The sequence below is a fragment of the Phacochoerus africanus genome, chromosome 14, assembly GCF_016906955.1.
Source record: "Phacochoerus africanus isolate WHEZ1 chromosome 14, ROS_Pafr_v1, whole genome shotgun sequence".
Lineage (NCBI taxonomy): Eukaryota > Metazoa > Chordata > Mammalia > Artiodactyla > Suidae > Phacochoerus > Phacochoerus africanus.
In genome coordinates this window covers 6,209,183-6,269,318 of record NC_062557.1, presented here as the reverse complement: position 1 = coordinate 6,269,318, position 60,136 = coordinate 6,209,183, and the positions used below count along the sequence as shown (strand labels likewise).

Sequence of the window (60,136 nt, the reverse complement as noted above, 5' to 3'; positions counted from 1 at the left end):
CACTCTGCTGATGCCAGGCCCGGAGGGTTTAAACGACAGGATCTGAGGCAGACACACAGAAGCGCTTCCTGACCACAAGGACTTGTGACCTCTAAAATAATTCTCTTTCAGAACAGACAGTTGTCTGGGACGCATGTGTATGGTGTCCGGGGGACGGGGTGGGGGGTGGACACCAGCTGATCTCGCTCATTCAAATGCGCTGAGTGCCTTACCCCGCCAGGCGCTGACCTCAGACTGGTGGAGGGGACAGATGGGGCGAGACCGTCAGTGCAATGGAAGCCCCCAGCGCTGCAAGGACGGGGCTGGGGACAGGGAGAGAAGCGCAGTCTGCAGGAGGTGGGAGTATCCAACCGAGGAAGGCGATCTGGTGGGGCCTGATCCCTTTTCCTCAACCCGAGATGCGCAGCGTGTAGGATCGGTGGATACAGAGGCGCAGGCTGGGCACCCTGCCCCTCCCCCAGAGTGGCTTAAGTGGCTGCGGAGGCCGAGACCCTCCAACGTCAGCGCTGCCTGCGAGGGCACCGTCATTTCCGGTGGGCTGGGCTGGGCTGGGAGTGGAGGGGGCCGCGCTCGCCCTCGAGGGGAGGGTTCTTCCCTGGTCCAGTCCCGGCTCCTAGCTCCTCCTCCTCCCGCTGGGATTCCGGGATCCTGCTTCTGCGCTCTGGTCCCAAATCCAGGATCTGGGCTTGCATCTCCCGGCTTGAGAATCGAGAGTCGGAGCCCGAGAATCGCTCCAGGTGGCCCGAGTGTCAAAGTGACCCCAGGGGAATTCATAATGCTCAAGGCTTGGGGACATCGAGGCCACCTCGGGCTCTGGCCATAGGCGCCAAGTCTTGATGCCCCTGCCGAGAAACACCACGAAATAGGTTTGCCCGATGCACAGATGAAGTACCAGGTGCTGGGGGTACCAACATCATGTTATACTGCCCATTCCTGAGCTTGGCTCTCTACCCTGCTTAGAGGAAAAGTCCTGATTCCACAGCTTGTTGGCCGGTAGCTCAGGGAGGCTGAGGAATTTCCTTCTTCAAAGGCAGATCCGATTTTCCTCTTCGTGGGATAGTTTAGAAGATACTAAGTCTGCCCCCAAGGCATGGGGAGTGATCACATCGGACAAGGAGCCTGGGGTTCCTGTGAGCCAACTCAGGCAAAGGGCCCCACAGGCACCCCATCCCTAAGCCACCCCAGCCTCTACCCTCTGCCCCCTGCAACCGGGGAGAGTTGGTGGCCCAGTGTCAGCTGACCCCCACCAGTCTCATGAGATGCGGGTGGGGGGAGGGCTTATCCAGCCTGTATCGCTCTGCCCAGTGCTCAGGCAGCAATAAGAATCCAGCCTTTGTGTTGTTCTTCTCCCCGCCAGGCGATGCTTCTGTGGCTGGGGCAGGGAGAGGGTGGCTCCAGGAAAGGAGGGTATTTGGGTCATGAGGAGGGTGTGGCCAGTGTGGTAAAGGCCAAAAGCTGAGAGGTGCCTCTGGAGCTGGATGTTTTCAGACATGGGTGTCATCTAAATCATTGTTGAAAGCATCCTTAGCTGCAGGGGTTGGAGCTGGATATTTTCAGACATGGGTGTCATCTAAGTCATTGTTGAAAGCATCCTTAGCTGCAGGGGTTGGAGGTGAATTTTCAGGTTGAGAGGTTGCCTTTCATTGCTAGCATCCTCACTGCTCAAGCCCAGCCCCACACCCTCTGCCCTTGTTCTCTGGGGACTCCCTAAACTCCCTGGGTGGGAGGAGCCCTGGCTCCATTTCCACAGGGCTGCAGAAGGAAGACATGAACACATGGGAGGAGGTTGGCAGTTTGGGAATGCCGACCAGATCCCTCTGGAACTCAGCCTCCCAACCTGCTTGTCCCTTAGACTCATTTTGCCCCCATCTCAATGGCATCGCCACCATCCAGTGACTGAAGCCAGACGTCCAAGTCATCGCTCTGACTCTGCAGTCAATTCATCTGCACATCTCAGTTTTACACTTTGAGCACTTTTCACCTCCACTGCCACCAGCCTTGCCCATCCCACTTTTCTTCTCTTGTAGATGACCACAAAGCCTCTGAACTGGTTTTCTTGCTTCCACTCTTGCTCCCCTCCAATCTGTGCTCCAAAATTGCCAGTGATATTTCACAACTGAAATATTGGTTCTCTTTGTCTATTTGGGTACCCCCCCAAAAAAAATCCCCTTCCCATGGCCCTAACTCCAATTCATCTCTCTTCTATTCACTCCACTCCAGCCCCACTGGGCTTCCATCAGTTCCTTATATGTGTTAAGCTCTTTCTGTCTTAGAACCTTTGACCTTGCTGTCACCTATGCCTAGAACACACTCTGCCCCCAGAGCTTGGCAGGACTGGCACCTTTTTGTTTTGTTTTGTTTTTGTCTTTTTTTTTTTTTGCTATTTCTTGGGCCGCTCCCGCGGCACATGGAGGTTCCCAGGCCAGGGGTCTAATCAGAGCTGTAGCCACAGGCCTACGCCAGAGCCACAGCAACGCAGGGTCCGAGCCGCGTCTGCAACCTACACCACAGCTCACAGCAACGCCGGATCCTTAACCCACTGAGCAAGGGCAGGGACCGAACCCGCAACCTCATGGTTCCTAGTCGGATTCGTTAACCACTGCGCCACGATGGGAACTCCCGAGGACTGGCACCTTTTTGTATCAGCTTAGTTGTCACTCTCAAAGGGAGGGCTTTCCTGAGCCTTCTCCCAAACTTTCTTGCAGAACCCTGTTAATTTCCTTCATAGCACAAGTTGCAGGTTGTAATAGTTTATTTATCTCCATCAGAAAGAAAGCTACATGAGGGCAGAAACTGCCTGCATGTCAGCTATGGGGTGTTTTCCTTTTCTTCTTAAGTAAACTATTTTATTAAAGTATAACATATTGGAGTTCCCATTGTGGCTCAACGGGTCGAGGACCCAACATAGTGTCTCGAGGATGCTGGTTGGACCATATCCCAACCCAACCTCTCCCTCAGCCAACCTTGCCTCCTCACTTTCCCTACAGGTGTTGACCCTTCTGAATAAGTTCAACACCCTGTCACATGTTTATTGGATCATTTTGGCCATGGGAGAAGTGCTTGGTCAAGTCTTTTACCCACTTTTCTACTGTGCTATCTTTCTTTTTCTTGTGGATTTGCAAGTGTTCTTTGTATATTCTGAATACAAGTCCTTTGTCAGATGTATTGGCCACATATATTCAGACTTAGTTATACTCAGGGTGCTTCAACAGTGCCAGCACAGGGTGGGTCCTAATGAGTTACATGTATGCCTGAGCCTGTAAACTCCTTTAAGGAAAGTATGCTCGGATAGGTGAAACTGTATATGGTTTAATGGCTGTAACTGGATTCAGGATATGGGTCCCAAAGAGAGGGAAACAGGACCTTAAAGGGAAAGGCCCAGAATGCAGGTAGCACTCAAAGTTCACTACTCCTGGCCTGATGTTTCAGGCCGCAGACATTCAAACAATTTCTTAAAGGTAATTGTAAACTAATTTTCATTCATTCTAAGAGTGTCCATAGAAGGTAACAAATAGATGCTGAAGAGCCAGTTGTGAACAAAAGAGAAGACCATCGCTTTCAGGAGATTGACGAAGAGAGAGAGACAATAGGTAAACAAAATAAAATGATTTCAGACATCGAGATGTAAACTGGAGTCCGACTTGAAGGGAAGGTGGGGTTGGTTCAGCAACCGCCAGACCAGGACGCCAGGGAGATCCCACCCTCGGGCCCGCCTCTAGCTTTGCATATGTTTCCTGATTGGTCAGCGGCAGCTGGCTCCACCCCGCGGAGCGGGGTACTTGGGAAGCGCGGGGCCAACCCCGCCAAGATGCAGCGGAGGCTCTGGGTGTCGCCGGGTGGTCCCGGGGCAGCGCAGGCCGGAGCGGGGCAGGGGGCGCCCGCCTCGGCGCCCGCGAGATCCTAGCTCCCCAGACCTGTCGGCGTGCCTGGGCCTTCCTTGCCGCCGTCCGCCCTCCGTCCCCGCCCCTCTACCCTTTGTGCGGCCGCCGCCCGGTGCCCCCAGCTCCGCAGGACCCCGACCGGGCCGGATCGCGGCGGCGCGCCAACGGTCTGCGGCCGATGGCGAGGGGGCGCGGCGCGGGCGGGGGCGCTGCAGCCCGAGTCCGCGACGCGGGAGGCTCGGCCCGCCTCCGCTGCATTGTCCCGGGCCCTGCGCCCCGGCCCTGAGTAGCACCGCCGCAGCGCCCGCCTGCCGCCTGCGGGGCCATGCGGAGGGCTGCCAGGATGGAAGACTTCACTGCAGAGGAAGAGGAGCCCTGGTACGACCAGCAGGACCTGGAGCAGGGTGAGCGCAGGGGGCGGCAAAGCGGGGAGCGCCCCGCGACCCCTGTCCGCTTCTCCATTGTTGGGAAGTAACACCCCGGGGAGGGCTGATCTGCACCCGGCGCGGCAGACTCGGAGGGGTGATGCGTCTGGAGAATGGGAACGTGGAGAGAGGGAGCGCTGCCCGGGAGGACTCGAACCGGACCGGTGGAGACCTGCGAAAGTGGAGGGAGCGGTCTTCCTCTTTCCCGGAACCACAGGGGCATATTTCACCTAGATTGCTTCCTCTGTCTTAGAGGCAAAAACTGCCCAGGCGCCCCGGGCATATTGGGGAGGGCCTGAGAGTCCTGGCTGGAAGTCTTTGGAGGCCAGGAGGTGGCTCCTTGGTTCTATTTTGCCGAGAGGGGTTTTGTGTGGGAGGTGTGCGTGGGTGCGCGCGCGGGTGTGTGTGCAGGGGGAAGTTATCCCATTCCAAATCCAGCGGCTCCCTTCCCTGCCCAGGACTCCTGAGCTCTAAGACTCCTAGAAAGTTTCCCCAACTCCCTTCCTCTCTACCCAGTGAGACGATGGGGGTGCGGTACTTTGCTTGTGGAGAAGCAGAGACGGTCAGGAATCCGATCTGCCTTGGAAGGGAGGAGTCCCCCGGCCCTTCCTCTCCCAAATGGCGCAAGGTTGGGGGGGGGGGGCAGGTTTGGGAATTCTGAGCAATACCCCAGATCACAGCCTGAGTAAAGAGGGAGCCACCTTCCCTTCTTTCCCATCTGAGGGCAAAGAGGGTGACTGGAAGGGGGTTAGAAGCTGGTGATGAGGTGGCCGAGGTGACATCACTCTGAGTAGGGGGCGGGGCTGTCAGGACAGGAAGGAGGAGGAGGCCTAAGAGGGTCAGGGCCAAGGACTGCTGGAGCACTGCCGCACCCACCTTCTCCTCCCCAGAACGCCTCATATTGGATGATCAGAGGTGGAGGGGCTGGGAACATGTTCTAGGAGTGACCACAGTCACTCAGCAAGCCGGCGGGTATGGACACAGTCTGGTTCAGCGTGTGCCAACACCCTCTGCTCTGCGTCTCCAGCCATGGGGCCCAGACGCCTGCCTTGACCCTCATGTGAGCCATCTACCATCTACCCAGATCCCGGAGCCTTTGTTTTCTGGCCCTGACCCACATCCCCATGTGGCCCGATTTGCTGGCAGATGAGCCTGTGTCCTTGTCCTCAGCACTGTGGGTTAATCAGAGCCTCTGGGGCACCAGTGTGGGATGTGGGGTCCTGGGCTGAACAGTACCATACTCTATGCCCTGGAGGCTACCCTCAGCCTCCCTGCCTGGAGTGAGATGCCCAATAACGGCTGCAAGAAGCCCCTCCCCCATCCTGGGCACCAGCCCCCAAAACCTCACAGTGCGCAAACACCTATCAGGCTCCACTTAAGTGTCAGACACTATCCTGGGAGTTGGGAATAGACACCCATCCCTGGCCTCCTAGGTGCACCTGGGCAGGTGGAGTTGGGCTTGTAACTGAATGCGGGTGATAAGATGCAGTGAGAGGACTTCATGGAAGAGGCAGGCCTGGAAGGAAAGATTGGAAGCTGAGTGCCTGGGAAGATGGCCTCCCGGGAGGCAGATGCTGATATTGTTGCTGTCTCGTCTCATTCCCGCTCCCCTAAGAAGCCTTTGGCATCGTGCCCAGCCCAGATGTGGGAGGAAGGAGCTGGGGACTAGGGGTGGAGATGTGCTGCATCCGGAGAGGGAGCGATGCAAGATTCCAGCTGGGCTGGGCGGCCGTGCTCTGGGGCCAGAGGTGGAGAACAGGCCCCACAGGCCCCTGCTTTTCTGGCTTCGCTCGTCTGCAGCAGTCGGCCTGGCCTCTAGCCTGAGTAGTGGCCAGAGCCCAGGAACCAGAAATGAGGCAATCTCCAAAGAAACGAGCTTTCGACCCAAACCCAAATGTCTGCTTGCCATGAGCTGCTTGTCGTGCTGAGCCTGGGGACATGATCTCTGCCCTTGGGAGTCTCCACATTCCAGCAGAGGAGGCAGAAATGGGATCAAACCAGCCACTGGGACAGAGCAACAGGGGGGACAGTGAGAACATTCTGAAGGCCTCCTGCTGTGAGACCCAAAAACCACTTACAGTCCCTTCTGAGCTGGAGGGTGACTAGGGGCCCCCAGGCAGGAGGAAGGCAGGAGGGAGGCAGACCCTCTAGGTGGAGGGGTGCTTATTCCAAGGCTCAGAGCCATGTGAAAAGATCACGCATGACTGGAAAGCAGGAATGATCTGGAGGGGGCAGGGGGCGAAGGAAGTCTCAGACTCCGTCACTGAGGGCTGGGTGGTGGGGGGAGCTCTGTCCAAAGGCCACAGTCACATTGGGGATCAGGTGCCTGTGGCTTCCCCCGACCCTGAACCCAGTCCCCAAATTCTCTCCTGCCCAGCTGCTCCCTAGATGCCTCTGAGTGTCCTAGGATGTGTTTTTTCTCAGCTAGCCCCATGTCCCCTGAGGACATATCCCCAACATTACTTTCAGGAGCTTGGCCCTCCAGCTCCTCCTGTTTGACTTTGAAGCTGTCTGTCCCAGTGGAGGGAGGCAGTTGGGACAAACGAGGTCCTCCATTCTGTGTTCCCTCTGCCACTGCCACAAGCACCTGCAAAAATAGAAAAAGCCATTAATTATTAAGCGCTGGCACTCTCGCTGCCAGCCTCCCTCCCCCACCTTGGCCCAGGTGTGGCCTGGCCCTATGGGTACCGCTCTCCGGGCTGAGAGGTGGCTGCTGAGTCACAGATTTGAAGTCCCAGGCTCCTGACCTTGAGTCTCAGCCTCAGGGGAGGGCTCTGACATGGCAGGGGGAGGGAGGTGACCGGACCCCAATTCTGCGGACCCAGAGTTCATGACCTTTGTGCCCTGGAGGTTGCGGACAGGACCCCTTGCAGGCCTGCCAGGTGGTTGATGGCCTCCCTCCCCCTTTATTTTTGTCCCTTGTCCCTATGCCCATCCCTGTCCTTTCCTACCTCTCTTCTCCAGAGTCTATGGAGCCCCGCCTTGACCCCAACCAGGAGAGGCAGTGGGATTTCAAAGGTTATTTTCAAAGATACCCCCTTGGCTCCCAGTCTTTCACCCTTAGGCGCTGGAACATCACTGCTGGGCAACACTTCAGGAGGCATTCAGAGGGCAAAACTGCTGACGTCCACTGTAGGAGACCCCAGAAAACTCTGGGGGTCCAGGCCGGGGACATGCCAGTTCAGACTCAGCACCTTCCCGGCCCATGAATCTGGCTGTGACAGGCTGTATGTTACTCCAGATTCGACTTCCGGCTTAGCTGGCTCCTCCATTCTCCCACTCCCAGGCCTCCCTCTCCTGGTCCAGGGGGAGCTGTACCCTCCCCAGAACTGTCCCCAGCCCCCATCTAGCTGGTGTCCTTTCCCCAGCACTTGGCTCCACTCAGTGCCCTGTTCTGCAGCTTCTAGACTCCTCTCGTGATCCCTCCTGGAAGCTCTGGCCAGCTTAGCTTGCATTGTGATCCAGTTTCCCGGAGACAGTCTCTGAGATTCTCCCCGACCCCAAACCGCTTCTGTTGGTTTCCCTTCCTCCCTGCCTGTGAATCACTAGGTGGCCCAGGTCACGTTCATTGCCTTCAGCACCCTTGGTTCATAGACTTGCAGTTGCCCCAGCCCACCCTGCTGGCCGCACACACACAGCTCAGATGCTCACCTGGAAGGAAGAGCATACGATGCAGTTGTTCTTGGCCTTTCCTCACTCTGCCTTTGACCTTGAACTCTAGGTTAAGTTACAGGGGCTCCACACAAGCCTCCCAACAGAGCCTGTCCCCCGATGCCCACGCAGGAGGCAGCATCAGTAGCAACGGCCTCTTCGCAGATCCCCTGACAGATTTCAAGGAAAAAATGTTGATGTGTGTGAGACTTTTTTTTTAATAATATACCTGAATTACTTGCTAGTGTTTATGGATGAGCCACATACTCACCATCCCACTAGAGAGAGCAGGAAGATGGTGTTCCCCCTTCATCAGAACTGGGGGTGATCTTATCGAATTTCCACCAAACAGACAACATACCAAATTGAGTTCTCCTCTTGGAGACCATAACATGCTCCTAGGTGTCCCTTATATTTATATTTATTTAAATATTATATTTAAATATAGATGACTTATCTGTAAACATTTACAAATTATAAATATTTATATATTTAATTTTTATCATATAAATATATAAAATAGTCTAGGGAATTCCCTGGTGGTCTAATGGTTAGAACTCAGTGCTTACACCGCTGTGGCCCCGGGTTCAAACCCTGGTCTGGGAACTGAGATCCTGCCTCAAACTGCTGCATGTGGCAGCTAAATAATAATGATAATAATAATAAGAATCTATTTATAAAATGTGTTTTGAATACATATTCATAAATATATTACCCTTTGTTTCTAAAAGGAGTTCTGCATATATATGGGGAATTAGCCATCCCAAATGTCCAAATGTCGAGGTGCGCTCACGCAACTCCAGATGCACTTAAGAGAATTTTTAGGGATTCTGGCACCTGCCGATTCCTTCCGACTCCTCCCCCCTCCCCACATACAGCTCCCTAAACACAGGCCAGATTCCCTCCCAGCCTCTCTATTTGTTTTCTTTTTTGGCCGTTCCTGGGCCAGGGATCAGATCCAAGCCACAGTTGCCACCTGCCACAGCTGCGGCAATGCCGGATCCTTAACCCACTGTGCCGGGCCAGGGGGATCAAACCTGCGACCCAGGGCTCCCAAGAGGCTGCAGATCCCGTTGGGCCACAGCAGGAACTCCCTGGCCTCTCTGATAGGCGTTCATTTACCTTTGGCTGGCATTAGGGAGAGGAGATTCCAGTCCTCCAGGGTGCAAGAATCAGGGCGACTAGGGGAAGGGGTTGGTTTTGCTGCCCAGGGAAAGGAGAAGGTTGCAGAGGGAGGCATGTATCACTGGGACCAAATGGTACCCAGCTGGGGAAAGGGAATCTGAGTTCTGCTTCCAATGTGGCTATAAGCCATGTAATGATCTGGGCAGGTCCTCTTTCTTCCCTGTCCAGCCTGTCATCCATAGAATAAGGAGACTGGTCAAAAGAGCCCTGAAGCCTTGTCTGGTTCTAATACCCAGCAAGCCCTTCTGCCCCCACCCCCTCAGTGACCTCCACTTGGTCTTCCAAGCCCAACTCCAAGACTGCCCTTTGCCTGAGCCTCCCACCGCCCCCAGCCCCCATGGTGAACACTCCCCTACCTACTGTCCGCAGGCACTTGGCCCCGGGTCTGCTGATGCTCTTATCACAGTCCACTCACTCGTTCTTTCAAAAAAAGATTTATTATTCACCTGCTTTGTGCCAGGAATTGTTCTAGATCCTGGGGATATCCCTGAACTGTGAGCAATGCTTAGTCAAGGGGAGATGAACAAGATAAATAAGCAAACTGTTTGGTAAAGTTAGCTGGTGGTATGGGCTAAGGAGAAAAACAAAGCGGGGGTGTGTGTGTGATTTTTTTTTTGTCTTTTTAGGGCTGCACCTGATGCATATGGAGGTTCCCAGGCTGGGGGCGAATTGGAGCTGTAGCTGCTGGTTTACGCCACAGCCACAGCCACATGGGATCCAAGCCACTTCTGTGACCTACACCACAGCTCACAGCAACATGGGATCCTTAACCCAGGGATTAAACCTTCATCCTCATGGATGCTAGTCAGATTCGTTTCTGCTGAGCCATGATGGGAACTCCATTTTTTTTTTTTTTTTCCACTTTGAAACAATGTTTGAGGAAGGCCTCCTGGAGAAGGTGACATTAAAACACAGGCTTGGAGGCAGGGATGAGCCCTGGGAGTGTCTGGGGAGAGAACATTCCAGGCAGAAGCAACGGCTTTTACGTCCCCTTCCAGGCCGGGGGTCTCCCCAAGGGTGGCCCCTGTGTCCTGGTTTTCTTGGGGCCCCTGAAGCCCAGCTCAGAATGAATGCTCAGAACATGAGTGGGGGGGGGCCTCTGACTTCCTTCTCAGCTGCTCATGTTCCTCCCACTCTCTGCCCTGTCCCCCCCAGACTTGCACTTGGCCGCAGAGCTGGGAAAAACGCTGCTGGAGAGGAACAAGGAGCTGGAGGAGTCTCTGCAGCAGATGTATTCCACCAACGAGGAGCAAGTTCAGGAGATCGAGGTGAGGGAACATATGGGTCCTGCTCGTGCTCCCCCACACATTAAGGGCCCCTTGGCCTTTGTGTACCTTTGTGCAGCTTAGGAAGAGGTACCCTCTTAGCAGGCCCAGCCTTGACCCAACAGCCTTGTGCAGTTTACAACCTGTGCAACTATCCCAGGCAGCCATATTGCATCACCGTCTTGACCTCTCCCTCCACTGCACAGGAATACACTGAAGCAAACCTGTTCCTAGAGGTGGGAGGAGAGCCCAGGCAGAGACATCTTCCCCAACCCTGTTCTGAAAGGTTATTCACCCACCTCTCACCCCCACCCCCAGTACCTGACCAAGCAGCTGGATACGCTGAGGCACGTGAATGAGCAGCACGCCAAAGTGTACGAGCAGCTGGACCTGGCGGCCCGAGACCTGGAGCTGACCAACCAGAAGCTGGTGCTGGAGAGTAAGGCTGCCCAGCAGAAGATCCATGGGTGAGGACTGGGCAGAGGGCAGAGGGCCGGGGGCTGCGGGAGAGGTTGGGATGGCCAGGAGAGGTCCAGAGCTGGGTGTACTTGTGTGCCCATGGACCAGTGGGTGTGACTTAGGCTCCTTCTCCCAGAAGCCACATTTGCCCTTGTCCATGTGGGCTGGTTGAATATTTAGGTCACAACCCTTCTTTAAGCAGCAACTCCGCACCAGGCTGTTCTAGGCACTGGGAATACAGTGATGGGGATGCAGAGACATTGTCCCGCCCTCCGGGAGGGACTTCAGACCTGTAAATATTTTATTGCAGCCTAGGACAATAAGCGATAGAAGGGTGTATACAGAACGGAGGGGACATGCTCAGCTTGGCCTCTGAGAGGGGGAGAAGCCTGGGTCCTTGGGCATACAAGGAGTTCCCAGTCTGACCTCAGCACCAGGCTCAAGGTTGCCTGCCTGTCCCCAACTCCCAAGTCCCTCTAGGACTGCAGTGAGGAGGGCTGGCCCCGTCTCCTGAAAGTCCCTCCTGTGCGTGTGTCCCCCACCCCATCCCCAGGCTGTCAGAGACCATTGAGCGCCTGCAGACTCAGGTTGAGGAGCTGCAGGCCCAGGTGGAGCAGCTTCGGGGCCTGGAACAGCTGCGAGTGCGGCGGGAGAAGCGGGAACGCAGGCGCACCATCCATACCTTCCCCTGCCTCAAGGAGCTGTGCACCAGCCCCCGGTAGGTGAGGGCGCCACTAGTAGGCGAGCAGCCTGGACCTTGGACCGTGTCTCCAAGTGCCTGGGACTGTGAGCCACAGGAGGGAAGAAGGGATGGACGCCAGGCAGCAGGTGGGAACAAAAGTTGCTGCATTGTCCAGGCTATTGGAGAGGCTGATCCTGTTGCTAATGATAGTCAGCAGCTGGTGTTTATGAGCCCTGGCCGTGGGCCTACCACTCTGCTAAGTGAGTTAATTCTCATTGCAATACCTCGAGGTGTGGTTTATCATCCCTGCTACTCAGAGGAGGAATTGAAACTCCAAGGTTGTATGTCTTATCCAAGGTCACCTGTCTAGTAAGCCAGAATTCTCACCCCGGAGGAGTTAACCACTCCACCTTTCAGTTCCTGTTAAGTTTTTTAATGGGATGACTTCCTAATATAAGAATACACAACGTGAGGGTTCCCACTGTGGTTCAGAGGTAACAAACCCAACCAGTATCCATGAGGATGCAGGTTTGAGCCCTGGCCCCACTGAGTGGGTTAAGGATCCTATCTTGTTACAGTGTAGGCTGGCAGCTCCAATTTAACCCCTAACCCGGAAATCATCCATATGCCGCAGGTGCAGCCCTTAAAAAGAATTACATGCCACAGCTTGAGGTAACACAGATCCATAACCCACTGGGGAGACCAGGGATCAAACCCACATCTTCATGAATACTAGTTAGGTTCTTAACCCACTGAGCCACAACGGGAACTCCCATGAGGTGCATTTAGTGAGTATTTCTTTTTTTTTTCTTCTTTTTTGTCTTTTTAGGGCCGCACCCACAGCATATGGAGATTCCCAGGCTAGGGGTCTAATCGGAGGTGCAGCTACCAGCCTACACCACAGCCACAGCAACGCAGGATCTGAGCCACATCTGCCACCCACCCCACAGCTCACTGCGACGCCAGATCCTTAACTGGCTTATCCCAGAGCGGGGCCAGGGATCGAACCCGCAACTTCATGGTTTCTAGTCGGGTTCCTTAACGACTGAGCCATGACGGGAACTTCTTTACTGAGTATTTCAATAGAGGTCCTGGCAGGAGACAGCGCCTTGCCCAAAGTAACTGATTAATAAAGAGGAGGAAGGGAGGTGTAGGGAACCCATGGGCACACTGCAGCACCCTAGGGCTGCATCAGTGAGGAGCTGTTGACCCATCCTGAGCCCTAAAGGGACCAGGAGACGGGAGGTGACTGATACCTAGAAAGCGTGGAGAGGGCTGCCTGTCCGGCAGTAACCCGGAAGGGACAGGGAGGAGACACTCCCCATGACCTCCCTCTGCTCCCGCCCCCGGCCCCCCTGTGGGGCTTCCCATTGGCTGAGCCCGAGAGCCGGAAGCCTGGCTGAAGGGGTTCGCTATGGTCAACCTCCCAGGGCAGAGAGTGGCTCCGGAGGGGCAGACAGACCCTCCAGCCCAGTGGAGGAGACAGATGGGACCAGGCTGGGGGCTCGCCCATGCCCACCCGCCCTCTCCCCACGTGCTCCTGCTCCCCGCCTCCCCAGATGCGAGGATGCCTTCCGGCTGCACAGTTCCTCGCTGGAGCTGGGCCCACGGCCCCTGGAGCAGGAGAACGAGCGACTGCAGACCTTGGTGGGAGTGCTGCGTTCCCAGGTGAGCCAGGAGCGGCAACGCAAGGAGCGGGCGGAGCGCGAGTACGCGGCGGTGCTCCAGGAGTACTCGGAGCTGGAGCGGCAGCTGTGCGAGATGGAGGGCTGCCGCCTCCGCGTGCAGGAGCTGGAGGCCGAGCTGCTGGAGCTGCAGCAGATGAAGCAGGCGAAGACCTACCTGCTGGGCCGGGAGGACCACCTGGCCGAGGCCCTGCTGGCTCCCCTCACCCAGGCGCCTGAAGCCGACGACCCCCAGCCCGGCAGCGGGGACGACTCAGGCACCCAGGACGGGGTCTCCTCTCCGGCCGCCTCCCCGGGCCACGTCGTGCGCAAAAGCTGCAGCGACACGGCGCTCAACGCCATCGTGGCCAAAGACCCAGCCAGCCGGCTCGCAGGCAACCTCACGCTGCACGCCAACAGCGTGCGCAAGCGGGGCATGTCCATCCTGCGCGAGGTGGACGAGCAGTACCACGCGCTGCTGGAGAAGTACGAGGAGCTGCTGAGCAAGTGCCGACAGCACGGGGCGGGCGTGCGGCACGCGGGCGTGCAGACCTCGCGGCCCATCTCCCGGGACAGCTCGTGGAGGGACCTCCGGGGGGGTGACGAGGGCCAGGGGGAGGCCAAGGCAGGTGAGAAGAGCCTGAGCCAGCACGTGGAGGCTGTGGACAAGCGGCTGGAGCAGAGCCAGCCTGAGTACAAGGCGCTCTTCAAGGAGATCTTCTCCAGGATCCAGAAGACCAAGGCCGACATCAACGCCACCAAAGTCAAGACGCACAGCAGCAAGTGACAGTTTCCTGGCCTGCATGGGATCCCTTGTACCTGGGCCGTGCAGCCTCTGGTGAGTGAAGGAGCCCTACGCTGCCATAGACCCCAGTGGGAGGCTGCGCTCTGACCCAGGGACCCCCGTTCCTTGCAGATGTGGGAGCCGGTCAATACGTCCTGCCTCCCAGGACCCTTCACCATCCTTCCTCTGCCCAAAAGCGCAGCCAAGAGTTTGAAAGCCAAACGACCCCACTCCCCTGGGGAGTCCCAGATCCCCAGCCCCCACTTCCCACCCTGGGCTTCGATCTCAGATTTGTGGCCAGGCTTATGAAAGCCATTCTGGACCAGTTGGCTTCCCCCCCTCCCCAAAGTTTGGGGGTTTTTGAGGGATGTTTTGCAATGCAAGGTCTCCCTGACCCCTTGCCACAACTGGAAACACTTGAAGGGGGACCCCAGAGCCAGCTGTTGCAGCTTCCAGGGGTCTCCTGGACCGCTCACTGCTTCCCCCCAGCTGTGATGTGCTGTCATTTGCCTAGCACCAGCTGTCGCACCCCCAGGGTCCTGACCAGGTCAGAGATGGCCTCTGCCACGCAGAGCAGCAAGCCTCAGCCAGGCTGGAGTGGCCCCAACTCCAGCCCCAGTGAGGGCCGGCTTCTCCCTGGAGACCCTCAGCCCATCGCAGATCTGTAGCCAATCAACTCAGAGCCAGCTTCCCCGGGTCCCAGCCCAGGAAATGCCTTCTGGGCATCAAGCCTTCCAGGGGTCCGGGCAACGAGGAGCCCTCTATCTCTGCACGCCTCCTCTGACTCACCAAGCTTGGCTTCTGCCTGTCCCCATCTCAGGGACCGTGACATGTCTCATTCACTCCCACGCTCCCCTCTAGGCCAAGGTTGTGCCTGCCACCCCCAGAATGCCCTGGGCATGTGCCACCTGCCTGCAGTCCCAGCATCCTCCCCTCCTTCCCTTAACTGGAGACCACCCAAAACTCCCACCCCACACTGGGCAGTATTGAAATGGGACCGGATGGAGCACATGTCTCCTCCTTCCCATAACATGCATGCTCTTAACCTCCCACTTTTGTGGGGGGCTTTTGAGGACCCACCAGGGTCAGGAGTTTAATCTCTTGTTGAGACTTCAGAAGGTCCACTTCAGCTAAGAGATGCCCAGGTCCCCAGCTTGCCCTGAGCAATTCCTCAGGGTTCCCAGTTCTGTCTACCACCCATCCTGAGACCTTAGACATCGGAGGAGCCACACAGCCCAGTGGAAGGCGGTGGCCCTGGCCTCTGTGCTGGGAGCCCAGTGGGGAACCTTCATGCCTTATTTGTTTCTAAGGGGTAAAGGGGTTTTCTTAACAAGCAGGCCCGACCTCCCTGGAGGCGCCACCCTGCTCTCCAGGCGGCACCGTGATGAGCTCTGTCCACTGGTCCTTCCATTCACACATCTCGGAACCCTTTGTCCTTTGGTGCTGGGCAGCGCCCAGCCCTCTGTGTGTCATTGTCATCTGGGTGGAGGGGATGGGGTGGGATGGGTCGGGGAAGGGCTCCTGCCTGTTTGCTCCCCAGTTCTGTAGCTGCCCACCAGCGTCACCTTTGAAGTGTACATGAGAGAAATATATTTACAAATGCTTTATTCTCTTCTTTAATAAAAAACGCAGCAGTATTCTAAAAGCAGAAATGGCCCCAGAGCCATGGTCCTGTCTCTGTGCATCTCACACACCAACCTCCCATCACTCAGCTCTGGGGAGGGGGGAAGGAGGGCACATCCTGAGCTTCAGTCCCCCATGACTGGCAGCCAAGAGTTCCCATCAAGGCTTAACGGTAACAAACCCGACTAGTATCCATGAGGACTTGGGTTTGATCCCTGGCCTCACTCAGTGGGTTAAGGATCCAGCATTGCTGTGAGCTGTAGTGTAGGTTGCAGACATGGCTTGGATCTGGCATTGCTGTGGCTGTGGTGTAGGCCAGCAGCTACAGCTCTGATCTGACCCCTAGCCTGGGAACTTCCAAAGGCCTAAAAAAAGCCCTCCCCCCAAAAAAACCATATCAGGCTATTGGAAGTTTACATATTTGTTGGGTACCAGCTATGCCAGTCATGTGGCCTTGCCAGGTGCCCTGTGGGGTGAATCCTCCTTGCTGTACTGGTTTTGCAAATCCCTCTCTCCTCCCCATACCTGCTGACAGCCCAGGTCACTTCAGAAGTCAAAGAAATGCTCCTGGATCTTTTTTTTTGCAGGGGGGTCAGTTTCTTACTGCCTCCTCTTGTCAGAAAATTCAGCCGGTTCCCTGGATCCCAAACCCACGTGAAAAAGCTTCCCGTGGAGGAGAGGGCATTGCGGTGTGGGAAGCCCAGAGCGGGAGCTTCTTACATCATCTGAACGGCAAGGGGGGGTTAACATCCATGTGTGCAAGTGGACTTTCCCGTCCTGCTGTGACCTCCCTCCAGGTGAGGTTGGAGAGGACATGGTGGGTGTGACAGCCAGAGCAGTCACTTGAGGAACGAAGGAAGCCATGGCCTGCATCCAGCCACCCTTCTCCCTTGCCTTTTTTTTTTTTTTGTAATGGCTGCACCTATGACATGTGGAAGTTCCCAGGCCAGGGGTTGAATTGGAGCCGCTGCTGCAGGCTCATACCACAGCCACAGCATCACTGGATCCAAGCTGCATCTACAACCTACGCCAGATCCCTAACCCACCTCGCGAGGCCAGGGATCAAACCCACATCCTCTCGGGTACTGTGTCAGGTCCTGTGGCATATGGAGGTTTCCAGGCTAGGGGTCTAATCGGAGCTACAGCTGCCAGCCTACACCACAGCCACAACAACACAGGATCGGAGTCACGTCTATGACCTACACTGGAGTCACAGCATTGCTGGATGCTTAACTCACTGAGCAAGGCCAGGGATCGAACCTGCAACCTCATGGTTCCTAGTCAGATTTGTTTCCACTGCGCCACAGCAGGAACTCCCATCCCCATCCTCTGTATCACCGTGGGAACTCCTCCCTCGCCTTTTAAATCACCTTCGCCCTCTGGATATGGCTTCCCCTCTCCTTCTTCCTTCCTGTAGCCACTCTGTCCTTAGTTGCTGCTTCCCGGGGTCTCTCTCGCCTCTCTCCTCCTTCCTGAGACTGACAGCTTTCCCATCCCAAGGCCAAGCACATTGAACCTCTGTGAGGAGGGGACTCCTTCTCATCTCCTACCCCAGGAAACAGCCCTCCCAGCACACCCTGAGCTGAAAGCCTGGGAAGGTTCTCAGGAAACTAGGCAAACAAGGCTGGTGGTAAAGGAAGCAGCTCCCAGGGAGAAGGGGGCAGCCTTGCCCACTTGTTCACAGCAGGAGCCAGGCTCTGTGCGGCTGCCCAGCCCCTCGGGAAAGAAGAAAAGACCTAGACAAGCACTAGTCAGGCTGGACCTCCCATCCCAGGGCAAAGCCATCAGATCTCTGAAAGGAGAAAGAAGCTCCTTCAAGAAACCTAAGTGTGGCTGAGATGTGCCACCTGTTCCCTCAAAAAGGTGGAACCCAAGGCTGCACACTTAGCCTCCCTTAGTAACAGCTAATGTTTGGTGCCTGCTGCCCCATGCCCCAGGGCGTGTTAAGTGTCTTCCGTGAGTCTAATGCCCTCAGCCACCTTATGAGGCAGATATAAAAATCTCCGCTTTACCGATGGGGATCCTGAGGCTTAGAGATTAGGTTAGTAACTCAGTCACATAGAAATAGTCGAATGCAGACCTGATCAATTCCACTGTGCAGCTGCAGGTGCCCTAGCTCCATGTGATGAGGACTTTTAAGAGCCAGTCTGACCTAGGACACTCCAGAAAAGACAGGAAAATCCCATGGACCGCCTACACGAGAGTGGTATCCCAACACACAGCTATAGAGGAGGCTTGGTGTCTACGCTTCTCAGCTACCAGAAAGGCCTTAATGATTTCGTCTTTTTATGGCCACACCTGCGGCATATGGATCTTCTCAGGCTAGGGGTTGAATGCGAGGTGCAGCTGCTGGTCTATGCCACAGCCACAGCAATGCCAGATCCAAGCTGCATCTTCGACCTATGCTGCAGCTTATGGCAATGCCAGATCCCTAACCCACTGAGTGAGGTCAGGGGATCGAACCCTTATCCTCTTGGACAATATGTCAGGAATTTATTTTTTATTTTTTATTTATTTTTTGCTTTTTAGAGCTGCACTAGCAGCATATGGAAGTTCCTGGGCTAGGGGTCGAATTGGAGCTATAGCTGCCAGCCACAGCCACTGCTGCAAGCAGCAGCTTCCACCTATACCACAGCTCACGGCAATGAGCAAGGCCAGGGATTGAACCTGCATCCTCATGGATACTAGCTGGGTTCGTTTTCCACAGCGCCACAATGGGAACTCCCAATATGTCGGATTCTTAACCCGCTGAGCCTCAACAGGAACTCCAGCTTAGTGATGCTTTATCTCGTCTTCCCCTCTGTCTTCTCACCCCTATGCATGTCCCCTTCCTAAAGCATCATTTCAGCCTATAGAGGCCAAGTGTGGTGAAAGAGAAGGCTCGCCTCAGCCTTGGGTTCCACCTTTTTGAGGGAACAGGTGGCACATCTCAGGCCTGTTTCTCCCAGAAGGGCCTCTGTTCTGGATGGTTCATAGCAGCAGCAGGTGAAAGGAGCTTGCCAGCTGCTCTTCTTTCCACTCCAGGGTGGCTTGTTCCATTCTCTTCTCTACCCCCCTCCTCTCCCAGAATCCAGGCCACCAGATGGCCCGAGCAGGCTGCGTTCATTTGGGCCATGGAAACCTGCAGCTTCCTTTTCCTTCCACTCTGGGTCAGGTGCAGAGCTGGAGCCCAGGCTCAGAGCAAAGATGCCATGAAATGGTGCTCATTTTATTATTTATAATCCCTGAGCTGTCGACCTGGGCCAGTCCCTGGCTTTGCTCCCCTGAGCAGCTTTTCCCAGTCACCATGGAGACGCCTCTGTTCCTTCTGAGGTCTTGAGACTAAGTCGGGCAGGGAGAGTCCCAGGAGACTCCCCTTTCAGCCTAGAGACCAAAAGGCGCATGTCAATTGCCATTCCCTTCCTAGTTTGGGTTTACAAAGCCCCAGCTCTGCAAGCATTTTTTCCCTCCTCCAGAATTTGCCTGTATCAATGAGGCTAAGACGGTAAAGCCTGGACTTGATGACAATCTCCTATTTCAAACAGCCAGCATTCCCAGGGGCATGTTTTTCTAGGTAATTATGCTTTTCCTAAAAATAGAACCTGCCATTAAGAAACAGCCACCAGTGTTACTAATAATCACTAATGTTCATTGAGCTGTTTCTGTTTGCCAAACCGCCTCTCAGCAAAGCAACTTAGCTAACACTTAACTGTTTCCAAACATTGCTCTATTTTGAACCTTTCTCAGAGTTAGAACCTCTCAGTTTTGAAGTTCATTTCTTCCTCTCTTTTCTTTCTTTTTTTTTTTTTTTTTGCCACACCCGCGGCATGGGGAATTTCCAGCCAAGAATCGAACGCATGCTACAGCAGTGACCCCAGCCACTGCAGTGACAACACAGGATCCTTAACCCGCTGAGCCGCAAGAGAACTCCTGGTTTTCCTAACAGCCCTGTAAAAAGAATCTCTACTTCCCCATTCTCCCGGCTAGGAGAAACTGCATCATGCTCCACAAAGTGGGGGTGGGGGTTCACTTTTTAAAATACGTCTTTTTCAACCCGCCCACCTCTCCTACCATCGGGTATTTGCCTTCACACAGGTGTTCAGCAGGGATTTGCTTATAGGTTGCCTTGTGAATGAGCCTGAAGTCATAAACTCAGCTCTAGCGGAACTCAACTTTCAAAAACGCATTTCCTCTTATCAATATTTATTGAGCACCTATGATATGCCAGGTTCTGGATACTGGGGATCCAGCGGTGAGCCAGTGCCCTCCTGGTGGTTATTCTTGCTGGGAAACAGGCAATAGAAAAGTTTGAGCGATGTGAAAGGAAAACAAAAAACGTGGAAAGGAGTAAAGGCGATGGAGATGAACTAGGGCAGGCCCCGCCGATGCTGCGAGATTTGGGGGGAAAAGCGGTCCAGGAGGGCACAGACTGAAAAGGAGAGAAGCAGTGTTTCTGGGGGACATGACATCCGGGGGCTCTTTGCACCAGGAGGCGCCCTTGAGAGCTCGCTGTCTGGCCAACGTTTTCCCCACCGCGGCAGCCGCCCTCAGATCACCAAGCAGGCCTCCCGGAGGCGGCCGATGGGAAGCCTCTAATATGCTCCGCGTGAGAGCAACGCCGGGATGGATCTGAGCTCGCCTTCTTCCGACCGCAGAAGCTCAAGGCCACGCGGAACCAAAGTCCCGAGGAAAGCGCGAGCCCGCGGACCGCGGAAGGAAGCGCCCACCGGAAGCGGCCCAGAGATCCCAACATGGCGGCCGCCCGGTGCCTGCGCTGGGGCCTGAACCGAGCCGGAGCCTGGCTGCTGCCGTCGCCCACGCGCTATCCCTGCCGCGCTCTGCACAAACAGGTAGAGGGCACCGAATTCCAGAGCATCTACAGCCTGGACAAGCTCTACCCCGAGTCGCGGGGCTCGGACACCGCCTGGAGGCTCCCGGTGAGCCGGGAGGGCAGGGCGGAAGGGGTGTTTCCTCGACTCCGCTGGTGAAGGCAGGAAGCCGGGGCCGGATTGGCCCGGCGTGCAGCTAATCCTAGGGGCTGATGCACGCAAATGTGGCGGTCGCGGCGGGAGGAGGCTGGTTGCCCTAGCAACCGGGAACTGGGCTGGCTTGGGCGGGTGGCGGCGTCGCGCGTTGCTCGAGGTGTGCCGGCCCCGGGAGAGTGCACTGGGTGTGCTTCTTATGAGACTTTAGCTTTTCTGGTTTCATTCCCCGTCCCTCAGGCGCAAATTCTTGTCCCAAGGCAAAATTGACCTCCACAGTGGACAATTAAGGCAGGAAGCTGCCAAGTTGCTCTCTTTTGGAACCTTCTGGCCTTAGCCTCTAGGAACCCCGGCACGCCTGAGAAAACAGAGCTTCAGGTTGGTTTCCTCAGGGTGCCTTTATTGACAGCCTGCTGTATGCAGGTGCTGTAGCAGGGCCCAGAGCAGGAGAGATGTGACCCACTCATTCTACTGAGTTTTCACCCACAGGACTCCTTTGTTCATTCACTCATTCAACAAACGTCTGTTGAAAGCATGTTGTGTACTCCGTGCTAGGCATGGGGTAGAACAAAACACAAAAATTCTAATGCAGGAGTTGTCTTGTTGATGCAGCAGGTTAAGGTTTCCACGTTGTCACTGCAGTGGCTTGGTCACTGCTGTGGCACAGGTTCAGTTTGTGGTCCAGGAACCTACACAAGCTATGGTCTTGGCCCCCCCCCCCCAAAAAAAGAAAAAAAAAATACTAGTGCTAGTTGACTTATCTGCTTAATGGAGGGAGACAGGCAACAAATAGAGTCAGTAATACGAAGTATGTGAGATGGTGATAAGTACTTTAGAGAACATAAAGCCTGGAAGGAAGAAGGAGGTAGGGGTATGCAGTGTTGCAGTTTTAAGTAGGATGGTCTGTGAAGGTGACATTTGCGTAAGAACCTGGAAGAAGCAAGGCTGCAAGTTATGAGAAGAGTGAGAAGAGGAGCATTCTGTGGAGGGAACAGCTGGTGCCACCACCCCTTCGCAGTAGCATGTTCCACTGGTTCAAGGAACAGCAGTCAGGCCAATGCAGCTGAGCAGGGCAGTCGGAGGAGATGAAGCGAAAGAGAAGAGGGCGGGGAGGAGGCCTGTTTATAGGGCTTACAGGCCTTTTTCGCTTTCCTCGGAATGTGATGGGGACCTCTTGGAGGGTTTGAGACCAAAGAGTGAGTGATCCAACTTAGTTGACAAAGATCACTCTTCTAGAGAATGGACTGCGAATGGCAGGAAGAGGATGACCGGTGAGGAGACTGCACCAGTACAGGCAAGAGTTGATGAACAGGGTGGAAGCAATAGGAGCCGTGGGAAATGGTCAGGCTCTAGATAAATTCAGAAGGGAAGGGCTGCAGGGTTTGCTACTGGATTCTCTGTGAGACGTGAGACTAAGAGAGGAATTGAGGGCTGAAGCTTTGAGCAATGGAAGGGTCGAGTTGCCATGAAGTGAGATGAGAAACTGGCAATAACTTTCACTCATTTGTCTGTTCATTCACTCAGCAAAAAGGTTCTCGTGCACCTACTGTGTCAGACACTCTTAAGCGTTGCACGTACAACCTTGATGAAACAGAGTTCCCTCTTCATGGAGCTTACGTTCTAGCAGAAGGAGCAGATATAAACAGATGGGGAAAACTATTAGGTAGTAGAAGCAGTGACTAGACCCAGGGGCTGTGATGTGCAGGCCAGGAGCTGCTTCAGACCAGGAGGAAGGACCGCCCTCTGTGAGGAGGCTTAAGGTGTAAGGCCTCCGTCAGGCACATGAGAGGAGACACTGAAGAAAGAGGTTTGAGTTTGAGCCAGAGAGTTGGGAGTCATTCACAAAGATGGTTCTTTCTGTCTGTCTTTCTTTTGAGCAGCACTCACAGCATATGGAGGTTCCCGGCTGGGAGTCTAATCAGAGCCGGCCTACACCACAGCCACAGCCGCAGCCACACAGGATCCAAGCTGCCTCTGCGACCTACACCACAGCTCATGGCAATGTCAGATCTTTAACCCACTTCGTGAGGCCAGGTATCAAATCTGCATCCTCATGGATACTAGTCAGATCAATTTATGCTGCGCCACAATGGGAACTCCAAGATAATGCTTTCAGTGTTCTAGGGAAAGAGAGTGATGGAGCAGAGGAAGGATTTGGGGACATTGCAGTGTCCAAAGGCTGCAAAGAGGAGTTCCCTGGTAGCTCAGCAGGTTAAGGATCTGGCAGTGTCACTGCTGCAGCAGGTTCAATCCCTGGCCCAGGAACTTCCACATGCTGTGCCGGGACAAAAACAAATAAATAAATAAAGGCTGCCAAGAGCAAGCAAAGGAGAGTGCAAAAGTCGTGGGGAGGAAAGAGGACACCAGAGAGGCCAGCTCAGAAGGCAGAGGAGGAGCATGCTTCAAAGAGGGCGTGGTCTGTGCTCTCCGGGGCCATAGAGAGGTGGAGTAGGATGAAGATTTCTCTCCCAGATAATTCCTAAGATGAAAAGGGGTAAAGGCAGCCTGAGTGGGGACAGATGAAGATACTTTGAGTTGGGGGTGCAGAAGAGTCTCGGAGTGGGTAGTGTTTGCACGGGACCCATGGACGTGAGGGTCTAAGGCTGACGGGCATTGCCACCGAGGAACAACTGGGGAGAGACGTGGAGGTGAGAGGTTCTGGAATGAGTGGTTCAGCTTGACACAAACCCTCAAAACAGGGCTGATCTGTTCAAGGCAGACAGGCTCACCTGCCAACCTCCTGGGGTCTGGGGGGAAGCAAGGTGGCCATTGGGTTGCTGTTCTGGGTTGGCAGAGGGGGTTCCTCTTGGAGCCCCCTGATGCCCACATATGTGGCCCCTTCCCTCCCTCCTGGGCTGCGGCTGGTGCCGGACACTAGCTAAGGGGTGTGGGGATGGCGGGGGAGGCTGGAGAAGTCAGTCCCATTTTCCTGGAAGAGTGTTTCTGATTTGGCACTTCTGGAGTCTGGGGAAGCCTTTTCTGGCATCCTGAAACGATTGTGCTGGGGACCTGAAAATGGCTGTATTACATTTATGGTATAGCTTTACATTGTTGCTTTTGTTGCCCTGGTTCTGTTAGGAGTCGCCCAGCAGGTGATATTTATTTGACACCATGTCTGTTACATTACAGGATGATGCCAAGCAAGCCAACGACATTCCTGTAGGTGAGTAGTTTTGTTTTATAAAAAATGCCTCCACCCTGCACACCTTCCTTCCAGATCTCTCCAGCCCAATGAAAGGAAAGCAAGTATCTTTGGGGGTGCAAAAGTGGTCTTGTGATGTGGAACAATCTTTGCAATAGATGAATTGATCGTTATTTGAAAAAAGTAAGGTATACAAGCATCTGTGTAGAGAGCTCCCATTTGTGTTGGACCTGTGTATCTGAAACCCTAATTTCTGGGTGTGCACACAGATCGTACAGGACACTGGATACAGGGACTGCCGTGGGGAGTGGAGGGAGGAGGACAAAGTGGGACACTTGGCGGGGGAACAGGAGTGGGGATTTCGCCTATAAACCACTTGCATAGCTTTATAGTTTTGTGCCCATCAAGCCTAAGGCATGGCCTATAAAGAAACAAGCAGGAGTTCCCATCGTAGCACAGTGGAAACGAATCCCACAAGGAACCATGAGGTGGGTTCAATCCCTGGCCTCACTCAGTGGGTTAAGGATCCAGCATTGCCATGAGCTGTGGTTTACGTCGCAGATACAGCTCAGATCTGATGTTGCTGTGGCTGTGGTGTAGGCCGGCAGCTGTAGCTCTGATTGGACCCCTAGCTGGGAACCTCCTATGCCGCAGGTGTGGCCCTAAAAAAAAAAAAAGAAAGAAAGAAAAAACAAGCAGCTCTTTTTTTTTTTTGGTCTTTTTAGGGCCACACCCATAGCATTTGGAAGTTCCCAGGCTAGGAGTTGAATCGGAACCATAGCAGCCAGCCTCCGCCACAGCTACAGCAGTGCCAGATCTGGGTCACATCCATGACCTAGGCCACAGCTTGCAGCAACACTAGATCCTTAACCTATGAGGCCAGGGATCGAACCCATATCCTCATGGATACTAATTAGATTCTTAACCTGCTGAGCCACAGTGGGAACTCCAAGCCCTCTCTAGGTGCACAGTGTTTCTGGCACCACAGGCAGTGAAAGAAGAGTAGCCAGATTTGCTGGGCAACTCTGAAACAAAGAGGCCAGGTGACCACAGTATGAAAGAGGGGACACTGACTGAGGAGCCCACTCCTGCAGCTGTGCCCTGAGGCAGGAGGAAACAGAGAACCAGAGACAAGAGAGACTGTCTTTCCTGACACCCTCCAGGGAGGCGGGGACAGGGACGCAGTGGGATTGGCAGTGTCGCAGCTCCTCCCCTCCCTCTGCTTTTGTCCTCTGAGAGGGTCCCTGTGCAGATGCAGATGGGGCTGCTGCCCCCAAGAAGGAACCACGCCCCCTGCAGTACCACACACCTTCATTCCCTGTTCAGAAATGAGTTCATTTGATTTTTTTCTAAGACAGGAAAACCTCTCAGAAGTGACCCAAAAATGGTCACCGCTGCCCGCTGAGGCCTACTCTCCACCACCGTGGGGCTAGCATTCCTTGTCACCCTTGCAGCTCACCATCCAGTCTTCTGAAATTTTCCCACTGCCAGGCTGTCCCTGTTGTCCCCAGATGCTATGGGGCTGCTTTTCATGAATTATAAAAGCAGAAGGAAGAGCCCTCATTTCACAGATTCAAAACAGACCAATACCAAGGCCCTGAGAAGCAGTGGGACTTTGCCAAGGTCACCTGCTCCATCAGTGCTGAGCCAGTGTTAGAAGACAGGGCCCCCAGCTCCAAATGGAGCGCTCCTCCATCCAGCAGATGGGCTCATCCGCGGGCCTTGAGCTGGGCCCTGGGAGCCACGCTGAACACAGTGAACGCACACGCACCTGCTTCTTGGCTTTCCATGTCTCCAGCAGTCAGCCAAGTTTGTCCCTTAGTTTGAGCCTTTGAAAGAGTCCTCCCTTTAAAACAAACAGCAAAAGGCCAGGGCAGTCAGATCCAGTGCAGTGCACTAGACCAGAAGCAGACACCCCGGGTCATAATCTCATATCCTCTGCTGTCTTTGTGGCCTTGGGAAAGTCACATACTCTTGCTTTTAGGTTCTTTTGTTGTTGTTGCTGTTTTTAATTTTACTTTTGATATCTGTAAATAATCCCTGACTGTAGTGATCGGAATGTTACATGTACATATCTATCATTAAAAGAGAGGAATGGCCTACTTGCAGTGATGGTAAATTAGCAGTTTGCACATTGAAGGATAATCCTTTTGTGGGTGTGTGTTCTGTTTTTCAGATCGCTTGACAATATCTTATTGTCGGAGTAGTGGTCCTGGGGGCCAGAACGTTAACAAAGGTACACGGTGCCTGGTTTTGTTTCGCTTTAAAACTTAGCTGAGAGATGGTCTTGAGGATTTCTAGCTTTACATTCATGGGGAAGAAAGGGTTTTTTTTTTCTTTTTTTTTTTTAGCAGAATCTTAAATACCACGAGTTTATGTAATAATCCTCTTTATTCTTTTGAATGTGGTCTGATTCTCAGACTCTCAGCTGTGGGTTGCCAGGACTAGGATCGGCTTGTGAGCCTAAACAAAGGGAAGTCACAGTGTGAACGGGCAGCCAGCTCCGAGGGCAGGTTTCTTTCATTCTTATGGAATTCGCCCCCCTCCCCCACATTCTTTTCAGAACCCAATAAATGGTAAGAAAAGCCCTGGACATTTCGTCCCTGGAAATTTATTTTTGTCCAGAAATGCCGCACTCTCTTCGCAGGCTCATTCCACGGCCAGCTTTGTATCCCCAAGGTCACACGGGTTAGAAACATTATACGGATGGGTGGGTGTCTGACCTCCTGTGGTTCAGGATGCCACCAGCCACCGCATGCTGAGCCTGCCTGAGAGTCTCAGGGGTCCCTGCTCCCTGCCCTTATTTACAGTGAATTCCAAGGCCGAGGTCAGGTTCCACCTGGCAAGTGCCGACTGGATCGCAGAGCCTGTGCGGCTGAAGTTGGCCCTCACGGTAAGCACCGGCCCTTCCTTTCTCCGTAACCCCTCAGTCACTTTGAAACCTTGCCTTCGTGGAGCTCTGGTTTTGCTTTTGTTCTCTGCAGCACAAAAATAGGATCAACAGGTCGGGAGAGTTGATACTCACCTCCGAGTGTAGCCGCTATCAGTTCCGAAACCTGGCAGATTGCCTACAGAAACTTCGAGACATGATTGCTGAGGCCAGCCAGCCAGCCAAGGAGCCGTCCAGAGAAGATGCTGAACTTCGCAGAAGCAGGTACCAGAATATGCCCCAGGCTTCTGGAAATTGATTCGTGTGGACGAGGGGCCACACCAAGAAGAGAGGCGGAGTGAGGCCGGCGACTTCCCAGCGGACGGGTGGCCAGGCTCCGGGGAGGAGAGGGACCCTGACCCCGAGCGGAGGCTCCTGGGCCAGCGCTGGCTGCTCTGGCTGCTCTGCTTCCTGCTGAGCTGCCAGCTCCCATCACCACATTGAGCATCTGGGCATGACTGTGTTTTTCTTTGTCTCCAGGATAGAAAACATGAATCGGGAAAGGCTGAGAAAAAAGAGAATCAGTTCTGCCATTAAGGCAAGCAGGAGGGTGGATGTGGACTGAGTCATCCTCCCGAGGGGCAAAGACCCTCTTCAGGGCATCTGGGCAGCTGCCGCCCACGGAGCTTCAGCACCATCAGGAGACGTGTTTGTTTGTTGTCAGTGCTTGTCTGTAACGGGGGAGCTGACGCAAGAATGTTCATCCGGAATGAGAACCGTGGGCCCTGTTTGCAGAGGTCTTGACAGGCAGTCACCATGTTGTCGAAGCTTAATGATCCACTTAATGTACTAGTCGCAATAAAATTCTTGACTCAGCGGGCTTTCCCTTCTCACTCGGGCTTCGGAACAGAGTTCGTTCCTTTGCTCTCAGTGGAATCGGCCTAACAGTTATTGACCGGCACTGACTGTACAGCCGAGGAGAACACAAAGGGGTGAGCTGCGGGGCCTGCCCTCAAGGCACACAGGGCAGAAGGCCTGAGACAGGTGTGTGGGCATCAGAACTGGAGACAGGTATAGACTATTAGCCAGGAGAGAGAGGAGCTTGTGCATTTGAAGGGAGCAGCGTGAATGAAGGAGGCCAAAGAGAAGGCTGAGGTGGAGGAGCTGGGGAGGAACCCATCTGAATGGGGGGTGTGTGGGGGTGCCTCGCGAGAGGTGGGTCTGGAGAGGGAGATAGAATTTCAAGGGGGAGAGTCTTGAGTTCAAGTTAAGGAGTATAGATTTTAAGAGAGTGGGTACTGGGAGGGTCTTGAGCAGGAAGGAGTGTCACTGTGAGATGCCCTCACAGGCCGTGGGGTCTGGGAGAAAGGAAGAGAGTGAGTTGGAACTGGAAGAAGGTTTTGTAATCCTGTCGTGTGGGAAAGTACCCAAGTCGGCAGAAGGGAGCAGATTACTCTGGCATATATGAACTTCTCAGAATGTTCTCTATTATTCTGATCTAGTTTACTCCTTTGACAAATATCCTTTTTTTGTCTTTTTTTTTTTTTTTTTTTTTTTAACGGCCATACCCACGACATAGGGAGTTTCCCAGGCCAGGAGTCAAATAGGAGCTGCAGCCACCAGCCTATGCCACAGCCACAATGATGCCAGATCTGAGCCACATCTGCAACCTACACCACAGCTCACGGCAGCACTGGATCCTTAACCCACTGAGCAAGGCCAGGGATTGAACCTGCATCCTCACGGATATTAGATTCATTTTTGCTGAGCCATGACGGGAACGCCCCTCCTCTGACAAATATTGCATTGTGATGATTTAAATACAGAATTAGGAACAGTGGTAGTGTGTACACTTTATGTGAACAGGGGGAAAAGTCATTGATCAGTGACTCTTATGCAATATAAAAGACATGGAAGACCCCTGGCTTCAAGAGACTCGGAGCCCAGCAGGGAGCTGAGGCTCACATACAAGGAAGGGCAGCGTTGCTCGGTTCATTAATTCAACAAATATTGATTGAGTACCAGGCACTGGGTGAGGGCCTGGGGAATCAGCAGCGAACAAAACAAAAGTCCTTTCTTCTAGAGAACTTACATTCCATCAGGGGATGGTAAACGCTGAGGGGAAAAATGGATTCTTATTAGGGTAACGCGACCTAAAACATGGTAAATAACAGAAGAAAGGTCTAAGTAGATTTTGGGAAGCAGAGAAGGAGCTCTTTCCAGCTGGAGGGTCAGAGAAGATGTACTTGAGGCGCTTGAGACAGGCCTGAAGAAGGGGTGGGATTGGCCGTGTAAGCCAGGTAAGAGCTTGCCACCTGGCGGCTCCAGTGAGGCTCAGGGCCCCGCCTGTGGCGGGGACAGTACACTGTGGTTTGAGGAAATGGGCTCTGAGGCCAGCTCCCCGGGGTCAGCTCTTGATCCACCACCCCCCTTCGCGGGTAAACTACTCAGAGGCTCTGAACCTTCGCTTTACCACCCATAAACCAGGGCTGATGTCTCATAGGGCACTTGTGGTGAACAGCGAGCCGCTGATGGCACCGAGCCTGTGCTCAGGGAATGTTAGCCGTGATTAATAGCTGCGTTTGGCTGGACCCCAGGGCATGAGGAGTCGTGGAATCCACATCTGCCACACTGAGTGGGAGCCAAGTCTAGAAAGGTCTTAAATATCACAGCTAAGACATTTAAACTCTACCCCTCTAGAGGCTGTCAGGGGAAGATGAATCTGACCGTGGCTGGATGAGGACAGACTGGAGAGAAGTGGGCACAGGTTGGTGGATGGACTCATGGGAGCAGTTAGGGACCCATCGTGGAACTAGGGCAGTGGCAGCAGGGATGGAGAGAATATAGCAGATGCAACAGGGTTCTGGGGACAGAATATTGGCTCGGCTGGAGTGAGAGCTGGTGTGTGACAAGGGGTGATGCTGAGCACTGAGACAGGAAAGTCACAAAGGGAGCAGGCTTGGGAGAATGGCTGGGTGATGGCTAAGGCTTTGCCTGTGTGGAGCTGACTGTGGGGACCAAGGAGGAATGCCTAGGTGATGCCTAGAAGAGGGAATGGAGCGGGAGCTGGCAGTGAGATGGAAGCTGGAGATGCAGGACAGAGGGGGACAAGTAGAGTCTTGGGAATGGAGAGGAGCAGCTGAACTTGAGGCAAGGCAGGGAGACACTCGGTAAGATGACAGTGGTGGGAAACAAGAGGGGCATCCTTGTGGGTTGACTCTAAACCTGTGAGGCCCTTAGAAGGCACTGGTGGGTATGTGAGGGGGCCTGAAAAAATAGTGGCGATACAGAGGGAGTTCCCTGGTGGCTCAGTGGGTTAAGGACCTGGTGTCACTGCAGTGGCTCAGATCACTGCTGTGATGCAGGTTTGATCCCTGGCTAGGGAACTTTCAGGTGCCACAGACAAGGCAGAGAGGATGAGAGAGGAAGGGAAGGAGAGGTAAAGAAAAAACAGGCTGGGGGACAAAGAGTAGAGCACAGAGGTAGGACCCACCATTAAAGAAAAAAAAGAAGAAGAAGAAGAAGGCTTGAGGGCAAAAGAATGGGTAAATCTCACGGACATAATGAGAGAGGCCAGACTACAAAAGAGTATGAGTCCATTGATATGAAGTTCAAAACAAGGCAAAACTGCTTTATGACAAAGAAAGTTGGGGGCAGTGGTGACTGACTGGGAGGAGGCATAAGGGAGCCTTCAGGGTCGCTGGATATGTTCTGTATCTCATGCACCCATGACCTTAAGTTCTGTACATCTTTCTGCATGAATATTACACCTCAACAAACCAACCAGTTAACTTTTTTTAAAATAAAAAAACATCATCTTATCATTAAGAAAGTATTGTAATCTCATACCAGAATCCCAATGTAATGTTTATACTCATTGTCCATCTCTGTGCAATTATGCTTATATTGATACAGTTTACTTAAATAAGTAAAGGCATTTTCCTATATTGTAAGTCAATCCTTTTTTTTCATTTTTTTATTACTCAAATGAATTTATCACATCTGTAGTTGTATAATGATCATAAAAATCTGATTTCACAGGATTCCATCCCACAGCCCAAGCACATCCGGAGACCATAAGTTTTTCAATGTCTGTGAGTCAGCATCTGTTCTGCAAAGAAGTCCCGTCTGTCCTTTTTTCAGATTCCACATGTCAGTGAAAGCATTGGATGTTGGTGTCTCATTGTATGGCTGACTTCACTTAGCATGATGGTTTCTAGGTCCATCTATGTTGCAAAAAATGCTGGTATTCTGTTCTTTTTGATGGCTGAGTAATATTCCATTGTGTATATGTACCACATCTTCTGGATCCACTCCTCTGTCGGTGAACATTTAGGTTGTTTCCATGTTTTGGCTATTGTAAATAGTGCTGCAATGAACATCAGAGTACATGTATCTTTGCGAGTCGTGGTTTTCTCTGGGTAGATGCCCAGGAGTGGGATTGCTGGATCAAATGGTAGTTCTATGTTTAGTTTTCTGAGGAATCTCCATGCTGCTTTCCACAGTGGTTGCACCCATTTACAATCCCACCAACAGTGTACTAGGGTTCCTTTTTCTCCACCCCCTCTCCAGCACTTATTGTTTGTAGACTTTTGGATGATGGCCATTCTGGCTGGTGTAAGGTGGTACCTCATCATGGTTTTGATTTGCATTTCTCTAATAATGAGTGACGCTGAACATCTTTTCATGTGTTTCTTGGCCATCTGTATGCCCTCTTTGGAGAACTGTCTGTTTAGATCTTCTGCCCATTTTTGGATGGGGTTGTTTGTTTTTTTGGTGTGGAGCTGCAGAAAGTGTTTATAAATTTTGGAGATTAATCCCTTCTTAGTCGATTCATTTGCAAAGATTTTCTCCCATTCTGTGGGTTGTCTTTTTGTGTTGTTTAGGGTTTCCTTTGCTGTGCAGAAACTTTGAAGTTTGAGTAGGTCCCATTTGTTTATTTTTCTTTTTATTGTCAATACTCTGATAGGTGGATCTGAGAAGATGTTGCTGTTGATGTCACAGAGTGTTTGGCCTATGTTTTCCTCTAAGGGTTTGATAGTGTCTGGTCTTATATCTAGGTCTTTAATCCATTTGGAGTTTATTTTTGTGTATGGTGTTAGGGAGTGTTCTACTTTCATTCTTTTCCATGTGGCTGTCCAGTTTTCCCAGCACCACTTATTGAACAAGCTGTCTTTTCTCCATTGTATAGTCTTGCTTCCTTTGTCATAGATTAGTTGGCTGTAAGTGCATGGGTTTAATTCTGGGCTTTCTATCCTGTTCCACTGATTTATATGTCTGTCTTTGTGCCAGTACCATGCGGTTTTGATGATTGTTGCTTTGTAGTATAGTCTGAAGTCCGGGAGCCTGATTCCTCCAGCTCCATTTTTCTTTTTCAGGATGTCTTTGGCTATTCTGGGTCTTTTGTGCTTCCAAACAAACTTTAAAATGTTTTGTTCAAGTTCTGTGAAAAATGTCCTTGGTAATTTGATAGGGATTGCATTGAATCTGTAGATTGCCTTGGGCAGTATAGTCATTTTGATAATATTAACTCTTCCAATCCACGAGCATGGTATATCTTTCCATCTATTTGTGTCATCTTTGATTTCTTTCATCAGTGGCTTGTAGTTTTCAGAGTACAGGTCTTTTGTTTCTTTAGGTAGGTTTACTCCTAGGACCAATCAGTTAACTTAAAGGAGAACATTCTTAAGGCAGGAGACTGGAGCCAGGTGGGTTACATTCTTCTTTCTTGCTGGTTTGATGGGGAGGAAGGAGATGGGTTTGTGCAGACTCTACATGTGGGAGAGGGAGAAAAAGAATGTCTCCAGGTTCCCGGGATGTGCCCTGGGAGGCAAAGTCTCAACTCAGGCACAATGGGGAGTCAACACTGCCTTTGGCGGAAGCTTCTCCCATTACACTTTCGGATATGCATGGATTTTTGTAATGGATTTTAAACGTGTGTAACATTTTAAAATGTGCCTTTTCTCTATTTGTATTACCTTTTGTATAGCAGTTTTAAAGGAACCAACTATTAGAGTGAGGTATCTACTTGGGCGATCCATTTATTTCCTGTATATTATATATTTGCATACGTATATATTTCTACTATTGCGACTGGAAAGATTTGTTCCTACTGGTTGTACCTTGTTTCATAATGGGGGAGATTTTCACTCTTTCGATATGCATGATGGATACCAGTTTGTTCTCATTCTCTTCCTACACTACTTTTTCCTGAGATTCTTGGTTCTGTCGGTTTTGTAGAGGTGGAAAAAATGGCCACAGTGGTAGAAATTTGGGGATGCCTGCAAACGGCCTTCACCCGCCATGGTCCAGGTGTCTGGGCAGCCTCAGCACCGGCCTCCCAGGCCACAGTGCTTCCCAGTGCTATTGGCAGGAGGTTGATCAGTTCTCTTCTCACCGTAGATTCTTTCTCACGATTGATTGTGAGCAGTGGAGGACCTACCCTCGCGCGGCCCGGGCATCGCGCCATAGACATGCGCCCAGCTAAGTCAGACTTTGCAAGCCTGGGGGGCGGGGGGGGGGGGGGTCGGACCGCCTACTAGGGGGAGAAATACCGTCACTTCAAGCCGCGAGCCCCAGTGGCCTAATGGATAAGGCACTGGCCTCCTAAGCCAGGGATTGTGGGTTCGAGTCCCACCTGGGGTAAGGTTACCTTTTGCCCTTTTAGGACTGGGGAATCCTTATGCTGTTGTCCCTTCGTGTTCGACTTCGGCTGCACTGGGCTCGGCCTGCGGGAGGAAGACAGGTTCTGCAAGCAGAGACCCCCCCCAAGTCAGTAACCACACGCCGGCCCCTCTGGAAGCCTCTACCTTTTGGACAGCTCATAGGCGGAGGGTAAAGAGAAGGACCAAGACGGACACTGAGCCTAGAGCTGGGACTACCTGATTACAAATGAGACCCCTCTAAACTGTACGGCGGAAGGTGAGCAGAAACCAGGCGGGTGCTCGGGAGCATTGGGTCCTCAGGTCCGTAGGCTGTAACCCAGAAGGCCCACACATTACGTGCGCAAAAAGTGGCGGGGGGGTTAGTGTCCCGCTCAGCTTCACCCCAGGTGGGATTCGAACCCACAATCCCTGGCTTAGGAGGCCAGTGCCTTATCCATTAGGCCACTGGGGCGCGATAAACGGGAAAGAGCACGTGGTCCATGCTAACGCGCAGCCGCAAGCGCGCAAATCACACTCGATCCCCCCACCACGCCGGCCAGGCCACGGCTGGAGCACGAGTGCAGATCATAGGAAACCTGCAGGACAACCAGAGGGTCCACCTGCGGGGCTAAGAGAAAAGTCAGGGTTAAAGGTATAGGCGACTAGCAGCTCTGAGGGGAAGGGGCTTTCCTTGAATGCGAATGCAGGGAGGCGGAAGGACGGGGTTAGTCGAAACCGGGTAGCATTGCTGCGCGCCGAACTGCCAGGAGCCGCTCGTTCAAAACTAATGCGACCACGAAGGGACTCGAACCCTCAATCTTCTGATCCGAAGTCAGACGCCTTATCCGTTAGGCCACGCGGTCACGACGCCCACCTTCTTGGAATGCGGTATTTAAGCGTAGCCCCCTTGAAAGTGGCTCTGGCGTCGGAGGAGACCGCGTTTAGCCACGGGGTGTCTCCCAGGTGTGGCCAAGGAAAAACCAGGATGCACCCATAGGTCACCAAATAAGCATACAGGTGACTCATTTCTCAAGGAAACCGTGTGGCCTAATGAGTACAGCGGCTGATTTCAGACTAAGAGTTTGAGACCCTTCGTGTTGGAAATGTTTTAATTATAAAGAGGGTACCCCAGATCCCCGTTATTGTCCTTGTTTTAGATACGAAAAGACCACCTGGAACTGGTGGGTAGGGCTGGTGTCCAATCGGGCTTTGCACTTGGGAACTTCCGGGTTGACGTCATTACGCAGACCTGAGGCATCATATTTCAAGAGGCATGTGATCGCGCGCCGTTTGCGTGAAGCCCCAGTGGCCTAATGGATAAGGCACTGGCCTCCTAAGCCAGGGATTGTGGGTTCGAGTCCCATCTGGGGTGAGGTAGTGCGAGATACTCCTTTTCGACTTTTTAAAACTACCATTTAAAAAGAGTACGAAAAATCTTGTGCCATACTATCTTTTTTTAAGAGCATATTTTGGTGTGGCAATTAATTTGCCCGGTTTTTTTTAAAATCAAGCCTTAAATTTTGAAAGGTATGGGTCCCCACGTCTTGTTGCCTCTTTGGGTTGGTAGATCACGTGGTGAAAACTACAAAACCCCGAGCAAATGAAGCGACCGTGTTCTGTATGAGTTCATTGCTATAAAGTTAAAAGCAGGCAGCACCTTAACCCCTGGTCCCTCCCTGCCCCGCAAGTCCCTCCCACTGGAGACGGGCCGGCGGGTTGGGGTGCTGCTCAATTCCATTGAGAGGGCACCCACCACACTGTCCTGTGCTAGGGCGGGGAGAGGTGCAAGGAAGCTCGTGTGTGCACGCGCATGGGACAGGGCGGTAATAACTGCCAATCTCTTGTGTATACCCAAGTCCCAGCAGGAAAAAATGGCCGGCTCACATCGCATAATCCCCGGAGTGTTGAAAAAGGGAGAGATGTCCTTTTTTTACTTCCACACTCTTCTGTATATATATCATATATATACTGCCCTTTAATTAAATGTTTAATTTTTTTAAATTGTACTATTCTGGCCAGGGGTAATTTTTTCTTTTTTTAACCTTGAAGCCATTGGTCTTGAGAAGTTCTGAGTAGCTCTCCAGGTTGACTGTCTCACACTGTGGGCACTTTGGGGATACTATATTTATTTGGGAAGAGACTGCACTGCATCAGATTTTCATAAGTCCTTGACTCAAAAAAGTTTAAAAACCACCCCTCCTTGTACTTTTGGAAAAGAAATAAACTGCAGGTACAGAATCCTCCTCTCCCTTCTCCAGGGTCATCCAGAATTCTCCCTGTTCTCTCTGCTCCAAGGCAGTCACCAAAGTTGTATGGATACGACTTTTCGGCTGTCTCTATATCCCAAGTCCTGCCTGGTGGCTGCAGCACTACTGGAGCCACCGCTTCCCTTCTAGGTCTTAGGGAGGCTTCAGTTCTCCCTAAAACTATCCTCCAGACCCTGCCTCCATGGAGCTTACATTCCAGTGAGAGAGAAGACAGTAAACAAGTAAACTAAAAAACAAGGTGATTTCAGAGTAAAGAGGGTGATGGGAAACTAGTAGTTGAGTAGTCAGAGAAGGCTTCTGGGTACTGAAGAGCAAAGGTACCAACTCCTCACGCTCAGGGGACTTCTTATCTTGGCTGATACACTGCCTCCCTCAAGGGCTGTGGTGAGGCTCAATGAGATCTTTATGTAAAGTGACTGGAATGATGCCTGGACAGTAGCATGTGCTCTGTAAGACAAGCTCTTACCATTTACTAACATAACTAGTTTGCTCCATTACTCAGGGTTGGTGAACCCCTGAAGCTCAAATTTCAACTGACATTTCTTCTCTTTCATTCATAATAAATTCATATTAAGATCATTCTGATTGGTTACGATCGTTCCCAGTGGCAGTGACAAGGCCAGGTCTTTAACCCGCAGCACCACAAGAGAACACCTGTTTTTGCTGATTTGTCTTGTAACTTTTGCCATATAGGATCTTCTCTTTAGTGATTTGAAGAGCATAATCCTACTTTACTAGAGGTTTTTTTTTTGCCCCCCAGCATGTGAAAGTTCCTGGGGCCAGGGATTGAACCCACACAACAGCATCCATCCAAGCTGCAGCAGTGACAATGCTGGGCTTCTGAGCCACCAGGGAACTCCACTAGTGATTACTATTATTATTTTTGCTTTTTAGGGCCGCACCTGCGGCATATGGAGGTTCCCAGGCTAGGGGCTGAATTGGAGCTACAGCTGCTGGCCTACACCACAGCCACAGCCACACCAGATCCAAGCCGTGCCTGCGACCTACATCAAAGCTCACGGCAATGCTGGATCCTTAACCCACTGAGCAAGGCCAGGGATTGGACCCGCAACTTCATGATTCCTAGTCGGATTCATTTCTGCTGTGCCACAAGGGGATCTCTGCTAGTGATTATTTTTAATGTGAAATCAATGCATGCTCAATGCAAAAACTTCAAACAACCCAGGTTATAAAAATTAAAAGTGCCCGAATCCTTCCTAAATGCTTTTGGACTGAGATCATGTTGTCATGTTTTCTACTGCTGTTTCTTCCCGAGGCTTCCAAGCCTCTCCCTCAAATGCTAGGGAACCCTCCCTTATGTTACACAATTTCACAGGGCTCACATCAGTTCTTCCCTTGAGCACGTGTTCTAACCACACTCCAAAAGCAAACTCAGTGGCTTTTCCTAAGACTCCCCATGTTTTCAATTGTCTGAATCCTTAGCTCTTCATCTGGATGGCTCAGTGCCAGCTCAATGATTCACAGCCTGGGGGGAGGGAGCATGTGGTTCTGGTTTTTGTTTTGTGCATTCAAGGCCTAGTGCAGCTACGGCTGAACATCCCAGGTTATGACTAAAGCAGCTCTAAGTGAACAGGCCTCACCCTACCCCTTTGTAAGTCAGGGGTGATGGCACCCAGGCTCTGCTCTGCTTATCCTCTAAGACGACATTACTTTCGTGAGGGTTCTCAGCCACTGTGGATCTCCAAATTCCATCGGCTATCTCCGGGAGAACTGTCACAAAACTGTTACACTGTGCATTAACACCCCTCCCCCAGGAGGCTCTTGCCTGCAGGATTTAAGCCATATCAAGTCAGATGCCTTGGCCTAGATCGCTTTCTTACCTAGAAACTTACCAGGTTATCTCATTTTCATCACAACCCCAATGTTTGTAAATGAGAAAAGGAAAGACGGCAAAAGATTAGTCTAGAACCAGCAATTAAATGGTCACGAGCGTTAAGTGGGAGGTCCTCTGACTTCAAGGGCAACAGAACTTTCCTCACCACTTCACTGTATTTCAAACCACCTGTATTTCCTGGCATTGCTCAGGAGTCCTGTTAACTATCATAAATACTGGGATTTTTTAGTTTTGGCCGTCCCGCAGAGTTCCTGGGCCAGGGATCAGATCCGACCCACAGTTGCAACCTAAGCCACAGCTGCGGCAATGCTGGATCCTTAACCAACTGTGCTGGGCCAGGGATCGAACCTGTGTCCCAGTGCTCCCAAGATGCTGCCAATCCCATTGCACCACAGCAGGAACTCCTAGGAATTTTTTTAAATGAAATGATAGAATTACAATAATTTCCTGGAGTTCCTGTTGCAGCTCAGCAGAAATGAATCTGACTAGCATCCACGAGGACGCAGGTTCGATCACTGGCCTCGCTCTGTGGGTCTGGGATCCGGTGTTGCCATGAGCTGTGGGGCAGGTTGCAGACGAGGTTCGGATCCCACGTTGCCCTGGCTAGGGTGTAGGCCGGCAGCTGTAGCTCTGATTTGACCCCTAGCCTGGGAATCTCCATATGCCACAGGTTCGGCCCTAAAAAGACAAAAAATAATAATAAATTTCCTACATTCCTACACAAAGCTGTAACAGGTTTTAACTTTGTGACAGAATTTCTTTTTATAGGACATTTATACTCAAGAGACAAAGCACAGCAAAGGAGATCCCTGCTGCTACTCACCCTGCTGTTACACCTGCAACTTGGACCATCTGTTCTCGTGACTTACTAATGGACAGGAAGCACTCTAGGAACCCGTGGTTTGGAAGCAAAGGGAAAGTTGAAGGGAATCAGTAGCTAATGCTTCATCTTTACCGTGTTCCAGTGAAATACACTGTGAGCGGCCCCGCTAGCATGTGTTAAGATTTCAGCGGCCCTGGAGGCTTAGTAATTGTCTCCTTCATTTCCCAACCACTAAACAGCGGGCCCAGCACACACCTGGAGGCTCACCTGTCCATCTGGACAAAAACTCCACTCCCAGTGAGGTCACCTCAGAGTTTTAACTCTCTCGACCGCAAAGGAGCAGACACACACAGCACTACGTAATTATTTTTAATGTCCAGAGTTTATAATTCGAGGGCCAGAGCTTTCTCCGAGATGCAAGTTTATAAACTCTCAATTGGCCTGTGAGGCCAGTAGGGATACTTCTTCTTGTCTAGTTTGGTTTCTGGGAAGACTTCATTCAAGTCCTCGATGGTCATCTGATCAAATGGAATTATGTTCTTCATCTTCTCCAGCTGGAAAGAGGGGACATGTGCAAAGATAAAAAGGGCTGCGGAGAATCCAAAAACAATTCAAGGCAGGTTACTGCTACTAGGGGAAAGGCGTGTGGCCACGAAAGAGAGAAAACACATTACAGGCTAAGGCCAAGGCGCATCCTCACCTCTTTCTCATATGCCTCAATCCTGGCCTTTGAGAGAGACAAAAACTCAGCACATCTTTTCACCTTTAAGAGAGGAGAGACATTCTGTTTTGAAATCAAGTGGTTCCGTCCTGACCCCGAGGCTCCCAGGATGAGAGGAGTCCCAGAGCCCACTCTTGCTTCCCCTCTCTGGAGAGCATGTGGCCCCAGACTCCCCGGGAGCTGGTTGGGGAGGCAAACCACAGCTCTCCCTGCCCCCGCAAAGAGCCCACACAGGAGAACCTGCCGAAGCCGAAGATGGCAGGACCAGGGTTCTTTGGCAAGTTATTCGCCTAGGCAACCTGCAAAATGCCTGTTCACAGGGGCCTACTGAACGGTCAGGACAGGCCACCTGACCACCCAGCCAGATTCTGTGGCTGGTTCCAACATTTGGCCTGCTGCACCTTCTAGCAATCAGGTACCTGACTCCCACCTTGCATAACCTGCCTTCTCAGTTCCCACTCCTTGACTGTTTTTACCAGCTTTCTTGAGGTATAACTGACCTACAGTAAGATGCACGGATTTAAAAAGCGCCACTTGCTAAGTTCTGATACACGTAACCACCTTCAGAGCCATCCCAACAGTGAAATATGTAGAGGGCTCCCCTGCCCCGCCACTACTGATGTGCTGTCACCACCAGAGGGTTGGTTGAAGCTTTTAGATTCCAGAAATGGAATCATACAGTAAATACTCCTTTGCTGGCTTCTTTCACTCAACCTAATTTTTTTTTTTTTTAAGGCTGCACCTGCAGCACATGGAAGTTCCCAGGTTAGGGGTTGAATCTGAGCTGCAGCTGCTGGCCTACACCACAGTCACAGCAACGCTGGATCCTTAGGCCACTGAGAGAGGCCAGGGATTGAACCTGCATCCTCATGGATACTAGTCATTGTTGAGCCACAGTGGGAACTCAACATCATTATTTTGATGTTCACGCATGTCACTGCCTTTATTGATTTAAATCCTTTAAATTCACTCCACCTTAACCTTACTTGTAAGAAACACAAAGCTGCCAGGAATTAAGCATTCTAGAATAAATAAGAGCCTCGACTACTTACATCTTCTTGCTCTTCAGCATCCACCTGAGCAGTGTATTTATCCTCTGGCACAGGGACCTTCAGGGCATTAAACTACAAACACAGGGACAGTGAGTTGATGTTAATATGACCAGGAGCCCCCCCAAAGGGCTCAAAGCTACTAATCCTAACAGAACACACAAAAACACGTTCTCCATTCCAGGGGGAAGCCAGCATGCGTCCAGGGGGCAGTAGTGGAAAGAGTAGGAGACTGGCAATGAGAGCTCAAGGCTCTCCTCTGCCTCGTCACTGACTGGAGACCTTGCACAATCTTTATTACAATGAGTTTCCCTTTCTTCCCTGATAAAGAGAGTTGGACTTGATGACATCAGAGAACCCAGTAGTTCTAAAGTAATTCTGCTTTCTTTTACTGTTTTTTTTTTTTTTTTTTTTTAATGGCCCCACCCTCAGCATACGGAAGTTCCCAGGGCAGGGGTCGAATCGGAGCTACAGCTGCCAGCCTGCGCCACAGCAACGGGGGATCCGAGACACATCTGGGACCCTCACCACAGCTCACGGCAGTGTGGGATCATTAACCCACTGAGCAAGGCCAGGGATTGAACCCGCATCCTCACGGGTTCTAGTCGGGTTTGTTAACCACTGGGCGATGAAGGGAACTCGCTCTGCTTTCTCTTTTAAATGAAACCCTAGTGGACTGATTGGCAGAAGTCACGTGTGGGTAATGGAGATGGAGGAGGGGGTCTCCTGAGAAGACAGGGTAGTGTTTCAGCCCCAGCACTTAGCACTGGAACTGGCGCAGAGTGGGCCGGCGATAAGCATCTGCTGAAATAAACAAACAACCTTGGGATACTGAAATTTAACATCAGAAGAGGACAGGAGGGTGAGAGATCACAGCTCTAAAGGACAGTTAAAAAAAAAGCAGAGTAAAGAGGAAAACAGTAAAAGGGTAGAAAAAAATGTTAATTTGTTCTAAAAGGGGGCAGCTGGGGAGCTAAGAAGGCACTCAGGCAGAGGTGGGCAGAAACATCCAACTCAACAGCCCTCTGGCTCCTAGATTAAGGCCCTACTGAACTGTTTTATTTTTGGCTTTTTGCCATTTCTTGGGCCGCTCCCTCGGCATATGGAGGTTCCCAGGCTAGGGGTCGAATCGGAGCTGTAGCTGCTGGCCTACGCCAGAGCCACAGCAACGTGAGATCTGAGCCACATCTGCAACCTACACCACAGCTCACGGCAACGCCGGATCCTTAAGCCACTGAGCAAGGCCAGGGACCAAACCGGCAACCTCATGGTTCCTAGTCGGATTCGTTAACCACTGCGCCACGACGGGAACTCCTGCACTGTTTCTTAGGGTAAGAAACCCACTGAATGACCAGACCCTGAATTCTCTGCACCCATTTACTATTTAAATCTATCATCATGAGACTTCCGGCCACACCCACCCTTCCTGAGCTGCCTTTGGGATCTGAGTGTTGGGACCATCCTTCTTTCCTGTCATTCTGCCAGTGTAATTACCCATCGTCCAGCTGCCCACCTATGACCACAGCACAAGACCAATGCTTTAGTTACCTTCTTCTCAAAGTCATCTACCAAGCCAGCCTTTGCCACGGTGGCCTTGTAGTAAGCCCAGTCAATAGCAGGTGGCTTCTCAGGTAGAGCAGCCAACCTATCATGCAGAAAAGCAAAAGTTAAGGTTGTTCCATGAGCAACAGAAAATTTACCCAGTAATTTCTCTGTTCCTTATTCCTACAGCCCGGTGCTATCATCCTAGGATAGAACTCATAGGTATGCATACAAATTGCTTTCATTTGGAAAATGCCCATGTTTCTTTATACTTTCTGCCAGTTTAAAAGCACCAGAAAGTCATATATAATTCCAAACCATGTTTCCACATTGTGACAGGTTAAGAGGCTCCCTCTTAGCAAGGTACTGACCTGGTGGAGAGGGTCTCATTCCAGGATTTCAGGGAGTTCGCAATGGCCTTCTGGTTTCGGGGTATGATCTCCCCAAAGGCTACCCAGTCAATGGCTTTTAGAGCAAGTTTCCGCCCAGCCATCTTCAGATCCTGGAAAATAAAACAGGTCAGATCAAAACAGAGCTCTTGGAGAGAATCCTCTGAAGGACATCTGAGAAATACACAAGTCTTTTTTTTTGTCTTTTTGCCTTTTCTAGGGCCACTCCCACGGCACATGGAAGTTCCCAGGCTAGGGGTCTAATCGGAGCTGTTGCTGCTGGCCCATGCCACAGGCACAGCCACGCCAGATCCAAGCCGCGTCTATGACCTACACCACAGCTCACGGCAACGCCGGATCTTCAACCCACTGAGCAAGGGCAGGGATCAAACCCAGAACCTCATGGCTCCTAGTCGAATTCATTAACCACTGAGCCACGACGGGAATTCCAGAAATACACCAGTCTTTAAGAAGGATCAGCATCAGCACTCACATCATGGCTCAGGGGTTAATGGACCTGACTAGTATCCCTGAGGACCTGGGTTCGATTCCCTGGCCTTGCTCAGTGGGTTGGGGATCCCCATTGCCACAAGCTGCGGTGTAGGTCACAGATGCAGCTCAGATCCAGCATAGCTGTGGCTGTGGTGTAGACCGGCAGCTACCGGTCCGATTTGACCCCTAGCCTGGGAACCTCCATATGCTGTGGGTGCAGCCCTAAAAAGACCAAAAAAAAGAAAAAGAAAGATCGGCATCTTGGGTGGTTTTATTAGTCAAGTAAAGGAATGAGGATTACTAAATCAAAAAAGGACAATTTAGGTTTTCAAATTCAAGGTGTGCAACTTGGCATATAAACACGATGGTCTTCTCTCTATTCCCTAACACCTAACTCATCCTTAAAAGCTCTGTTCTCTAGTGTTTGCAGTCCATGTACCTTTGGAAATATTGCTAACGTAATATTCATACATTACATAAAAGTTAATGGAAAAAAAAAAAAAAAAGGAGTTCCCGTCGTGGCGCAGTGGTTAACGAATCCGACTAGGAACCATGAGGTTGCGGGTTCAGTCCCTGGCCTTGCTCAGTGGGTTAACGATCCGGCGTTGCCATGAGCTGTGGTGTAGGTTGCAGACACGGCTCGGATCCCGAGTTGCTGTGGCTCTGGCGTAGGCAGGTGGCTACAGCTCCGATTTGACCCCTAGCCTGGGAACCTCCATATGCCACGGGAGCGGCCCAAAGAAATAGCAAAAAGACAAAAAAAAAAAAAAGTTAATGATTTAAATACATTTCCACTGAGTTTGCATTTAATTCACTGATTCTCCAGTGCACAGAACCTGACACATTTTAACAAAGCGTAGTTAAATAGAGCAGACTCTTGACCAGAATTTCCTCATCTAAAAAATGAGAATAGCTCTGCTTACCTAGGAAGGGTGTTAAAAAGTTACCAAGTGTAATTTGCACATCAATTTCCTCTACAATCTTTTTCTTTCTTTTTTTTAGGGCCGCACTTGTGGCACATGGAAGTTCCTTGGCTAGGGGGTCAAAGCTGCAGCCAGCCATAGCCACAGCAACGCTGGATCCAAGCTGCCATGTGCGACTTAGGCCACAGCTTGTGGCAACACCAGTCCTTAACCCACTGAAGAATGCCAGGGATTGAACCCGCATTCTCACGGAGAGGGCAGGCTATTAACCTGCTGAGCCACAAAGGGAACTCCGGCTCTACAATCTTATACAAACTTAAGGGGCTCTCTACCTGCTATTCATGTCTTATTATCCCCTGCAGCATTAGCACATACCCTGAGTATACTAGCAATACCCTTAAAAGAGGTATACAATACACGTGTGAATGTGAGAGAAGATGAAAATGCATCACTGCCGTTTCTTTTTTAAACAAAGACAGAATATGAGAAAATAGACATTAGGAAACAGATTGAAATATCAAAGGTCTTTACAAGCTATAGAGGGAGTCGCAAAGGAGGTGGAAGAAATCTTCCCCAGGATCTTAAAAAAAAAAAAAAACCATTCGTCCAATACCTGCTGCTTCCTTTTGCTCTCAGGATAGCTAATGTTACCCAGAGAGGAGGGGAGGGACAGGTGACTTTTAAATATGCCGAACAAACAAGTGCCCTCACAGAGACTATTCCAAGCACCAGCAGAAAGTAGGCTTCATAAATAAAGGGACTGTTGTCTTTTATTTACTACTGAATCCCCAGCGCCTAGAACAGATATTGCACACAGGAGGTGCTCAGTGAATATTTGTTGAACGGATAAACGAACCCTGCACTTGAGAGGCTCTGAAAGCTTCACACGCTCGAATGCTGGAACCCTAGTGTCACTCAGCAAGCTAAAACTATCTCCGAGAAACGTTTTCTCACCCTCCAAACCAGACTACTGAAGTCGGTCGCGCTGGGGCGGGCTAGACGAGACAAGGTTAGTAGAGGCTCCTAAGTCAAAGGCAGCAGGTCACAGAATGGTCCCTGCGACCTAGCGCTCGGGGGGGGAAGGGAGAGAAGGGGAGCGTGGAACAGCTGGGACACTGCCAGAGGGGAAACCGAAGGGCCCGGCGTCCTCGGCAAGGGTGCAACAAGGATCAGGCCCAGGTTTGGAGTCAGCAGGGCAGAAGAACCTGCAAGGGTCGCGACCAAGGCCCCAAACCCCACTCACCTTCACTGACTCCGGAGGCCCTCAGTCCAAGGCAGCAAGAAACGGAAGTGGATCACCGGAAGGCCTCACCTCAGCCAATCCCAAAGCTAAAGGGACGGGCCTTGTTTCCCAGGACAGCCAATAGAGATGACGGCTACTTCCGGAAATCCCGCCCCCGGAGGCGGCCGCAGCGCCTCCACAGCACGGGTCCCTGGGCGCTGGTTGGGGGCGCTCCAGTCCCTCTCCCCCGGCCCCACCCCCGCCGATGGGCCGGCCCGGCTCTCCCTGCCGAGAGATGGGCCGGCCCGGCGGCAGGTGGGCAGCGGCGGCGGCGGCGGCGGCCCAAGATGGCGGAGCTGCAGCTGGACCCGGCGATGGCCGGGCTGGGAGGGGGTGGCGGGAGCGGGCTGGGAGATGGGGGTGGCCCTGGCCGCGGGCCCCCCAGCCCTCGCCCCGCTGGCTCCACACCCCGCGGACACGGCCGCCCGCCCACCGCCGCCGCGCAGCCACTGGAGCCGGGTCCCGGACCGCCAGAGCGGGCAGGGGGCGGCGGCGCGGCCCGCTGGGTCCGGCTGAACGTGGGCGGCACCTACTTCGTGACCACCAGGCAGACCCTAGGCCGGGAGCCCAAGTCCTTTCTCTGCCGCCTCTGCTGCCAGGAGGACCCGGAGCTGGACTCAGACAAGGTGCGCCCCGCCCTCGGGCGCGCCCCCGGCCTTCGAACCCCTTCGTTCCTCCTAGGCTGGTCCCCAGATTGCTGCGCCACGCTTCTCACTGGCGGGTTCCTCGGGCCGAGACACCCTTCCCACCTCTTTCCCCGTCAAGCTAACGCCAGGGGCTCTTCTCCATCCTCAGGCGCAGGCAGCCTTTCTCTCCTATCCCGCCCTTCGTTCTCAGCGCCTCCTACCCCACACTATGCCCACTCTCACCCACGAGAATCCACTCCACACCCCTCCTCCGAATTTCTCTTTGCACCTCATCCCAGCCCCTCAGGTGTGCGTGAGTTTTTTTCCCTGGCTCCTCTTCAGCCCCTCACCGCCTGTGGCAGATGCATCCAGAACTGGGTCAGGATGAGCTAAGGCATCTTTGTAGCTTTCTCACACTTCCTCTCGGACCCCTGTGCCAAGTTGGGTGAAGCCTGGGTCTGACGATGACAGCTGCAGGAAGTGCTTCTCGTGATATTACACATCTTTTCTGTGATCCTGGTCCCTGAGCTCGTATCTGGTAACTGTCACTGTTTCAGATCCATATTTGAGATCATATATATTCCTTGGAAAGAGGTTACCATTTGCCAGTGCAAATCTAAGCTGACCGGCTAAGACTAGTGAAAATGAAACCCAAAGAGTGCCATTGGGCAAAAGATGCATGGCTGCTAACCAAAGAGTTGAGAGTGACAAGCCACTTAACCCATTTTCAGTTTCAGCCGTTTGAATTTCTTTTTAACTTTATACGTTCATCTTTTAATTTCCAATTTATGGGCATTGACCATTACTTCACTGCCTTATAGCCCAGGTAGCACTCAGGTGTTCCTTTGCAACAAAGCTGGGGTTGGATAAACATTGGTCGATTTCATTTATTCATCTCCTGCTTCTCCAGTAATAAGTCTCAGATTGAAGACCGGTCCTGCCCTAACTTTAAAGAGTTTCCAAAATCTTGCTCAGAAAAGAATTATTTTTATCTGCCCCCAGATTTTCCTCGTTGCAGTAGCAGCCAGTTTCTTCTTGTTCCCTTTACTGTAAAGATGAGTAGGATTAAAACTGCTCAGAGCCAAGTCCTGGCAGTGCCAAGCTTCCTCTGGGCACAGAGCTAGGATGTGTGAGTTACAGCTGCCAATGCAAACTCCCACTGATGTTGGCCCTGAGCTCAGGAGCAATGCCAACTAAACAGAGGTTTTCTTGGAATTAGGAATGTGACTCGGGGACAATAGAGAAGTCAGTATGTCCATCTCACGCAAAAATTTTGGTCCTGCAACCATAGCATTTTCTTCCTGTTTCTTAGTAACAAACGTTCCAAAGGAAGAATGTTGGTAATTGTTTCTGAGTGAAGATTTTAAAATTTCAAGCTAAAGCCTGGATGATGAATATCACTGTACATCTGTAACACCCTCCCTGGAATGACCTTAAAGTCAGAGATGCATAAAGCTGGCCTTCTTGCCGATGGTTTGTGATAACCAACTAGCAGAACTTATCCTCTCACTGGTGACTTGTGACAGAGGGGTGGAAATCCTGCCCTGACCTAGTCGGAAAGCTCCACAATGACACCCTTGTGTTTGTTTGGCAGGACGAGACAGGGGCCTATCTGATTGACAGGGACCCTACCTACTTTGGTCCCATCCTAAACTACCTCCGCCACGGGAAGCTCATCATTACGAAGGAATTGGCAGAAGAAGGTAAGAAGAGTGTTTGCACAGGACATTTTTAAAGTTCAGGCCGAATCTTTAAAGCTGTGACACACACTTGAATTTTGAGATATTCATTGAGCTCATGTGCAGGTGTAGCAAAGGTTGATGAAAATGAGCAGGGGGCCAGAGTTCCCGTTGTGGCGCAGCAGAAATGAATCCAACTAGGAACCGTGAGGTTGCGGGTTCAATCCCTGGCCTCGCTCAGTGGGTTAAGGATCCAGCATTGCCATGAGCTATGGTGTCAGTCACAAACGCACTTGGATCTGGCCTTACGGTGCCTGCGGTGTAGGCCAGCAGCTGTAGCTCCACTTAACCCCCTAGCCTGGGAACCTCCATATACCACAGGTGCAGCCCTTTAAAAAAAAAAAAGAAAAATGAGCAAGGAGCCTCCAGTTATCTAGTCTTAGCTGAGAGGTCTTGAAGGAGCCCTTTTAGCCTCTCTTCAGCCCTCTCCAGGAGGAAGAAGATAGGCAGCTCAGCTTCGGATGTAGCGCCGGAAGTTTTTTCTGAACCTGCAGGATCGTCAGGATCCCTTTTTACGTGTACTTCTTACCAGCAGTGAGCATCCACAACCTGAAGCAGAAATCTCTGACGGCTCCATACGTTCAGTTTTAGTTTGAACTTGCGGCTGTTAAAAAAATTAAATAATAAAAGCTTGGCCTCCTTTCTCTTAAGAGTCCTCGTGCTTCCTTATAAATTTTTGCAGCTGACCTAAATCATGTTCCAGCCCATTGTCAGGTGCATCATTAGTTGACTCATCAGTTAGGTTTGTAGGGCATTTGGACTGTAATTGGGTCAAGACATCTTTCTAGAAGGCTGTCTTGGTCTCACTGAAATGTTCAGTTGAAGATTGGGGCCTGTGCCTAAATCCGGGGCACCCTGACCCAGCTCTGGGTAGGAAAGCTGTAATGGCCATGCTGGTTAAGTGGCTGCAAAACGCCACTCTTCCAACCAGTCAAGAGTAATTACTGCCCTTTTTTTTTTTTCTTTTCTTTTTTGGCCACACCTTTGGCACATGGAAGTTTCCTGGCCAGAGATCGAATCTGAGTGACAGCTAAGACCTGCACCACAGCTGAGCCAAGGCCAGATCCTTAACCCACTGTGCCACAACAGACACTCCCCTCTCCCCCCCTCCCTTTTTTTAATGCCTCCTCTTTTTTTTTTTTAAACACTTCAAATGCTTGCAGATAGTGGGACTAGTACAATAAATTACCTACATCCAGCTTCAACAGTCACTAACTCATAAGTAGGCTTATTTCTTGAAACGGGGAGCCTTAAGCATCTTTTCTAATGCCTGGAAAAATTTGTTTTGAAAATAATTTCAAACTTAGAGAAAAGGGCAAAAACAGTACAAGAAACTCCCTTTACCCAGATTCACCAGTTTTGAACATTTTTTGGTCAGATGTGCACTGTCATTCATCCATGCTCTCCTCCCACTTTTTCCTCTCCCCCTTCCACCGTTTTCTTTCCTGAACTGTTTGAGACTGGGTTACAGACTTCACCTCTTAATACTTGAGCCTCTTGTCCCAGTAACAAGGACCTTCTCTCACATAGCCACAGTAGTGAGCAAAATCAGGAAATTTGATATTGGTAAATACTTTATAGCTTATAGTCTAATTTTGTCAGTTGTTCCAATAATGGCCTTTCTGGCAATTGTCTTCCTGGTGCAGGATCACACATCCCCTTCAGTTGTCCCATCATCTTTGATTCTGTTTAGCATGGGATTCTTTCAGTGGCTGCCTTTTACATTGTTCAGATAACAAGCATCTTATTAAATTTGGTCCACATAAATTTACACACATACACAGACGTTCGGTCAGTTTTAGGACAAACTGGCTAAAAACTGCAAGCTCAGGAGTTGTCCAGCAGGACTAGTTCCAGGAACTAAGTGCCATATGGAAAAGGTGTCCTGCAGCTAATGGGCAGGTGCAGAGATTGCTGGGGAAGGTGCCAGGTGGGAAGCTGTGGGGCTGGAACAGAGTAAACAGAGCAGACCTTTGTGCTTGACTCACTGATGCTGGGGAAAAGGTCATGGGTGCACCCCAAACCCCAAAGAAACATCTCCCAGGCTGAAGGAGAGAGACTCGGCTCGCATTTGAAGAATGCAGTTCGTGGTGAGCATGCCAACTCCAGCCTCTGCCTGCTGTGTTCTGGGGGAGTTTGCACACTTCTTACTGCGGTGTGATCCTCTAGGTGTGCTGGAGGAAGCGGAGTTTTATAACATTGCATCGCTCGTGCGGCTGGTTAAGGAAAGGATACGGGACAACGAGAACAGAACCTCACAGGTAATGGATTTTGAACTCCTGAGGGGGGAACTGTGCCAAATGGCTCTTTGTCCCCGTGATTTGGAATGGACCGTGTGCTGCTCTGCGAGATCCCTGCCTCTCCCCTTAGAGCCAGAGGTCTGTGTGGAACACTGTCCATCCGCCAGACTTGTTCCGAGCAAGGAAAGCGAGGAGAAGAAATCACAAAGAAAATTAATGGGGAGGTTGTGGCTGCTCACCGTAGGGCAGCGGGAGGAGCCACAGTACTTGAGGTTCAAAGCCTTTGCTTTCCCACGGAGTATGTGTCTCCCTACATGTCCACATGGAGGCCAAACAAGCTCTTGCTTCGGCCTGTTGGCTTCTCTTTATTGGAACCAGCCTTCAGCCCATGACCATGTCACATCTAGCCTGATGGGAAACCAGTTACGGTGTAGACTTTAGAAGTGGCTTGTGAATCATGCTTCTAAGATGTTATCAAGCTTCTCTTTTTATTATGAGGTCTGGATTTTTACATTAGTTTAGTGGATGTGGTGACAAAAAACAAACAGAATTTGCCACTTTGTTTGAGAAGGGAAGGCAGTGGGGCACATTTAGCTTATTTCATGTCACATCGGCCATCGTGTGTCTCAAGTAGCCACAGTAGCTTCTCTTAGGCTCTTGGGTCTCTGGGACTGCTAGGAGGAAGTGCCCTCAAGAAGCTCAAAGTCTAGCAGGGAAAAACAGACGCTCCCTTTCATGTATTTAGGCTTTATTTTAAGAGAGTTTAACTTCAGTGACAGGGCAGAGTCAAATCCAGCATGACTTGCCTCTTAGCCCATCAGATACTGGTGGTGGATGCTTTTCTGAGATCTAATCTATTGCAAGATAGAATTTTCCTGTGAGGAGATCCCTTTATGGCTCAGCAGTAATGAACCTGATTAGCATCCATGAGGATGTGAGTTCGATCCCTGGCCTCAGTGGGTTAAGGATCTGGCACTTTCATGAGCAGTGGTGTAGGTCACACAGCTCAATCCTGCGTGGCTGTGGCTGTGGCTGTGGTGTAGGCCTGCCGATTCAGCCTCTAGCCTGGGAAAGTACTTCCATATGCTGCACGTGTGGTCCTAAAAAGGAAAAAAAAAAAAGATGACTTTTCTGCAAATAAAAAATAGGCAGTATGTTTATTTTCTAAAGCAAAAAATAATTCCTTGTTTTTTCCTTTTTTTTTTTTCCTCTTTTTGCCTTTTCTAGGGCTGCTCCTGCGGCATATGGAGGTTCCCAGGCTAGAGGTCAAATCGGAGCTGTAGCCACCGGCCTATGCCGGGGCCACAGCAACTCGGGATCTGAGCCATGTCTGCAGCCTACACCACAGCTCACAGCAACGCCAGATCCTTAACCCACTGAGCAAGGCCAGGGGTCGAACCTGCAACCTCATGGTTCCTAGTCAGATTCGCCAACCACTGCGCCACAACGGGAACTCCGTTTCCTTGCTCTTTCTGTGTTGGACTTCACATATCAAAATTTTCTGGCTCTACATGGAATTATCTGAATGATAATGGAGACTTATGATAAAAAATGAACTCTCTTAGCTATTTTATCTCCAGCACTTTGCAAAGGTGGAAAGAAGGGCTTCTTCGTTTAATTCTCTTGCATCTGGCCAGTGGCCGAAAGGCTCCCTTTTAAGGTTCAAAGATGAATTTGTCGTTGGTGTGCAGATCACCATATGAAATATGATCTAGCCTCACCAGTCTTTGCCATTGCATGTACACATGGCAACTTTCAGTCTTCCAGATACCTAATAGCTTAGACATTCTGAGAATCTAGCCTCATCTTCAGTTTTCCACATTGCAAAAAAAACCCCTTTTGATTGCTTAGGATAAATTTTGATGCTACCATAGATTATGTAATTTGAAACCATTCAGATCATGGCATCTGAACACACTCAGTTCTTTGCCTTCAGTGAATTCCTTGAGAGCGTTGTAAGGATTTCTGTTTGATGACAGCGATTAAGTTAATTAGTCCTCTAGATTCTGAAGCTTATGGATTTATACCCAGTTGGAAGCTTTTTTATTCTAGGAATGTCACGACCCTTTTGATGTTAATTGATCTTTCCATCTGGCCTCTTTATTTAGTGGAACTCTGGGCAGTGGATTTGATGTTTTTCAAAGACGACCTCTTTTGCATTTGGCACATGTGGCTCTGAGGCCGAGTGTGGGTTTCCGTGGCTGTCCCTTCAAACATGTTATCTCCTTTAATTTGTCTCCATATAAAGAGGACACATGGGGAGTTCCCATCGTGGCTCAGTGGTTAACGAACCTGACTAGGAACCATGAGGTTGTAGGTTCGATCCCTGGCCCCGCTCAGTGGGTTAAGGATCCAGCGTTGCCATGACCTGTGGTCTAGGTCATAGATGCAGCTCGATCCCAAGTTGCCTTGGCTGTGGTGTAGGCCAGTGGCTACAGCTCCGATTTGACCCCTAGCCTGGGTACCTCCATATGCCACAGGTGTGGCCCTAGAAAGACAAAAAAAATTAAAAAAAGAAAGAAAGAAAACACATGGCAGGCAATTGGGGGAAGCCTAAGGTGTGGGGGACTTACCCCACCTTTTTTCAGATATGTGACTCATATCTTTTAGCGGCACCATTCTGCTACGCTACTGTCTCTGGTGGTCTTTTTTGCTAACTGATTAATTTTGGTGTGTTTGGGAGCACCAGCATAAAGAGGCGGTACAGAAATCCTAAATACCTGTGGCTTTGGCAGCTGTAGCCACTCTCAGGTCTCTTGTGGTGCAGGACCTCTTAGCATATAAAACAGCCGGTGGTCTCTGAAGCGCATGGCTTGAGTAATTGAAATCCTTGGATTTGTCCTTACATTTTACAGGAAAGGAAAGGAAGGAAAGGAGAATTTTTTTACCTTGGTACCTTTTTTTTTTTTTTGTAGGGAGGCAATTACATTTCTTTAGAGAGAAAAGATATGGAGAAAATACAAGCGCAGGCAGACTGGGTTGGGGGGTGGAAAGGGAGAAAGAGAAAAAACAAGAAAGGAAGAGAGACTTAGTTCCTTGTTTAATGGTAGCTGTACCTTGTGTTTTGATTTTTGGTTTTGTTTTTTTGCCTTTTAGGTCCGCACCTGAGGCATATGGAAGTTCCAGGCTATGGATTAAATCAGAGCTGTAGCCACCAGCCTATGCCACAGCCACTCAGGTCCCAGCCAAGTCTGCAACCTACACCACAGCTCATGGTAATACCAGATCCTTAACCCACTGTGTGAGGCCAGGGATCGAACCTACATCCTCATGGATACTAGTCAGATTCATTTCTGCTGCGCCACAACGGGAACTCCTTTTTTTTTTTTTTTTTGGACCTTGTTTAAAAGGACAAAGTATAGAAAAAAGAATGCAAAAAAAATGCAGTGTTTTCAGGCAGACCTGGACTCAATTCCCAGCTCGACTTCCGATCTGCGTAATTGCTGTATGGCTCAGGCAAGACACTGCACTCTGAACACCAGTATCCTACGTGCCTTCAGGACCGCAGTGAAGACTGGAAGAGAAGGATGTAGCCCTTGGGGCTGGTGGCGCTTTATAACCAGTAGCTGCTTTTATTCATCCGGTATTTCCAAGTTGTTCTAAAATTAATTTTCCAGGTAGCTGAAGCCAACTCATCCCTTTGAAAAAGTGTTAAGTTTTCCTCATCCTTAAGGAAATAGTCCATATTTTCTTAACATTGTATTGAGCACATGACCAGACACCATCGATAACCTGGGTCGCTGTTGCCTCATGCCCTCCGGGGTGGCCAGTGAACGTGCCGTTTTTACTGAGAAACTACAGGCTGCTGGCAAAGGGCATAGTGGGTGGCCGCCAAGAAAAAAATCCCAAGCAAACTCCTCTCCGGTCGTTATTCGTTTGAAGCACCTCCCCGAGGCAGCTGCAAGCCATCGTGTCCTTGAAAGCATTCTTCAGAGTCTGTCTGTGCTTGTCGCAGGGCCCCGTGAAGCACGTGTACAGAGTCCTGCAGTGCCAGGAGGAGGAGCTCACGCAGATGGTGTCCACCATGTCCGATGGTTGGAAATTCGAACAGGTAAAGTTTCTTAGGCGGTGGCGGCCCCGAATCTCAGCCCAGGGGTCTCGCTCTTCCAGCAGTCACTGTTTGCAGCCAGTGAATCACCCTGGGGGTTGGACACGGCCAGGTGTGTTCCTTTTCAGAAACAGGAAAAGAGAGCCCCTCCCTCCATGTGGCTCCTTTGCGGGGTGGGAAGTGAGGGTTCCGTGACCGTGCCCAGAGGGAGCCAGCCAGCTGGTTTAGGCTTGAAAGTGCCTCTCTGGGTTTTTTTTTTCCCCCTCAGAGGGATTCCTCTCAAAAGTGCTGTTGATGGAGGTCTCCTGAGGCAACAGTAGGTTATGGATCCAGCATTGTCCCTGCAGCGGCTTGGGTCACTGCTATGGCACAGGTTCAGTCCTTGGCTTAGAAATTTTCATGTGCCACAGGTGCATCCAAAACATTTTTTAAAAAATTAAAAATGCTGTTGACACATTCTAGAATAAAAACCTCGAGGAGACTAGGGGCCAGCTGCTCCTTTGCTCATGCCAGGGTCAGATCTTTTCCATTCTGGATCCTGGTCGGGTTCGTTACTGCTGAGCCACGACGGGAACTCCACGTCGTTATCATTCGGGATGTGTGCCGTCCACCATACAGAGAGTGGTGAGCAGGCCTGATAAGAAGGGGTCAGACAACCGGGCAGGTGGTGTGGCCGTGTCCCCTCAGTGCGCAGGGATCGGTTCATCAGCTTTGTGCTTGTGATCCAGGCATCAAAACAAAGCACCTGAGAGCCAGGATTTTCCTGTTTTCTTCCACTAGATGGCAGAGTTGTTCGTCTGGCGTCCTCAAAACCCAGGGAGGCTGAGCATGAGTAGAATGACTGTTGTGATGAATCCTCCCTGTTTTTATGTAGAGTTTAGGAGATCTGCTGAACTGTCCCCAGAAGCTTACTGGTTTTTTGGGGTTTTTTTTCCTTTGTTTTTTGTTTTGCTTTTTAGGGCCGCTCCTGCGGCATACAGAAGTTCTCAGGCTAAGCGTCCAATCGGAGCTGCAGCTTCCGGCCTTCACCAAGGCTCATTGGCAACGCCAGATCCTTAACCCACTGACTGAGGCCAGGGATCCAACCTGAGTCCTCATGGATACTCGTCGGGTTTGTTTCTGCTGCACCACGACGGGAACTCCAGCTTAGCATCTTAAATAAGTTACCCTGTGTGTTATCAGTATCGTGTTGTAAATCAAATTCCCAAGCTTCTCTGTCTTCAGAGCAATGCTGGATGACCCTTCACACTTACCTCCCGCTGCAGAAGCAATGCTGCCTCATGCCTCAGCCTAGTTCTGGTTCAGGTGTGTGTCCCAAAATGTTGCCCTGCGTCCACACCAGCAGTGTTTTTTTCCCTGGTATAAAGTTTTAAAGGCAAAGGTGGCTCAGCAGTAACAAACCTGACTAATATCCATGAGGACGCGGGTTCAATCCCTGGCCTCGCTCAATGTGTTAAGGATCTGGCATTGCTGTGAGCTGGGGTGTAGGTCACAGATGCGGCTTGGATTCTGCATTGCTGTGGCTGTGGTATAGGCCGGCTCCTAGCCTGGGAACTTCCATATGCCACAGGTGTGGCCCTAAAAAGACAAAAAGAAACCCAACAACAACAACAACAACTATTTGTGAAACTAGTGAATGTTTTTTATCTTACTTTTCTCAGCTCATGAATGTGCTGTGGGAGGACAAAATATGCTCCCCTTGCCTCCGTTACACGGACGAGAAAGTCAGGGCCCAGCAAAGCCCAGCCATGCGGCCAGTCAGTGGTGCTCTCCTGACTTGAGGCCTCGCAGCCTTGCCAGGATGACCTCACCCTCAGGCTCAGCCTCTCCCTCTGCGTGTGAATTGCCTTTGCAGACAAGATCCTGGATCGGTCCTCCAGGAGCTCTTCTGTGACTCGCTTGGTGCTTTCTAGAGTCTGCACTGCCAGGCTCCTGGCTGGGACATCTGCTTAAAGACCAGCCAGCTCTGTGGAGGTGTTTTGGCTGAAGCAAGTGTCCATTTCCATTCACAGACACGCCCTAGCTCCTCTCAGGGTTTGCGAGCGGGACGGTGATCCTTTTCCTCCGGGGTGCTGCCTCTGGCCTGGTTTCAGGCACTGGGTTGAGGGGACAGTGGCAGAACTCGAGATTTCCTTGGCGGGGGGAGGGGGGGGGGCCTTGTCCGGGCCGCCCTGGTAAATAGCAGCTCCGTTTTCCCTGAGGCCCTGATAGTCCCAGAGAATTCTTCCTCCTTGAGAAGCAAGACAGCAAGCGCGCTCAGGAGGAGCAATGGATTTGTGCAGCCCTCGAGAATTTTCAGGTCCCTGTATGTTCATCGTCGTCTTGTTTTATCAGCTCATCAGCATCGGATCGTCCTATAACTATGGGAATGAGGATCAGGCAGAATTCCTCTGCGTTGTCTCCAGAGAACTTAACAACTCGACCAATGGCATTGTCATTGAACCCAGCGAGAAAGCAAAGGTAAGTGGCCGCACCCAGATTTCGCCTCTGACTCTGCTCCCCGCCTCTGCGAGGGCCTGGCCTGACCTGTTCCTCACTGATGTTTCGCTTTCCTTCTCAAGCCAGCTTTGCATTTCCCCCTCATTTTGGCCTTTTGATTGTTGTAATTTCTGTTGGAGCGGCAACAGAGGTGTTTAGTTAAGACACATGAAGCAAAAGGGGGTAGTCTTTTTCCCAGCCCCTGTCAAATCCATGGCAAAAGCTCATGGCCACTCATCACGAGAAGGTGAGGGTGCCGAAACTCAAAATTGGAAAGTATTTTGCCTTTATATTTGGAAACTGTTCTCTCTCTCTTTCTCTCTCTCTTTTTTTTTTTCCTTGCCTTTTCTAGGGCCGCTCCCGTGGCATATGGAGGTTCCCAGGCTAGGGGTCAAATCGGAGCTGTAGCCGCCAGCCTAAGCCAGAGCCATAGCAACGCAGGATCTGAGCCACCTCTGTGACCTATACCACAGCTCACGGCAAGCCGGATCCCCAACCCACTGAGCAAGGGCAGGGACCGAACCCGCAACCTCATGGTTCCTAGTCGGATTCCTTAACCACTGAGCCACGACGGGAACTTCCTCTTTTTTTTTTTCCTATCTCAAGAGAAAAAATGTTTGGTTACTTCTGTGACTCCCTGCCCCCTTCCGTTAACTACTGGAAGACTGTTGTACGCTGTTATCTTTTTTCTCCACCGAGCCCCCTCACACACACACCCGCACATGCTTCTAAGTCATCAGCATGTGATGAGCCTGAACCATGACCTTTGGTGTGGAGGAAGTGGTCCAAACAGCACGCAAACCTTAAGCCCAGCCGTGTTCAGCAAGCCTTTGACAATGGCAGTGCTTCAGGGGAGGTGGCCTTGCCTGCTGGGGAACTGTCTTGCTTCCTGACGGTTGTCATTGCTGCTCAGCGGGGCCCTGTGGAAGCAGCGCCAGGGCCCTTCCTTTCCCTCAGCCCTAAAGCAGCTGCATCCGGAGTCCAAGCCTCAGCCCTTCTTCCCCGCCTCCCCCTTCCAGATTCTTCAGGAGAGAGGATCTCGGATGTAAATTCCAGAACCCTCGACAACAAGAGAGCCACTGGCCGAGCACACCTGTAAAGTTCAGTCTTGCTCCTGTACAGTGACCGAGCTACCGCAGAGCAGAGCCGAGCCCGGCCCCCCCCCCAGTGGAGAAGCGTTCTGGTCAAAACCAAAGGAACCCCCCCGGCCCCCACCCGCAGGAACCCGAAGACAGATGCAGCTTCCGGCCGCAGAATACCTTTTCAGAAACCTGCTTTTGTTTTTGTAGCCAGTGTTATAACAAATCTTTACCACGCAGCCAGGCCAGGTTCCCAGTCGGAGCCCATGTAGGGGCTGGGGAGGGGAAGGCCCAGGTCCTCACACACGCTGTAGGCAAGGAAGCCGGAGCAAACAGAAGAGGGTCGTCCCTGAGCTGTGCCGTGTTCTCGCCCGAGCGTGCCACGTCGGATAGTGACAGCCACCTGGTAACACTCCTTCCCTCCTAAGTGCCCCGAAGCAACGCAGCAGATGCAGAGGATTCGCGCTTCAGGTTGTTGAGTTGCGGTTTGATGGAGCTGCCCTGGTCCCCCGCATTGCTGTGAATAGAGCTGCTTTGAGCAGGCGAGGAGGGGGCCCTTGGTTGTGGTTGGAGCCCGGGGGTCGCAGCCCAGGATTCTGAGCACCCAGCTGCTACCGTGTTCGGCTTTTCCTCATTTGTCTGGGCAGCCTAGACCCCCCAGGTAGCTGGCTTTCTCTGCAGGGAGAGGTTTGAGGCGGGCGGCCTCCTGCACCGAGTCGGGCAGGCGGGTGGGAGCTTAGGTAGCTTGTGTAACTGCTTCTGCAACCTTTTCTTGCCCTCCCTTGGCCCATCTTCCTTCCCTGACTTTCTAAACTGGGACTTTGGACTGGCCCTCCGATGGCTTAGGGTGAGGGCGGCTGTTTCTTTGAACGTTGCCACACATGTCGTGTTGTAGTACCCATGGTGTCGTCATTCTGTGACTCGCGGAAATGCCTTGACCAAAAGTGCGATATTCGTTTGTGTCCCTTGGTTTCTGACCATGGCAGACCTGCCTCACGCCGTCCCCCGTGGTGGCTGTGCACTTGCTGGGTGCCCTGAGGCCTCCTTCACCCCAGCCCTCCCGTCAGTTCTTCCCGTGGGGGGCCCCGGGGGCAAGGATCCAGCGCCCTTTGACCCGGAGTAGCGGAGCCCTCCTTTGGGCTCTGACCTCAGAGCTTGGAACTGGACTTGCTCTCTGCACGCTTGCGTCTTAGGGAGCAGTCAGGGAGCGCAAAGGGCCAGAGACCCCTCACTTCTCCCCAGGTGACTTTCGCAGTGTGGCAGGTGGTCCACAGAAGTGGGAGGTGCCCATGAGGAAAGCTCCATCCACAGAAGCCCCCTGCGGCCCGTGGCTCCGGGGCCCCTTCAGAGCTGAGGTTCTCTCTGCTCCACAGCTCGGCTGCTTACTGCGTGGCTCTGGGATGGTGGCTTTTTGAAAGTGACTGTCGACTGTGCCAAATGTCTTTTGAGCCTATACCGTCCTCCTGCCCAGATGGCATAACTTCTCCGGGATTCTCACGTTGCCCTCACCTCCCGTGAAGAGTAGGGTAGAAGAGTGTGCCCAGGGTGTGTGCTGACACGCCGTGTCTACACACCAGCCTGAATGTGCTTGTGGGCACCTCAGCAGTCCGGCCCTTGCCCGGGATGTTTACAGCTATAAGATGTTAGAGGAACTTGACCTGCGTCCCATCAGAAAGATTGCAGGCCTCCATCCTGTCATCTTTCAAGAAGAAAAAAGATTTGAGTGTGTCAAGGAAAAGCTGCTCTGACCGAGGAGGACAGAGGATGAGAAGCCAGATGTCCTTTGGCCACTTCGAATAAGTAACACCCTCCTGCGAAGAAGGGAAGCCATGTCACCTGGGGCCTCGGGCCCCATCAGGTTTGCTTTCCTGGGGCTCGCTTGATAATCAGCCTCTGGTCCCAAGCCAGCGAGGAGCGCGGAGGGCTGCGGGGCAGCTGTGATCCAGGCTACAGGACGCGTAGTTACTTTCCTCGAGCTTCTCAGGCCCACGGTGGATCCTGGGCAAAGACTGCTGAGCCCCTTGCTAAGCGCGCTGAGAAACTAGATGCTGGCTTTGACCAAGCTCCCTCCTCCCGGCCTGCTTCAGCGCCCCAGGGAATTGGAAGGTGATTCTTTTCTTAAGGTTTCTGGAAAAGTATCTCATCCACGCCCTTGATGAGCCAAGTCGGTGTCTCTTCTTGAAAGCCTTCTCCCTCCAGGAGAGGCCGGCCGATACCTCCAGGGAGAGGTCTGACCGGCAGCTTGGGGGTGTCATGAGACCAGTGACCCACACTCTCCGGTCGCCCAGTCCTGCCACGAGGGGAGTGTCGCTGCTTCCTCCTCTGCCCAGGTCGGAGGCCAGGCCCAGGGAGCAGCCTGGCACCTCCTGAGTGATGACACAGTAGCACGCTTCCGTCTTTTCCTCAGAACCTGCTCTTCTTTGCTGGCAGTGAGGCAGGGTCCAGCCTCCTCTAGGGCGACTTTGTTTCTGCAGTTTCAGCTGATCTCAGGGGCGTCAGGGAGTGTAGAGGAGGAAGGGGCAGCGCTGCTGAGCAGTAGCCTCACCCACACCCTCCAGCATGGCCTTTGATCCCGACCTTTGGGACCATGCCTGTCACTTGTGGGTGCCCTTTGTTACCATGTGTGTGTTTGAATGAAGTCTAAAATGCTGTGACCCTTTTTTCTTTCCTCCTGTCAATAAAGACATAAAACAAACTTCTGCATCTTGAAACCTTTGGTGTATGTTTTCCACGACTGCAGTCTCCTTGGTGTCTCCTGGCCCTTACTGTCGATGATTCTCAAACTGTTCTCAGCAGGTGAGTGTCCCTGCACCCCTTCCAGCAGGGCTTCTTACACAGTCCTCCTCTCTCCCGCTGCTAACACTGCCTGAGGGGGTGCGGGGCCCTCTTCCTCCTGGCTTTCACTTCACCGAATCTGAAAGGACCCAGAGAGTGCCGAGAACCAGAAGGTGGGGACAGATGGGCCTCCCACTGCAGAGCCCAGAGCCCGAAAGGGATGGGAGGAGTTTGAGATGGTTTTTAAGGGAAAAAAGTCTTCTGGGAGGAAATGTTCTCTGCAAGGAAGAGGATGAGTAGGAAATGTGATAATCAGGTAACCAACGACTTCGGTATTGATCACTGAGGCACCAGACAGGTATAGGACCCACAGAAGGCGTTAGGTCATCCCTGCTGCAGGTGCTTCCAGCTGGGGAGCTGGCTCTACCCCCAAAGGTGGCGAGCAAGGTATGTGGCTCCAAAGAGAGAGCACAGCACTTGTTAACAGGCCGTGTAGAAAGGAGCAGGCCCAGGGGACACAAGTGTCACAGGTGTAGTGGTCCTAGGACATAGTTCTTGCTACCAAGACTAGGG

At 51.7% G+C, this 60,136-nt stretch overlaps 4 protein-coding genes and 5 non-coding genes across 9 annotated transcripts; 6 read left to right on the top strand and 3 right to left on the bottom strand.

Annotated features, from left to right (window-relative positions):
- Nucleotides 1-3,805: 3,805 nt before the first annotated feature.
- CDR2L (cerebellar degeneration related protein 2 like) lies at nucleotides 3,806-15,644 on the top strand. The gene is made up of 5 exons (XM_047757619.1): nucleotides 3,806-4,285; nucleotides 10,298-10,410; nucleotides 10,726-10,874; nucleotides 11,420-11,584; nucleotides 13,108-15,644. Exons 1-5 carry the CDS (start codon nucleotides 4,207-4,209, stop codon nucleotides 13,997-13,999), a joined length of 1,398 nt encoding a protein of 465 aa, XP_047613575.1. The 5' UTR covers nucleotides 3,806-4,206; the 3' UTR covers nucleotides 14,000-15,644.
- On the top strand, nucleotides 8,491-8,563 carry TRNAV-UAC (transfer RNA valine (anticodon UAC)). Its single transcript has one exon. It is a non-coding gene; the product is annotated as a tRNA-Val (tRNA).
- A 4,068-nt stretch (nucleotides 15,645-19,712) lies between the features above and the next one.
- On the top strand, nucleotides 19,713-27,467 carry MRPL58 (mitochondrial ribosomal protein L58). Its single transcript, XM_047757632.1, has 6 exons — nucleotides 19,713-20,535; nucleotides 23,710-23,743; nucleotides 25,899-25,958; nucleotides 26,533-26,615; nucleotides 26,707-26,876; nucleotides 27,132-27,467. Exons 1-6 carry the CDS (start codon nucleotides 20,350-20,352, stop codon nucleotides 27,214-27,216), a joined length of 618 nt encoding a protein of 205 aa, XP_047613588.1. The 5' UTR covers nucleotides 19,713-20,349; the 3' UTR covers nucleotides 27,217-27,467.
- A 5,696-nt stretch (nucleotides 27,468-33,163) lies between these two features.
- TRNAR-CCU (transfer RNA arginine (anticodon CCU)) lies at nucleotides 33,164-33,236 on the top strand. The gene has a single exon. It is a non-coding gene; the product is annotated as a tRNA-Arg (tRNA).
- A 398-nt stretch (nucleotides 33,237-33,634) lies between these two features.
- On the bottom strand, nucleotides 33,635-33,707 carry TRNAR-CCU (transfer RNA arginine (anticodon CCU)). The gene has a single exon. It is a non-coding gene; the product is annotated as a tRNA-Arg (tRNA).
- Nucleotides 33,708-34,025: 318 nt separating this feature from the next.
- TRNAR-UCG (transfer RNA arginine (anticodon UCG)) lies at nucleotides 34,026-34,098 on the bottom strand. The gene has a single exon. It is a non-coding gene; the product is annotated as a tRNA-Arg (tRNA).
- A 436-nt stretch (nucleotides 34,099-34,534) lies between these two features.
- Nucleotides 34,535-34,607, top strand: TRNAR-CCU (transfer RNA arginine (anticodon CCU)). The gene has a single exon. It is a non-coding gene; the product is annotated as a tRNA-Arg (tRNA).
- Nucleotides 34,608-38,536: 3,929 nt separating this feature from the next.
- Nucleotides 38,537-44,620, bottom strand: ATP5PD (ATP synthase peripheral stalk subunit d). The gene is made up of 6 exons (XM_047757635.1): nucleotides 44,540-44,620; nucleotides 41,864-41,994; nucleotides 41,499-41,595; nucleotides 39,954-40,025; nucleotides 38,881-38,943; nucleotides 38,537-38,734 (listed from the first exon to the last, which is right to left on the bottom strand). The coding sequence occupies exons 2-6, from the start codon at nucleotides 41,983-41,985 to the stop codon at nucleotides 38,603-38,605; spliced, it is 486 nt and encodes a 161-aa protein (XP_047613591.1). The 5' UTR covers nucleotides 41,986-41,994; nucleotides 44,540-44,620; the 3' UTR covers nucleotides 38,537-38,602.
- A 92-nt stretch (nucleotides 44,621-44,712) lies between these two features.
- KCTD2 (potassium channel tetramerization domain containing 2) lies at nucleotides 44,713-59,483 on the top strand. Its single transcript, XM_047757626.1, has 6 exons — nucleotides 44,713-45,204; nucleotides 46,799-46,907; nucleotides 49,113-49,204; nucleotides 53,139-53,234; nucleotides 55,566-55,691; nucleotides 56,729-59,483. Exons 1-6 carry the CDS (start codon nucleotides 44,866-44,868, stop codon nucleotides 56,756-56,758), a joined length of 792 nt encoding a protein of 263 aa, XP_047613582.1. The 5' UTR covers nucleotides 44,713-44,865; the 3' UTR covers nucleotides 56,759-59,483.
- Nucleotides 59,484-60,136: the final 653 nt, after the last annotated feature.

Coding starts and splice junctions, on each gene's coding strand:
- CDR2L (XM_047757619.1), top strand. CDS start 4,207: ATGCGGAGGGCTGCCAGGATGGAAGACTTCACTGCAGAGGAAGAGGAG. Junction 4,286..10,297: donor CCAGCAGGACCTGGAGCAGG/GTGAGCGCAGGG, acceptor TGTCCCCCCCAG/ACTTGCACTTGGCCGCAGAG. Junction 11,585..13,107: donor GAGCTGTGCACCAGCCCCCG/GTAGGTGAGGGC, acceptor CCGCCTCCCCAG/ATGCGAGGATGCCTTCCGGC.
- MRPL58 (XM_047757632.1), top strand. CDS start 20,350: ATGGCGGCCGCCCGGTGCCTGCGCTGGGGCCTGAACCGAGCCGGAGCC. Junction 20,536..23,709: donor ACACCGCCTGGAGGCTCCCG/GTGAGCCGGGAG, acceptor GTTACATTACAG/GATGATGCCAAGCAAGCCAA. Junction 23,744..25,898: donor AGCCAACGACATTCCTGTAG/GTGAGTAGTTTT, acceptor TCTGTTTTTCAG/ATCGCTTGACAATATCTTAT.
- ATP5PD (XM_047757635.1), bottom strand. CDS start 41,985: ATGGCTGGGCGGAAACTTGCTCTAAAAGCCATTGACTGGGTAGCCTTT. Junction 41,596..41,863: donor AATGAGACCCTCTCCACCAG/GTCAGTACCTTG, acceptor TCTGCATGATAG/GTTGGCTGCTCTACCTGAGA. Junction 38,735..38,880: donor TTGAGGCATATGAGAAAGAG/GTGAGGATGCGC, acceptor CCCTCTTTCCAG/CTGGAGAAGATGAAGAACAT.
- KCTD2 (XM_047757626.1), top strand. CDS start 44,866: ATGGCGGAGCTGCAGCTGGACCCGGCGATGGCCGGGCTGGGAGGGGGT. Junction 49,205..53,138: donor ACGAGAACAGAACCTCACAG/GTAATGGATTTT, acceptor TGCTTGTCGCAG/GGCCCCGTGAAGCACGTGTA. Junction 55,692..56,728: donor AACCCAGCGAGAAAGCAAAG/GTAAGTGGCCGC, acceptor TCCCCCTTCCAG/ATTCTTCAGGAGAGAGGATC.